The 70,884-nt window shown below is 49.9% G+C and overlaps 1 protein-coding gene across 1 annotated transcript; it reads right to left on the bottom strand.

Annotated features, from left to right (window-relative positions):
- Positions 1–18,548: 18,548 nt before the first annotated feature.
- On the bottom strand, positions 18,549–63,360 carry CLDN1 (claudin 1). The gene is made up of 4 exons (XM_060240940.1): positions 63,031–63,360; positions 22,494–22,658; positions 20,161–20,245; positions 18,549–18,808 (listed from the first exon to the last, which is right to left on the bottom strand). Exons 1-4 carry the CDS (start codon positions 63,251–63,253, stop codon positions 18,646–18,648), a joined length of 636 nt encoding a protein of 211 aa, XP_060096923.1. The 5' UTR covers positions 63,254–63,360; the 3' UTR covers positions 18,549–18,645.
- Between the last annotated feature and the right edge of the window lie 7,524 nt (positions 63,361–70,884).

Below are 70,884 nucleotides of genomic sequence, written 5' to 3'. Positions count from 1 at the left end.
TCCTCCGCATGCAACTGCTGGAGCGACCTTGGGTCAGTCATAGCTCTGTCAGAGGCTGTTCCTTGCTCCGGCGAGGAGGGCGGGATATAATTCAAATAAAGAAATAAACTGCTCTGAGACTCCTTTGTCTAGTGAAGGGCAGGGTATAAATCCAATCTCCTCCACCCCTCCTCTTCTTCCACTGAGCCACATCCCCCATCCAATGCCCAGAGGCCTTTAAGTCAAGCCAAGCTCCACCAAGAAGTTGTTGTTGATCTTTCCCTCTCCCCGCAAATGGCCTCTCCCAGGCCTGGAAACTGAGAGACTGAAGCTTCACCAGGCTGGCAAACAAGCCCTAACATGAAGAAAGGCATTCTGGACATTGAGTCCCAGAGCAGAGACAGAGAGGCAGAGCGTAGGAAGCCTGTGAAAACCTCAGGTCCCTGCCATTTGGCAAGGCGAAACTCTTGCTAAAAGCAGACGATGCCGTCACTCCGCTCCAGAGGCGGGTGCTCTGCCTATAGGAGACAGGTGCCCATTCGTGACCCACTTTTCCGGCGGCCGCTCCCCATTCCTCCGTTTGCCACATCAGAAACTGAGGGTGACCGTCAATGCTACCGTGATGCATGATTTTTTTTGGACCCAGTCCAGAATCCCAAACACAGGAAAAGGAATCACTCTCTTGAGTCAAATAACGTGATGCCTATTCCATATCTGGGTGCATTTGGAGCGTGAATCATAACACCCTGAGTTTTGTAACATCTTTATTTGCATCCGCTCTGCTCTTTCTGGGAACAGACTGGTTAAAAGGTCAGTGGGCAAATGGATAGTGACTGACAAAAGGCTGCAAATTAGTTCTTCCCACTGCATAGAGCACCATCATCTTGGAGCAGGGGTGGCTGAACTTCCTTAATGAGAGAGCCACGTAGAAATGCTTGATGTTTGAGAGCCACAAGACATGGATGTCAGATGTTTGAGAGTCACGTGATGGACGGAAGGGAGGGAGAGGTGGAAAGAAAGCAACTTTAACTTTAAATGCATTCTCCAAGCCCCTAGCTGGCTTGGCAAAGTGATTTAAAGAGACAATACCTTCTCCAAGCCAGCTGATGGGGTGGGGGCTTTGAGAGCCACACAATGTGTGCGAAAGAGCCACATGTGACTCCGCAATTTGGCCACCCCTGATCTAAACTGGAGAGCCAGTTTGGTGTAGTGGTTAAGTGCGTGGACTCTTATCTGGGAGAACCGGGTTTGATTCCCCACTCCTCCACTTGCACCTGCTAGCATGGACTTGGGTCAGCCAGAGCTCTGGCAGAGGTTGTCCTTGAAAGGGCAGCTGCTGTGAGAGCCCTCTCAGCCCCACCCACCTCACAGGGTGTCTGTTGTGGGGGAGGAAGGAAAAGGAGATTGTGAGCCGCTCTGAGACTCTTCGGAGTGGAGGGCGGGATATAAATCCAATATCTTCTTCTTTGTCATTCTTTTTCTAATGAATGTTTTTTGAGCACAAAGATCATGGGTGAGAGATGGGCCAAAGGGAGGCAATTTCAGTTTGCCAACTTCCGGGCGAGGCCTGGAGATCTCCCAGAAGGCTAAAAGATCAATTCCCCTGGAGAAAACGGATGCTTTGGCAGGTGGTGTAGAAAAAGCCCAGCAGGAATGCATACAGTTTCGGTTGGCTTGGTGTCAGGGGGTGTGGTCTAATATGCCAATGAGTTCCTGCTGGGCTTCTACCAAACCCCCCAAACTGTGCTGGAATACCCACTAAGCTGCCATGCTGGGATTCCTGTCCTGTTTTGCAATTCAAAAAGAAATTGGGAAATTCAATTCAAAAAGAAATTTAGAGGAGGGCAAATGTTGTCCCCATCTTCAAGAAGGGGGAAAAGGAGGATCCGGGTAACTACCGACCCATCAGCTTGACATCTATCCTTGGAAAAGTTTTAGAACAAATCAACCAGTCAGTCCTGGAACATTTAGAAAGGATGGCTGTGATTATTAAGAGCCAGCATGGGTTTCTCAAGAACAAGTCATGTCAGATTAACCTGATCTCTTTTTTTGAGAAAGTGACTACCTTGCTGGATCAGGGGAATGCCGCAGGCATCATTTATCTTGATTTCAGTAGGGCTTTTGATAAGGTTCCACATACTATCCTTGTTGATAAGTTGGATCCTGTTTGGTTAGTGGTTTGGATCCTGTTACCGTTAGGTGGATCTGTGACTGGTTGACAGATCGCACCCAAAGAGTGCTTGTGAATGGTTCCTCATTCTCTTGGGGAGGAGTGACAAGTGGAGTGCCTCAAGGATCTGTCCTGGGACCTGTTTTGTTCAACATCTTCATAAATGATTTGGATGAAGGAATAGAGGGAATGCTTATTAAATTTGCAGATGATACTAAATTGGGAGGGGTTGCAAATACAGTAGAAGACAGAAACAGGATACAAGATGACCTTGACAGGCCGGAAAATTGGGCTAGAACCAATAAAATGAATTTTAACAGGGATAAATGTAAAGTTCTGCATTTAGGTAAGAAAAATTCTGCCTCTGAAACCACTCCACTCTCCAAGATCTAGGGACAGAGGGACTCTCATTCTGACTGTATCTGAAGAAAGGGGGGGGGGGGGTGTGTGGCTCAGGAAAGCTCCTCTCTCTCCTGCCACTGATTTTGTTGGTCTTTATGGTGCTCCTGGATTCTGGATCTTTTCTGTGGCTAGAGACAGATGACCCCATCTGGCTACCTGTCTTGATCTAGCTGCAGAAGCAAGCATGGACGCTCCTCCCCTGCCCCAAATTGTGTTGGTCTTTCAGGCGCTTCTCAGCTCTTGTTATTTTTCTGCTGCTACAGACTCTCTCTGCGTGTGTGGCGGGGTGTGTGGAGTGTTCCTGTTGTCTCTCTGCGTGTGGTGGGCACAGGAGAACTCTCCCACCCAGGATTCATGGAAGGCGGCAGCCTAGGGTTGCCAAGGCCAATTCAAGAAATATCTGGGGACTTTGGGGGTGGAGCCAGGAGCAAGGGTGTGACAAGCAAAGGGAGTTCTGGCCATCACATTTAAAGGGACCGCACACCTTTTGAATGCCTTCCTTCCATATGAAATCATGAAGGATAAGGGCACCTTCTTTTGGGGCTCATAGAATTGGACCCCCTGGTCCACTCTTTTTGAAACTTGAGGGGTACTTTGTGGAGAGGCACTGGATGCTATGCTGAAAATCTGGTGCTTCTACCTCAAAAAACAGCCCCCCCCCAATCCCCGGATCAATTCTCCATTATTTCCTAAGGGACTAAGCTTCCATAAGGAATAATAGAGTTCCCAGCAGACATTTCCTCCCCCCCCCGCCCTTTCTGATGACCCTGAAGTGGGGGGAGGGCTCCAAACTGTGGGATCCCCTGCCCCCACCTGGGGATTGGCAACCCTACCAGGCAGCCCCCACTCCCAATCCCAAGAGGTGCTTGGACTGCTCTCGCTCTCTATGCTGTGCCTCCACCGCCCAGGGCCAGCCAGGCATTCTGGGCCGGAGAGCAGCAGCATAAGAACATAAGAGAAGCCATGTTGGATCAGGCCAATGGCCCATCAAGTCCAACACTCTGTGTCACACAGTGGCCAATATATATACACACACACACACACACTGTGGCTAATAGCCACTGATGGACCTCTGCTCCATATTTTTATCCAACTTCCTCTTGAAGCTGGCTATACTTGTAGCCGCCACCACCTCTTGTGGCAGTAAATTCCACATGTTAATCACCTTTTGGGTGAAGAAGGACTTCCTTTTATCCATTTTAACCTGTCTGCGCAGCAATTTCATCGAATGCCCACGAGTTCTTGTATTGTGAGAAAGGGAGAAAAGGACTTCTTTCTCTACTTTCTCCATCCCATGCATAATCTTGTAAACCTCTATCATGTCAGCCCGCAGTCGACGTTTCTCCAAGCTAAAGAGCCTCAAGCATTTTAACCTTTCTTCCTAGGGAAAGTGTTCCAAACCTTTAATCATTCTAGTTGCCCTTTTCTGCACTTTTTCCAATGCTATAATATCCTTTTTGAGGTGCGGTGACCAGAATTGTACACAGTATTCCAAATGAGACCGCACCATCGATTTATACAGGGGCATTATGATACTGGCTGATTTGTTTTCAATTCCCTTCCTAATAATACCCAGCATGGCATTGGCCTTTTTTTATTGCAAACGCACACTGTCTTGACATTTTCAGTGAGTTATCTACCACGACCCCAAGATCTCTTTCTTGGTCAGTCTCTGCCAGTTCACACCCCATCAACTTGTATTTGCAGCTGGGATTCTTGGCCCCAATGTGCATTACTTTGCACTTGGCCACACTGAACTGCATCTGCCACGTTGACGCCCACTCACCCAGCCTCAACAGATCCCTTTGGAGTGCCTCACAATACTCTCTGGTTCTCACCACCCTGAACAATTTAGTGTCGTCTGCAGCAGGGCTTGGGTGCAAATCCCCCTGCCTCGGCTCTCCTGCCTGTTCCAGAGCCCGCAAGAATGGGAGTGGGGTGGGTGGGCCGAGCCAGGCTGGCTCCCCCTGACTCACTGTGGGTGCCTCGGCCAGCCCGGTCGCTCCCCGCACCCCTTGGTGGGATCGTGGAGCTGGCGCCAGCTGCATTCCCACCCCCGTCCCGCCAAGAGGCACCATGTCCGAGCTTGCCTGCCCCCTTCCCCGCCCGCTGAGAGAGAAAGAGCAAGCCCTCCCCTTCTGCACAGGGGGAGAAAAGCAAAGCAAGGAACTCGATGCCACTCCAGATTCTTCCAAAGGGGAGTGATCCAAGGAAGTCCTTCTTCACCCAAAGGGTGATTCGCACAGGGAATTTGCTGCCACAGGAGGTGGCGGCGGCTGCTAGCACAGACAGCTTCAAGAGGGATAAACATCTGGAGCAGAGGTCCATCAGTAGCTATTAGCCACTGTGAGGATTGCTGGAACTCTCTGTCTGGGACAAGTGATGCTCTGTAGTCGAGAGCCAGCTTGGTGTGGTTAAGTGTGCAGACTCTTATCTGGGAGGACTGGGTTTGATTCCCCACTTCTCCACTTGCAGCTGCTGGAATGGCCTTGGGTCAGCCATAGCTCTGGCAGAGGTTGTCCTTGAAAGAGCAGCTGCTGTGAGAGCCCTCTCAGCCCCACCTGCCTCACAGGGTAGCTGTTGTGGGAGGTGGGGGAGGTAAAGGAGATTGTGACCACTCTGAGATTCAGAGTATAGGGCAGGATATAAATCCAATATCTTATTTTTCTTCTTCTTCCTCCTCCTCTTCTTCTTCCTTTTCTGCCACTTCTCCCTCCTCTCCCTCCTCTTCTCCCTCCTCTTAACCTGAGCAGTCAGGTTAAAATGGATAAAAGGAAGTCCTTCTTCACCCAAAGGGTGATTAACACGTGGAATTCACTGCCACAGGAGGTGGTGGCGGCTACAAGCATAGCCAGCTTCAAGAGGGGATGGGATAAAAATATGGAGCAGAGGCCCATCAGTGGCTATTAGCCTGTGTGTGTGTATTTTGGCCACTGTGTGAAACAGAGTGTTGGACAGGATGGGCCATTGGCCTGATCCAACATGGCTTCTCTTATGTTCTTATGTGACACAGAGTGTTGGACTGGATGGGCCATTGGCCTGATCCAACATGGCTTCTCTTATGTTCTTCTTCTTCCTCCTCCTCCTCTGGAGGAAATGGCAGGCAGTTTCTTCACAGGGTGGACTTCCTGGCATCACATCGCTGCAAAGCTTTTTCCCTTCCACAAGCTGCACCTTCCCCTACTTATTGAGCCTAAGAGTCAAAAACTGACCTGTGATTAAACGTATATAGAAATCATTAGGAAGTTTCTAATTTGGTGGGAAGATCAGGAATTGTTTCCCTAGAGTATGGAAGAGCTGCGGCAGAACAAGCCACCTGAGGGGCTGTGTGAACCTCTGAAGGCAAAATGGGCCCTGGAGTGAAATTTGCTGAGACTGGGGGCGGGGTGGGTGTCTTGGGGGATTTGCTGAGTGCGGCTGCTCCGTTTTGTCGGCTGACCGAGAAGAAAATGGACCAGCGTCTCCTGTGTCTTTCACAGCAGGCTGACCTGGGGGAAATCAAGGTGAAGCATTTAATCATAGAATCACAGAGCTGGAAGGTACTCCAGGGTCATCTAGTCCAACCCCCTGCACAATGCAGGAAACTCACAAACCCCTCCCCCTAAATTCACAGGATCCTCATTGCTGTCAGATGGCCATCTAGCCTCTGTTTCAAAACCTCCAAGGAAGGAGAGCCCACCACCTCCCAAGGAGGAAGCCTGTTCCACTGAGGAACCAGTCTAAACTCACATATACCTCCCCCTAAATTCACAGGATCTTCATTGCTGTCAGATGGCCATCTAGCCTCTGTTGAAAAATCTCCAAGGAAGGAGAGCCCACCACCTCCCAAGGAGGAAGCCTGTTCCACTGAGGAACCGCTCTAACAGTCAGGAAGTTCTTCCTGATGTTGAGCCAGAAACTCTTTTGATTTAATTTCAACCCGTTGGTTCTGCTCCTACCTTCCTTGACTTGGAGATGACCAGGATCATTTGCTGATGTCTGCACATCATGAGTGCACAAAGTTGTCTTATACTGGGTCAGTGCCTTGGTCAGTCTTGCCTACTCAGACTGGCAGTGGCTCTCCAGGATCTCAGGCTGAGGTCTTTCCCATCCCCTCCTGTCTGGTCCTTTTAAGTGGAGATACTGCCGGGGATTGAACCTGGGACCTTCTGCATGCCAAGCAGATGCTCTGCCACTGAGCCAAAGCCCCATTCATGGCTCTCCAGGGTCCCAAACTGAGGTTTTTCTCACCTACTTGCCTGGACCCTTTTTAGTTGGAGATGCCAGCAATTGACCCTGGGACCTTCTGCTTACCAAGCAGATGCTCTACCACCGATCCACCATCCCTCCCCAAAATATGAACATATGAAGCTGCCTTCTACTGAATCAGACCCCCCTGGGTCCATCAAAGTCAGTCTTGTCTACTCAAACTGGCAGTGGCTCTCCAGGGTCTCAAGCTGAGGTTTTTCACGCCTACTTGCCCGGACCCTTTTAGTTGGAGATGCCAGGGATTGAACCTGGGACCTTCTGCTTTCCAAGCAGATGCTCTAGCACTGAGCCACCATCCCTCCCTAGCACATGAAGCTGCCTTCTGCTGAATCAGTAAAGGTCAGTATTGTCTACTCAGACAGGGAGGCTTTCCAGGGTCTCGGACAGAGATCTTTATTTCTCTTTTTTTATTATTTACATTATTTATCTCTTTTTCTCACAGATCCAAGGCAGATTACAACACAGTAAGTCAATACAGTCAACAGGATGGGATAGTCAATGAACAATACAATAGGAATTATGGTTGCAGAGGAAACCAGAAGTCTAAAAACAGAACTGAAGCAAACATGTGTATTAACATGACACGTCAAATGAGCAAAAATTACACAATAGAAATCTTAGTTTCAACAAGCTATACATAGGAGTATAGACCAAAGTCTCAAATGATTTATCCAAGTAACTTAATCCAGAATTTAGTACTGTGTAACTGTATTGCGAATCTAAGCAGTATAATAAAAAGTAGAGACATCACCCTGCCCACAAAAGTCTGTATAGTCAAAGCAATAGTATTCCCAGTAGTAATGTATGGCTGTGAGAATTGGACCATAAGGAAGGCTGAGCGCAGAAGAATAGATGCCTTTGAGATGTGGTGCTGGAGAAGACTCTTGAGAGTCCTTTGGACTGCAAGAAGATCCAGTCAGTCAGTCCTAAGGGAAATCAACCCAGACTGTTTCCTGGAAGGTCAGATGCTGAAGCTGAAGCTCAAATACTTTGGCCACCAAAGGAGAAGGGAGCCCTCACTGGAGAAGACTCTTGAGAGTCCCTTGGATTGCAAGAAGATTCAGTCAGTCAATCCTAAGAGAAATCAACCCAGACTGTTCCCTGGAAGGTCAGATGCTGAAGCTCAAATACTTTGGCCACCAAAGGAGAAGGGAGTCCTCACTGGAGAAGACCCTGGAGAGCTGCTGCCAGTCTGAGAAGACAATACTGACTTTGATGGACCAAAGGTCTGATTCAGTATAAGGCAGCTTCATATGTTCATATGTTCATATGTTCTTGAGAGTCCCTTGGACTGCAAGAAGATCCAGTCAGTCAGTCCTAAGGGAAATCAACCCAGACTGTTCCCTGGAAGGTCAGATGCTGAAGCTGAAGCTCAAATACTTTGGCCACCCAATGAGAAGGGAGCCCTCACTGGAGAAGACTCAAGAGTCCCTTGGACTGTAAGAAGATCCAATCAGTCAGTCCTAAGGGAAATCAACCCAGACTGTTCCCTGGAAGATCAGGTGCTGAAGCTGAAGCTCAAATACTTTGGCCACCCAATGAGAAGGGAACACTCCCTGGAGAAGATCCTAATGCTGGGAAAGATAGAAGGCCTAGGAAGAAAAGGACAGTGAAAGAGGAGATGGCTGGACAGCATTACTGATGTAACAAACACGAATTTGAGCAGACTTCGGAGGATGGTGGGAGACAGGGGAGCCGGCGTGCCTTGGTCCAGGGGGTTGCAAAGAGTCGGACTCGACTGTGCGACTGAACAACAAAAAACTATTGCCTGCATAGAAAAGCCCTCTTGGATAATTTAGTTTTGCACAGTTTGCAGAAAACCAGGAGAACGAGAGCTTCCTGACCTCAGGGGGTCATAAATTGTGGGTCCCAGCAGAGAAGGTACATGTCCTGGGGTGAGGTCAGACATTCATAAAATCCCGCTACGAGCATGAGTGGAGTCCGGAAGCATGTCGGATTTTAAGCAGTTGTCCAGACGTCAGCATCTGCGAATGGTGGTTAGCTCGTTCGAGTCCCGCATTGAGATGACTGGGGCGCGGACTAATTGGATACTGCTTTAAATCAGGAACAAAATTCTTCTGACGGTTCCTGAGCGGAGTTTCTCTGTTTGAACGCTCCATCGTTGGCGACTCGTTGCAAGCGCACATCCGCTTCCCTGCGAGAGCCCACTCCAATGATATCATTGCACCAGCAATTGTTGTCTCAGCCTTCCATCCTTCCGAGGTCGGTAAAATGAGTACCCAGCTTGCTGGGGGGGGGGGGAGTGTAATGACCGTGGAAGGCAATGGCAAACCACCCCGTAAAAGGTCTGCTGTGAAAACTTTGTGAAAGCAGCGTCACCCCAGAGTCGAAAACGACTGGTGCTTGCACAGGGGACCTTTCCTAAATGGGGGGAGGGGGCAGATCACCCACCTTTGCCGTCTCCCCGCCAGGCAGAGAGACAGCAAAGAGTTGCCGTGCGCCCCCCCTTCCATTTAAACATCCCAGCGGGGTGTTTAAATGGGGGGGGGGGAGGAAGATCCCACACTTTTGCCGTCTCCTCGCCAGGCAGAGAGACAGCAAAGAGAACTCCCAGGCTTCCCTTTCCTTTCCGGGTGTTTAAATGGGGGGGGGGGGCAGATCGCCCACCTTTTCTGGCACCTTTAAAAAAAAAAGCCAAGCACGATATCCCATGTTACTGTGCTTGCGTGAGTGTGGAATGCTATCTCAAAAAATGAGGTCCGGTTGAGCACTCTGATCAACCAGCGACGGGACCCACATGGGATAGAACGGTAGCCTGGCTATTGTCTGATCGGGAAATTGGTTGTGCGGATTATAATAGAGGCGCGTTGCAGATGGATTTAATGGTGAGTGTGACCGCACCCCTGGTCGCTCTTGGTTTTGCCCGTTTGTCCATCTGCAGCCAACTTGCAGAGATTCCAGCAAGGAGCTTCCTAGGCAAGTGCTGTGAAAAGCAGAGGCCTGTCACTGCAGAATGATAGAGGTTGACATGACAGAGGTTTGCAGAATTATGCACGGGGTAGAGAAGGTAGAGAAATAAGTACTTTTCTTCCGTTCTCACAGTGCTCAATTGCACAGGAGATATAGACCAAAACCTCTGTTTTCTCCATTGGCTGAGGCTCCTCCCTTGAGGAGGAAGGGGGGGAGGCAGAACTTGTTTTTCCAGGCTGTCTCAATCACACAGCAGAGCTATTGAGCCAAGCCTCTCTTCTTTCTATTGGCTGAGGCTCCCCCCGTCCCCTGGGGAAGGAAGGAAAAAGCCACAGGGGTGGCAGCTACAAACACAGACAGCTTCAAGAGGGGATTGGATGAACCTGTGGAGCAGAGGTTCATCAGGGGTCTCTATAAGCCAAAATAAACTTAATGGCAGGCAGTTTCTTCAGAGGGTGAGCTTCCCTTCCAGAAGCTCCACCTTCCCCAGTGACCACCCCAGAAACCCAGGAATTTCCCAGGCTGGAACTGGCCACACTGCCAAAGCCTTCACGGTTGTCTCTTGCCAGGCCGTTGCTCTACCTCTCTGGAGCGTTCATGATGTGAGACTTGCAGCAAAATCCCCAGCTATAATTGCAGGATGCCGCAAGAAGCGACTGGAATGAGAAACTCTGGTTTGGAATGGGGCGGCTTTGGAGGCAAACCCGTCCGACCAGGCGTGCCGGCTGCTTTTTCACAGGGCCTCTTCCCTTCTCTTCTCCCTTGGACCGAAGCCAAGAACTCCCTCTGAATCGACATTTTTTGCAGGAAGGGAATTGCCCTTGCTTGTGAAAATGTGTCTAGACACACATAAGAACATAAGCCCTGCTGGATCGGAGCAACAGTCCACCTTGTCCTGCCGCCTCTTTCATGCAGACAGGGGTGCCAGCTTCCAGGACACACACACACAACCACCCTTGAATTGCCACTGATCTCCAGATTAGAGAGCTCAGATCTCCTGGAGAAACTGGGGGGACTGTGCTGTCTAGGGTTGACAAGTCCAATTTAAGAAATATCTGGGGACTTTGGAGGTGGAGCCAGGAGACTTTGGGGGTGGAGCCAAGATGAAGGCTGTGACAAGCATAGTTGAACTCCAAAGAGAGTTTTGGCCATCACATTTAAAGGGACGGCACACCTTTTCAATCCTTCCATAGGAAATAATGAAGGATAGGGGCACCTTCTTTTGGGGCTCATAGAATTGGACCCCCTGGTCCAAACTTTTTGAAACTTGGGGGGTATTTTGGGGAGAGGCACTAGATGATATACGGAAAACTTGGCGCTTCTACCTCAAAAAACAGCCCCCCCAGAGCCCCGCGGGTCAATTCTCCATGATTTTCTATGAGTTCCCAGAAGACATTTCCCTCCCCTCCCCTCGCTTTCTGACGACCCTGAAGCGGGGGAAGGGCCTCCACACCGGGGGATCCCCTGCCCCCACCTGGGGATCGGCAACCCTAGCCCCGTTGTTGGCCCTCCAGAGGAACTGGTTGGCCACTTTGTGAGGCAGGAGGTTGGACTAGAGGGACCCTCATTGGTCTGATCCAGCATGGCTCTTCTGATGTTCTTTTCAGGGGAAGGCCTCAGCCTCTCTGCCCTGTTGCTGGCCCTCCAGAGGAACTGGCTGGCCCCTGTGTGAAGCAGGAGGCTGGACTAGAGGGACCCTCACTGGTCTGATCCAGCAGGGCTCTTCTGATTTTCTTTTCAGGTGAAGCCTTGGACTCTCTGCCCTGTTGTTGGCCCTCCAGAGGAAATGGTTGGCCACTGTGTGAGGCAGGATGCTGGACTAGGTGGACCCTCATTGGTCTGACCCAGCAGGGCTGTTGTTCTTCTGAAGACCTCAGCCTCTCTGCCCTGATGTTGGACCTTTCAAGGAACTGGTTGGCCACTGTGTGAGACAGGAGTCTGGACTAGGTGAACCCTCACTGGTCTGACCCAGCAGGGCTCTTCTTATGCTCTTCTCAGGGGAAGGCCTCAGCCTCTCTGCCCTGTTGTTGGCCCTCTAGAGGAACTGGCTGGCCACTGTGTGAGACAGGAGGCTGGACTAGATGGACCCTCCCTGGTCTGATCCAGCAGGACTCTTCTGATGTTCTTATGAAGGCTTCAGCCTCTCTGCCCTGTTGTTGGCCCTCCAGTGGAACTGGTTGGCCCCTGTGTGAGACAGGAGGCTGGACTAGATGGACCCTCCCTGGTCTGACCCAGCAGGGCTCTTCTGATGTTCTTATGAAGGCTCAGCCTCTCTGCCTTGTTGCTGGCCTTCCAGAGGAAGTGGCTGGCCACTGTGTGAGACAGGAGACTTGACTAGATGGACCCTCCCTGGTCTGACCCAACCTACAGCCAAAATTAATCCACTAGGGCTGGATTAACAATTAGGTCAAGTAGGCACTGGCCTATGGGCCCCCACACCTTTAGGGGCCCTGGAATGGCTTTTCCCTCTGGTTTCCCCCCTGCTTGCAGCCTTTCCAGCCTCCATGCGCAGCCAGCAGCTGAGCCGCTCTTTGCCCGACTTTGCCTGGTGCGGCTGCTGCTGGCGTCATCGCCAAGTTTGCCTCTCTCTGCCTCTCCCCCGCAGCTTTGTCAAAGGGGCTTTTGAAAAGGTGTCTGCAGGCTGCAGTGGAGACCGCGGGCGGCAGGGCGGGCGTTCCAACTCTAAGATAATTTGTGACGGGGATTTTGACTGCCTAGGGGCCTCCATAGGGTTAATCCAACACTGTTGTCCACCTGCAAACTGCAGGCTTCACTACTGTGGAATATGTCAGAAAAGAAGAAAGTGGGGCAAATGTTCCTGTGACTGAAGCATCTTCCAGCCTTGAACCTCTGCTGCAGTGATCAGGTCTACAGAAACTCAGCATTGCCCAAGACGACTTCCTTGTCCAGGGGGGGAGGAGGGGAAGGTGACAAACTCTCTTGAGCGACAAGATAATGAGCACGTGTATTAGCATAAAAATGCAACCACTCCCAGCCACATGGCTGTCTTCTTGCTCATGTGTAGGGTAAGAGCACACCGGTGCATCTCAGTGGGATCTCTGTGGTGCGACATACCTGGAGAATTGGGGGGAGTTGGAAGGGGTGGAGTTTGAGGGAGGGGAGGGACTTCAATGGGGCCTAATGTCCCAGAGTCCACCTTCCAAAGCAGCCATTTTCTCTAGAGGAACTGATCTCCATAACCTTGACACCAGCTGTAATTCTGGGAGATTTCTATCCTGGAGGTTGGCATCCATGCAATGGCATGATTCTCCATCTTTGAAGCCACAGCAAGGGGAGGGAAACCGCCATCCATTGAGAATTCCCCATTGGAGACTCCCTGGTTTCTGATTTCCTAGAGCCGGGATGTCAAACTTATGAGGGCCGGATATGACATAAATGAGACCTTGCTGGGTCGCACCATGTTGGTAGGGTTGCCAAGTCCCTCGCTGGCTCCGATGAGGGACCCAGAAGTGACATAATCGTGCCATCGATGTTACACGGCAACCACTCTAGGCATTTCCAGGGAAACTCTATGGTTTTCCCAGACGCACTAGCCTATTGTACCATAGAGTTTTCCCTCCCGAATGGCTAGAGCATCTGGGGAAACCATAGAGTTTTCCCAGAAATGCCTAGAGTGGTCACCACACGACGTCGCCGGCGCAATGACGTCACTTCTGGGTGATGACGTCACTTCTGGCAGCCCTGCATGTTGAGCTAGGCCATGTGTGTACCTATTTAAGATTGGGTAGCAGAGATATAAACTTTATAAAGGGCACAGACAAACATAATTAAATATATAGTTTTTAAAAAGTTGAAACATGCTTAAAACATTAGCATTCGTTGGTCTTAAAGGTGCTTTCTTTGTATTTCTCCCATGGGATCCAGGGGACTGGGCAAAGGAAGCTGTGGCTTTTTCCTTCCTTCCCCAGGGGGCGGGGGGAGCCTCAACCAATAGAAGGAAGAGAGGCTTGGCTCATTAGCTCTGCTGTGGGATTGAGAGAGCCTGGAAAAACAAGTTCTGCCTCCCCCCTTCCTCCTCAAGGGAGGAGCCTCAGCCAATGGAGAAAACAGAGGTTTTGGTCTGTATCTCCGGTGCAATTGAGCAAGCCTTGAAAAGCAAACCATTATGCAGAAGGAAGAAAGATATAGGGAGACGGAAGCAGATGACAGCCAGTTGCTCAGGGGCCTGATTCAGCACCCAGAGCACATGTTTGACACCCCTGTCTTAGAGAATTCCCGGCAACGGATTACAAAGAAAGGGACTGAAACCATAATAGCCAGTCTTGTGACACCCTTGTGCAAAGGGATGGTGCCACTGCATTTGGAACACCGCGGCCCATTCTGGTGACCCCATTTCAAAAAGTACATTGCAGCACTGGAAAAGGTTCAGCAAAGGGCAACCGAGATGACCAAAAGATTGGAGCACTTTTCCATGAAGGAAAGACTAACAATTCTGGGGGGCTTCAGTCTAGGGAAAAGATGGCTTGGGGTGTGTGTGTGTGTGGGAGGGTAGAGATTTAGAAACATGAGAAGAGGGTTATACAATTATGCATGGGGTGGAGACTGGCAGGGGGCAAGGGTAGGTTTGCCACCTCCAGGTTGGGAAACTCCTGGTGATTTAGGGGTGGAGTCTGGGGAGGACAGAAACCCGCACGGGGTGCAATGCCACAGAGAGACCGCCTTCCAAAGCATCCATTTCCTCCAGGGGAACTGATCTCTGTAGTCTGGTGATGCAGGGTCGGTGCTCGGCTTTCTGGCGCCCTAGGCGACTGTCTACTTTGCCTACTCCCACGCACCGGCCCTGGTGATGGGATGCAAATTCTGGGGGATCCCCAGGTCCCACCTGGAGGCTGCCATCCCTAGGTGAAGAAGGTGGACAGAACAAACTTTTTCTCCCTCTCCCATAATTCTACAGTTCAGGGGCACCTGGTGACGTTGACGGGCAGTGGGTTCTGCACAGAACATAATGAACCTGTGGAACTCACAAGGACATGATGATAGTCTTAACCCATTCTGGCTTTCAAGAGAGATTTGAGAGGTCCACGTGTGGGGTCCTGGAAGACCATTTCACCAGAGACGTTTGGTCAGGATGGCTAAATGGAACTTTCATGTTCCAAGGCAAGTCTGCCCCTAAATCCCAGATCCTAGGAATATTCCAGGGGGTCCACTTCTATGAGACCCCAAAGAAGGTGCCCCCATCCTTCATTATTTCCAATGGAGGGGAGGCATTTAAAAGGTGTGCGGTCCTTTTAAATGTGATGGCCAGAACTCCCTTCGGAGTTCGTTATGCTTGTCACAACCTTGGTCCTGGCTCCGCCCCCAAAGTCTCCTGACTCCACCCCCAAAGTCCCCAGATATTTCTTGAATTGGACCTGGCAACCCTTGGGCCTTTGTTCCCTGAACTGCAGCAGATACTGGCAGCAGTGTGCCCTCTGATGAGTTAGCATGAGCCAGCTCATAGAATTTTAGCCTCCAGCTCACAAATTTTTGTCCTAGCTCAGAGCATACTTATGGATCCAGTAGCTCACAGCTTTCATGCCAGTAGCTCACAAAGTGGAATTTTTGCTCACGAGGCTCTGCAGCTTAGAGGGAACGTTGACTGGCAGTGCCCTGTGAGTGTCTTTCCCTGCCCCAATTCTTCTTCATGCCTTTCAGGCTTTGCGCTAGAGCAGCCAAGAGGGTGAGGACAATACAGAAGCTCCATTTAGCTGCTGTGACTTATAACCTCGAACGGATCCCACATCCCAAAACCACCAACCTTCTTGTAAAGCTATCTAAGCCTCATCTTGTAGCAGTAACATGCAGCACTCGTCGTAGGAAGGAGAATTTTCATTTGTCCGTCCTGACTCTGCTGTCTCGCCAGCTGCACCCAGTGACCTTAGAAGAGGGCTTGTGGCTCAGTAGAAGAGCGTCTGCTTGGCATGCAGAAGGTCCCAGGTTCAATCCCTGGCATCTCCAGCTAAAAAGACCAAGCAGTAGGTGATGGGCAAGACCTCTGCCTGAGACCCTGGAGAGCCGCTGGCGGTCTGAGTAGACAAGACTGACCTTGGGGGACCAAGGGTCTGATTCAGTATAAGGCAGTATGTACTGGGAAGGGGTTGTGGCATCTGCTTGGCAAGCAGAAGGTCCCAGGTTCAATCCCCAGCATCTCCAATTGAAAGGATCAGGCAGGAGGTGATGTGAAAGACCTCTCTCTGCCTGAGACCCTGGAGAGCTGCTGCCAATCTTGGTAGACAATACTACGTTTGATGGACCCAGGGTCTGGTTCACTATAAGACAGTTTAATGGGGGGGGGGGAGGGTATGGCTCAGTGGTAGAGCATATCCTTGGCAGGCAGAAGGTCTCAAGTTCAATCACCAGCATCGAAGAAGAAGAAGATACTGGATTTGTATCCCGCTCTGTATTCTGAATCTCAGAGTCTCAGAGCGGCTCACAATCTCCTTTACCTTCCCCCCCTCCTTTACCTTTCCCCCTTTCCCCAGACATAAATATCAAACATGGAACGTGATTTCTTTAAAAAAAGATTACTTTTATTGAAAATGATTAACACTTTATAATACAAGGTCCCTGTAGAAAAATCTCTCCCCCCCCCTCAGGTTTTTCAGGTATAGGTTTGGACTGATATGCAACTCCCCCCCCCCCTTTCTTTTTTTGCAAACAAGGGAGACAGGTTGGATTAAAAGCAAAGTGACTTGACCAAGGACATACATTAGGGTTTGTGGCAGAGTAGAAAACCGAACCTGAGCTCCAGACATCCACACAAGCCAACTGGGTTTAGGAGTAGGGAGGGTGGAAAACGTTTCTCTCTGTTCTGTGTTGGTGCTTTCTACAGAAAGTCCAGGCTAGCTTTCTCTTGTGTGGTAATCCGGAAGATTTTTAAGGCTTACTGGACATTCAAGACATTGGCAACAGAGTAAATTTACTTTTGTGTATATGTACATTACTGCACTGGTTTGCGTGTTGACCAGCATCTCTTTATAGAAACCCGCTGTGTACCAGGTGCTATACAGATCAAGTTTGGTCCTTATGATTTATGGCACATCAAGGCAGTCAGTCGGTTCCCTTTCTTATCTCTTTTGACCATTCTCCCCAGCCTCACTCTAATCTCATTTTACAGATTCGTAACATTCCTTGAGAAACATTTCTTGAAAAACATGCATGCACACGAAAGCTTATACCCAGAATAAAACTTTGTTGAAGAAGAAGAAGATATTGGATTTATATCCCGCCCTCCACTCCGAAGAGTCTCAGAGCAGCTCACAATCTCCTTTCCCTTCCTCCCCCACAACAGACACCCTGTGAGGTGGGTGGGGCTAGAGAGGGCTCTCACAGCAGCTGCCCTTTCAAGGACAGAGTCTTAGAGCAGCCTACAATCTCCTTTCCCTTCCTCCCCCACAATAGACACCCTATGAGGTGGGTGGGGCTGGAGAGGGCTCTCACAGCAGCTGCCCTTTCAAGGACAGAGTCTTAGAGCAGCCTACAATCTCCTTTACCTTCCTCCCCCACAACAGACACCCTGTGAGGTGGGTGGGGCTAGAGAGGGCTCTCACAGCAGCTGCCCTTTCAAGGACAGAGTCTCAAAGTGGCCTAAAATCTCCTTTATCTTCCTCCCCCACAACAGACACCCTGTGAGGTGGGTGGGGCTGGAGAGGGCTCTCACAGCAGCTGCCCTTTCAAGGACAGAGTCTCAAAGTGGCCTAAAATCTCCTTTACCTTCCTCCCCCACAACAGACACCCTGTGAGGTGGGTGGGGCTGGAGAGGGCTCTCCCAGCAGCTGCCCTTTCAAGGACAACCTCTGCCAGAGCTATGGCTGACCCAAGGCCATTCTAGCAGGTGCAAGTGGAGGAGTGGGGAATCAAACCCGGTTCTCCCAGATAAGAGTCCGCGCACTTAACTACTACACCAAGCTGGCTTAAAGGTGCCACTGGACTCATCATTTCTCAAGGCTATTCATTGAGGAAGACCCTAGCTGGGTTGGCTGCTAGTCCAAGTGACGTTTTCCCTAGTGTTTGGCCCCAAAGAAGGTGTTTTTTTTTTCTTTGCAGAAAGAGTTTTGAGATCCCTTTTGCTGTGTCTGTTCAGGAAGCCTGAAGGCTCCAGTTCTGAGAAGAACCCACATGGTCCTGCCCTGTGCTCAACACGAGGTTTTTTAATTCCTTTCTCTGCCTACTTGGAAGAAGGGAACTAATGACCCAAGAATACATCCCCACATTCCAAAGAATTCTCTGAGTGAGCACAGTTGGCCTCTTCCACAAGAGGAGCGTCTTCTGTTGCTTTTATAAAAGAAGATGTACAAACGGACTGTGAGTCAAGGAAGCTGGTAGCTGAGCCACCCTGGGGCAGAGAATGAGCTGAGAAAACACAGCCTGGTGGCCTCTTCTGCATTCCCAACAACAAGAGAAATTTCCCCTTAGCCTGGATGCTTCAATGGTATTTCATGGTGACTATATGTCTGGATGGTCCTGGGTGGATCTCGGAAGCTAAAGAGGGTCAGGCCTGGTTGTTACTTGGAAGAGGGGCCACCAAGAGAGGCCAGGCTTCCTACGCAGAGGCAGGCAATGGCAAAACCACCTCCGCTCGTCTCGTGACTTGACGACCTTACAGGGTCACCATCAGTGACTTGACCGCACTTCCCATCTACACGTTTGGGGCGGAGCTTCCTTATCCAATGGAAAGGCAAGAAAGACTCAAACAACCAGGATCAGCAATGGTTATATAACATACAACACACACACACATGCACATACGCACACACATACACACGCACATTTATATATATATAAATATACACATTTCTTTTACGAAAGGGAGAGCTACGCCCTCTGCTCTGGGAAGGAAAGCAGGAAGGCACGGTCCCTCGGGGTCCCTTCTTCAATGCCGAGGAAGTTACTTGCGCTCCGTCTTCTGTCTGGTATTATACGTAATCTTTCCCTCCGGAGGGGGCGCTCTTTGGGTACGGCCGGGAGGGAGGGTAGGAGGTCTCTCTTCGGGGGCAGGAGCAGCAGAGGAAAGCCCCGCCCAAGATGGCCAGAGAAGCAGCCGCCCAACCTACGAAGAGAGCTTGCCCGAATTCGTATCTAGAGGAAGGAGAAAAATCCAGTTAGCAACAGATAACGTGTTTTCCAGTAAAAACACACTCTCAATGCCCTTTCTTTCTTTCTTTCTTTCTTTCTTTCTTTCTTTCTTTCTTTCTTTCTTTCTTTCTTTCTTTCTTTCTTTCTTTCTTTCTTTCTTTCTTCCTTCCTTCCTTCCTTCCTTCCTTCCTTCCTTCCTTCCTTCCTTCCTTCCTTCCTTCCTTCCTTCCAAATATATTTTATCCAACTGTTTTCTAGTATGGCCTCCCGTCTTATGCAAATGTTCTAATTTAGTCCAATCTTGGTAAGCCAACTGATTGATTCTCTCACATTAGAATAGGGGCATTAGCAAGAATCAAATTTTGCATGAGAAAGGAGTCCATACTAGAAAACAGTTGGATTGGCCTCCGTAAATAACTTAAGCTTAGCCATTGGGTACAAAAAAATTTAAGTGGTGATACACCTTAGGTGACCTATTGATCCAACTATTGGTTCACTGACGAAGACATAATACCAGAACAGCATATATCTAGAATTCCTGTGTGAACTCTAAACTTGTGAACTCTAAACTTGAACCGTTGGGTTTAAAATTTATTTTCTGATTGAACTTATGCTTTTGGAATGAATGACTATTGGAATTGTGGAAACAAATGCTGAATATAGTATCTGTAAATTGTATTGTAAATAGTACCTGACAATTGTATTGTAAATGGAATTTCGTATTGTTTTTGTATTATTTATTTGTTTATTTTATTGCATTTATATCCGGCCCTCCCCTACCGGGCTCATTATGATTTAACTCTGGTTATTGAAAATAAATAAATAAAAATTAGAGAATAGGAAATAGAAACACACTAACTGGGTTTAAAATAGGGTATATTGGAAAACGCTATTACAGTCAAAAATCCTTTTCTATATTTAACTTATGTGCTGTAATACTTAAAAATACAAATCTATGAAGGGGCTTTACAATAGCAGCCATTTTCTTCTCAATTCATTTCCTAATAATCCCTAACATAGAGTTTGCCCTTTTCACAACTGCAGCATACTGGGTGGATACTCTCAGATTCCAATTAGAAGAAGAAGAGGAATTGCAGATTTATACCCCGCCCTTCTCTCTGGATCAGAGACTCAGAGCGGCTCACAATCTCCTACATCTTCTCCCCCAACAATAGACACCCTGTGAGGGGGTGGGGCTGAGAGGGCTCTCACAGCAGCTGCCCTTTCAAGAACAACCTCTGCCATGGCTGACCCAAGGCCATTCCAGCATCTGCAGGTGGAGGAGCGGGGAATCAAACCCGGTTCTCCCAGATAAGAGTCAGCGGACTTAACCACTACACCAAACTGGCAATTACCTGGTGTTGACTGGGGTGAAAGGGTTGAAGAAGTCCTGAGCCACCCGGTTTCCATACCAGGATGCGGCCACCAAGGCTGCAAATCCTGGCAAGAGAGAGAGAGACAAAGAGAGGGGCATTCAGTCAAGGGGCAGTGTTTTGAAAAAGAGGAAGGGGCCCTGCACAGGTTTGTTGGGCGATGGGTTCAAAGGTTCCCAAGGACATTTCCCCACAGAACTTACAAAATTTGCCGCCTGAATACCGGAACTGGCAGCAAAGGCAGGAATAGGGCTGCCAGGACTATGTTGGAAAATACCTGGAGTTTTGGGGGCGGAGCCAGGAGACTTTGGAGGAGGAGTCCCCGATACCTCCACATCAATCCCCCATTATACCCTATGAGAATCGATCTCCACATAGGAAACAATGAAGTGCCCAGCAGACATTCTCCCCCCCCCCCCCCCGCCCCCATTTCTGGCAACTCTGAAGTGAGGGCCTGGCATCTCTACTCACGAGTTGATGCCAGCTTCTTCAAAGTTACACAGACACACCATCCCAAGAGGAGACTTTGGGGGTGGAGCCAGGAACAAGGGTGTGACAAGCATCATTGAACTCCAAGGGAGTTCTGGTCATCACATTTAAAGGGACAGCACACCTTTTTAAATGCCTTCCTTCCATAGGAAATAATGGATAGGAGCACCTTCTTTTGGGGCTCATAGAATTGGACCTCCTGCTCCAATCATTTTGAAAGTTGGGGGGTACTTTGGGGAGAGGCACTAGATACTATATTGAATATTTGGTGCCTCTAACTCAAAAAACAGCTCCCCCAGAGCCCCCGATACCTCCACATCAATCCCCCATTATACCCTATGAGAATCGATCTCCACATAGGAAACAATGAAGTGCCCAGCAGACATTCTCCCCCCCCCCCCGCCACCATTTCTGGTGACTCTGAAGTGAGGGCCTGGCATCTCTACTCACGAGTTGCTGCCAGCTTCTTCAAAGTAACACAGACACACCATCCCAAGAGGAAGCCTTTCCAATCGGAGACTGAAGCCTCCGGAGGAGGAAAGTCACATGGTGGCTTTGGAGGCGGGGCTTCCCCCCCCCTGCTGGCCAGCTGACTGGGGGCGGGAAGGAGCCTGGGAAAGAGGAAGAACCCCCACTGGGACCTGGGGATTGGCAAGCCTCTTGCTGACCATGCTTTCCAGCTCTAACGTTTGCTCGTGCAGAGAGTCAACGAGTATGTAGGATGCAGCCTTTGGAAAACCCGGGCTGGCCAAGTATTTCTGCGGCAGATAGGCTTCCCGATCCCCAGGTCCCAGCGGGGGATCCCCTGGTTTTACAGGCTTCCCCCTGTCCCCTAGGGTTGCCAATCCCCTGGTGGGGGCAGGGGATCACCCAGTTTGGAGGCCCTCCCCCCGCTTCAGGGTCGTCAGAAAGCGGGGGGAGGGGAGGGAAATGTCTGCTGGGAACTCTGTTATTCCCTATGGAGATTTATTCCCATAGAAAAACATGGAGAATTGATCCGCGGTTATCTGGGGCTCTGGGGGGACTGTTTTTTGGGGTAGAGGCACCAAATTTTTAGCATCTAGTGCCCCTCCCCAAAATACCCACAAAGTTTCAAAAAGTTTGGACCAGGGGGTCCAATTCTATGAGCCCCAAAAGAAGGTGCCCCTATCCTTCATTATTTCCTATGGAAGGAAGGAATTGAAAAGGTGGCCAGAACTCCCTTTGGAGTTCAATTATGCTTGTCACAGCCTTGAGCTTGGCTCCACCTTTTCAGATGTCGTTGTGGAGGAACCAGACCCAGTAAGTGTGTGTGTGTGTGTGTGTGTGTGTGTGTGAAAGAGGGGGGAGGTTTGCTAATCCCCAGATTTGGAGGCATTCCCCCCCCCCCGCTTTAGGGTCATCAGAAAGCTGGGTGGAGGGGAGGGAACTCTATTATTCTCTATCAAGAATGATTCCCATAGGGAAGAATGGGGAATTGATCTGTGGGTATTGGGGGTTCTGTGGGGGCTGTTTTTTGAGGTAGAAGCACCAAATTTTCAGTATATCATCTAGTGCCTCTCCCCAAAATACCCCCCAAGTTTTGAAACGATTGGACCAGGGGGTCCAATTCTATGAGCCCCAAAAGAAGGTGACCCTATCCTTCATTATTTCCTATGGAAGGAAGACATTTAAAAAGGTGTGCTGTCGCTTTAAATGCAATGGCCAGAACTCCCTTGGAGTTCAATTATGCTTGTCACACCCTTGCTCCTGGCTCCACCCCCGAAGTCCTCAGGTACTTTCTCAAGGTACGATTCCCCAGATAGAAAGAAAGGCCAGCTTCGCTTCAGGCTAATGCCCTGGCTCACCTGAGATCAGGTAGGCAACGCCACCAATCACAGCCATCAGCAATTTTTTGGGTTCATCGTTCTCCATACACTTCATGCATTTCATTCCGATCATGGCAACAAAGGTTGCGATGAGGCCCAGAAGGATGCTCACCACCATTAAGGCCCGGGTAGCCTGAAGGGGACCTGTAAAAGAGACATTGAATCATAGACTGATGGAGTCACAGAGTCAGAAGGGGCCATAGCAGCCGTCTAAATTTCAGAAACCAGGGAGAGAACATTTCCACCTTCCAGGGCACTCAATGGGGGGACCTAAAAGTAGATATTGGATTTATATATCCCGCCCTCCACTCCGAAGAGTCTCAGAGCGGCTCACAATCTCCTTTCCCTTCCTCCCCCACAACAGACACCCTGTGAGGTAGATGAAGATATTGGATTTATATTCCGCCCTCCACTCCAAAGAGTCTCAGAGCGGCTCACAATCTCCTTTCCCTTCCTCCCCCACAACAGACACCCTGTGAGGTAGATGAAGATATTGGATTTATATTCCGCCCTCCACTCCAAAGAGTCTCAGAGCGGCTCACAATCTCCTTTCCCTTCCTCCCCCACAACAGACACCCTGTGAGGTAGATGAAGATATTGGATTTATATTCCGCCCTCCACTCCGAAGAGTCTCAGAGCGGCTCACAATGTCCTTTCCCTTCCTCCCCCATAACTGACACCCTGTGAGGTAGATGAAGATATTGGATTTATATCCTGCCCTCCACTCCGAAGAGTCTCAGAGCGGCTCACAATCTTCTTTCCCTTCCTCCCCCACAACAGACACCCTGTGAGGTAGATGAAGATATTGGGTTTATATCCCGGCCTCCACTCCAAAGAGTCTCAGAGTGGCTCACAATCTCCTTTCCCTTCCTCCCCCACAACAGACCCCCTTTTGAGATGGGTGGGGTTGGAGAGGGCTCTCACAGCAGCTGCCCTTTCAAGGACAACCTCTGCCAGAGCTACGGCTGACCCAAGGCCATGCTCGCAGGTGCAAGTGAAGGAGTGGAGAATCAAACCTGTTTCTCCCAGATAAGAGTCCGCACACTTAACCACTACACCAAACTGTTTTACTGCAAAGGGAAATTAAAAAAAAAAACCAGACTGGAATGGGAGATTGCTGAAATAGAAGATATTGCAACACAGAGGACAATGGAACCCCAGGACTTAACAGCAATATCGGTTTCTTATCTCACTACACATGCTAAGTCAGCTGGTACTTGCTTATCCCTAGAATTAAACTTACTGGTCTCCAGGGCTTTTTGGGTAGAAAAAGCCCAGCAGGAACTCATTTGCATGTTAAGCCACATCCCCTGACACCAAGCCAGCCGGAACTGCATTACGTTTATTCATGCTCATGGTCTTAAAGGTGGGGAGGGACGGTGGCTCAGTGGTAGAGCATCTGCTTGGGAAGCAGAAGGTCCCAGGTTCAATCCCTGGCATCTCCAAAAAGGGTCCAGGCAAGTAGGCGTGAAAATCCTTAGCTTGAGACCCTGGAGAGCCGCTGCCAGTCTGAGAAGACAATACTGACTTTGATGGACCAAGGGTCTGATTCAGTAGAAGGCAGCTTCATATGTTCACATCTGTTTTCTAACTCTTTTATCTGCATGCTGATTTGCTGCTACTACTTCAGTCTCAGTTTTACTTATTGCTTAGTTATTTATGCATCTTGACTTCGGTTAGCTCTGCTTGGCAACTAACCTGCCCACCCCCTTTTTCTTACCTATATGTAAGGTATTTTTGTGAGGGTATTTTGAGATCTGAAGAAGTGTGCATGCACACAAAAGCTTCTCCCCAGATTTAAACCTTTGTTGGTCTTAAAGGTGTCTCTGGAGTGGAATTTTGTCCAACTGTTATCACCTTTCTCTGTCATTAAGGCAAAGAGACACCCTGCACAAATCTGAGGATGTACCCAAATGTTTTAAGTTTCTCCTATGAAAGCAGTTTCTTTTCAGGGGATTTTGGTACAGGGATGGCTCAGCTACACGCTCAAGTTGGGGCCGGTGTCAACGATGGGCAGGGTCAGGCATTGACCAAGACTGACTGCCTAGCAGCAAGCCCAACACCAAATATTTTAAATTGTATTTTGCAAAACGTATACCCTGCCTTTCTGCCTTTAGAAGAGCCACCGACAAATTGAAGCATGCATAATAAAATCATATGGTAAAAACTATGAAAACCAACAACAAAACCCCATCAAAATAATTGAGAAGGAAAGGTTCCCTGTGCAAGCACCAGTCGTTTCCAACTCTGGGGTGACTTTTTATGGGGTGGTTTGCCATTGCCTTCCCCAGTCATCTCCACTTCCCCCCCCAGCAAGCTGGGGACTCATTTTACCAACCTCAGAAGGATGGAAGGCTGAGTCAACCTGGAGCCGGCTACCTGAAAACCCAGCTTCTGCTGGGGGATCGAACTCAGGTCGTGAGCAGAGTTTAGGATTGCAGTACTGCAGCTTTAACACTCTGTGCCACGGGGCTCTTCAAAATAATTGAAAGTGGAGCTAAATGCCTAAAATACACATAAGGTTGCTTGGGCTTCCCCTCCCACTGGGAATAGGAGAATGTCACAGAAAGACCAGAGGTGATGTCTGAGACAGTTTCCACTGGGGGTCCCAGAGAAAGCCAAGGATGATTCTTTTATGCTGCTTTTAGTGTTTTTTACAGGCTTGCAAGGAGCATGACAGCATCATCATGCCTTCTACACCCACCCACAAGGGGTAAGCGCCTTCACATGCCCATGATGGACTGGCACGCTTTGGGGGAGGAAGTGCTGGAGGCATTTCCCTGAGGGCACGCCAAGCTCCAGAGCAGGAGTGGCCAAACTTGCTTAACTTAAGAGCCACATAGAATAAACGTCAGATGTTTGAGAGCTGCAAGACAGGGAGAGAGGAAGGAAGGGAGGGAATGGAGGGAGGGAGAGATGGAGGGAGGAAGGAAGAGAGGGAGGGAGAGAGAGGAGGGAGGGGGGAGGAAGGAAGGAAGGAAGGAAGGAAGGAAGGAAGGAAGGAAGAAGGAAGGAAGGAAGGAAGGAAGGAAGGAAGGAAGGAAGGGAGGGAGGGAGGGAGGGAGGGAGGAAGAGAGAGGAAGGAAGGGAGGAAGGAAGGAAGGAAGGGAAGGAGGAAGGAAGAAGGGAGGAAGGAAGGAAGGAAGGAGGGAAGGGAGGAGGAAGGGAGGGAGGGAGAGAGAGAGGAAGGGAGGGAGGAAGGAGGGGAGGAAGCGGAGGGAGAGAGGGAGGGAGGGAGGGAAGGAGGGAAAGAGGAATGGAGGGGAGGAAGGAAGAGAGAGAGGAAGGAAGGGAGGAAGGAAGAGAGGGAGGGAGAGAGAGAGGGAGGGGGAGGAAGGAAGGAAGGAAGGAAGGAAGGAAGGGAGAGAGGGAGGAAGGAAGAGAGAGGAAGGGAGGAAGGAAGGAAGGAAGGGAGGAAGGAGGGAAGGGAGGAAGGAAGGGAGGGAGGGAGAGAGGAAGGGAGGGAGGAAGGAGGGGAGGAAGGAAGGGAGGGAGGGAGGAAGGAGGGAAAGAAGGAATGGAGGGAGGAAGGAAAGAGAGAGAGAAGGAAGGAAGGAAGAAAGGGAAGGAGGAAGGAAGGAGGGAAGGGAGGGAGGAAGGGAGGGAGGGAGAGATGAAGGGAGGGAGGAAGGAAGGAAGAGAGAGAGGAAGAAGGAGGAAGGAAGGAAGAAAGGAAGGAGGAAGGAAGGAGGAAAGGGAGGAAGGAAGGAGGGAGGGAGAGAGGAAGAGAGGGAGGAAGGAGGGGAGGGGAGGGAGAGAGGGAGGGAGAAGGAGGGAGGGAAAGAAGGAATGGAGGGAGGAGGGAAGGAAGGAGAAGGGAAGAGGAAGGGAAGGAGGGAAGGGAGGGAGGAAGGGAGGGAGGGAGAGAGGAAGGGAGGGAGGAAGGAGGGGAGGAAGGAAGGGAGGGAAGAGAGGGAGGGAGGAGAGGGAGGGGGGAAGGAGGGAAAGAAGGAATGGAGGGAGGGAAGGAAGGAAGAGAGAGAGGAAGGAAGGGAGGAAGGAAGGAAGAAAGGGAAGGAGGAAGGAAGGAGGGAAGGGAGGAAGGAAGGGAGGGAGGGAGAGAGGAAGAGAGGGAGGAAGGAGGGGAGGAAGGAAGGGAGGGAGGGAGGGAGAGAGGGAGGGAGGAAGGAGGGAGGGAAAGAAGGAATGGAGGGAGGAGGGAAGGAAGGAAGGAGGGAAGGGAGGGAGGAAGGAGGGAGGGAGGAAATAGATGGGAGGGCAGGGGGGAGAGGTGGAAAGACAGCAACTTTAACTTTAAATGCATTCTCCAGGCTGATAGCTGGCTTGGCTCAGACAAGTGATTTAAAGAGAGAAATGCCTTTTCTGACACGGCTGATGGGATGGCAGGGGCCTCAAGAGCTGCACAGTGTGTGTGAAAGAGCCACATGTGGCCACCACTGCTCTAGAGCCAGCCCTGGTCCAAATCTACACCTCTCTCTGTTCTGCAGGAGCTCTGAACAGAAGGCTGAGTCAAAGCCCAGGGATTCAGGGAACTGGATCCCAGCGATGCCTCAGAGTGGGAGTTTTCCTGTCTGTCTAGAGGTGTGCTTGTCACTCCAATGAGCCTTCTGTCTTCCTTTTTCTGCCTTACTTCCTGGGTGCACCAAATTCTTGGTCATAATACTTAGCATTCATGTCGTGTCAAAGTTCTTCACATTATCTTTACAACAACCCTCTAAGATAGGTGAATACCAAGATTTTTTAAATTGAATGTTATGCCGGAAATAATGGACAAGGATGTTAAACATATATGTATATATAGAATCAGAATCATAGAATCCTAGAGTTGGAAGGCACCTCCAGGGTCATCTAGTCCAACCCCCTGCACAATGCAGGAAACTCACAAACGCCTCCCCCTAAATTCACAGGATCTTCATTGCTCTCAGATGGCCATCTAGCCTCTGTTTAAAAACCTCCAAGGAAGGAGAGCTCAGTTAAAGCATAGAATCATAGAGTCGGAAGGGACCTCTAGGGTCATCTAGTCCAACCCCCTGCACAATGCAGGAAACTCACAAACACCTCCCTCTAAATTCACAGGATCCTCATTGCTGTCAGATGGCCATCCAGCCTCCTCTGTATACATTTGGTAACCGCAGCAAGAAATCCAATATGCTAAGTCTTGGAACAAAACAGAAACACCAACGGAAACAGAAGTAAATGACATTTTTTTTTTCTGAAATAGCTGAAATGGATGTACTGTCAGACCTACTGAAAGAAGACAGCAAAAAATAATTTGAAAGAACTATGGTCACCTTTTTATATGTGGGTTGAAAACTACAAAAAGACACCGTGCAGTAGATAATTGAATATATAACTGATTCAGACAAGACTCAGGGTTTATTAATTCAGAGTTTGAGAACTGTTATTGGATAAGATCTGTAACTGGAGAAATTAGCTTTAAAGGTATTTTATGTTCTGATGTTTAGCCCTCCCGCCATTACCCTTCCCCTCCTTTCCCTTAATTGTATAAAACAAATAAAATGTTAAAACCCCCAAAATACTAAAGTTGCCAGCTCTGGGTTGAGAAATTCCTGGAGATTTGGAGGGTGGAGCCTGGGGGAGGCGGGGTTTGGAGAGGGGAGGGGCCTCAGCATAGCGTTGCCAAGTCCAATTCAAGAAATATCTGGGGACTCTGTGGGGTGGAGCCAGGAGAGTTTGGGAGTGGAGCTAGAAGACTTTGGGGATGGAGCCAGGAGCAAGGCTGTAACAAGCAGAACTCAACTCCACAGGAGGAGTTCTGCCCAACCCATTGAAAGGGACCACTGAACACCTTCCCTCCCTTGGAAATCATGAAGGATAGGGGAACCATCTTTGGGGGCTCACAGAATTGTTCCCCCTGGTCCAATCCTTTTGAAACTTGGCGGGTGTTTTGAGGAGAGGCACCAGATGCTATGCTGAAAATTTGGTGCCTCTACCTCAAAAGACAGACCCCCCCCACAGCTCCAGATACCCACAGATCAATTATCCATTATACCCTATGGGAACTGGTCTCCCTAGGGACTAATGGAGTGCCCAGCAGACATTTCCCTCCCCTCCCCCCCGCTTTCTGATGACCCTGAAGCGGGGGGAGGGCCTCCAACCCGGGAGATCCCCCGCCACCTCCTGGGGGTTGGCAACCCTACCTCAGCAGGGCAGAACGCCACAGAGCGTGCCCTCCAAAGCAGCCATTTTCTTTAGAAGAGCTAACATCTGTTGCCTGGAGATCAGCTGTACTTCCGGGAGATCTGCTATTTGAAGGCAGGCGACCGTAGTCAAGACTACTCTCCCTCTCCGACTTAGGGCTGCCAATCCCCAGGTGGGGGCAGGGGATCCCCCGGTTTGGAGGCCCTTCCCCCGCTTCAGGGTTGTCAGAAAGCGGGGGGAGGGGAGGGAAAAGTCTGCAGGGAACTCTATTATTCCCTATGGAGATTTATTCCCATAGAAAATCATGGAGAATTGATCCGCGGGTATCTGGGGCTCTGGAGGGGCTGTTATTTGAGGTAGAGGCACCAAAATTTTCAGTACCGCATCTAGTTCCTCTCCCCAAAATATCCCCCAAGTTTCAAAACGATTGGAACAGGGGGTCCAGTTCTATGAGCCCCAAAATAAGGTGCCCCTATCCTTCATTATTTTCCTATGGAAGGAAGGCATTGAAAAGGTGTGCCGTCCCTTTAAATGTGATGGCCAGAACTCCCTTTGGAGTTCAATTATGCTTGTCACAGCCTTGATCTTGGCTCCACCCCCAAATTCTCCTGGCTCCACCCCCAAAGTCCCCAGATATTTCTTAAATTGGACTTGGCAACCCCTACGAATGCAGGTGGGAAACCGAGTCTGAGGCAGACCAGCCGGTCACACCCTCCAAAGCAAACCATTTTCCTCCAGTGGAACTGATATCTGTTGTGAGGAGATCATTTGTAGGACTGTGTGAAATCTGCAGGCCTCACCAGGAGGTTGGCTACTCTAGGCGCCAACCAAATGCTGCATAGCTAGAGTTGCCAGGTACCAGATTGGGGTGTGTGTGAAGTTGCCAAATCCAGGTTGGGAAAATCCTGGAGATTTGGGGATGGCTCCTGGGGAGGATAGGGAACTCCAGGTGCACCCTCCAAAGCATCCATATTCTCCAAGGGGAACTGATCTCTGTAGTCTGGAGATCAGGTGTGATTCCAGGAGATCTCCAGGTCCCATACTGTATCTTTAAGGAACGCTTTAAACTTGTTATACCTGCTGCATATAAGGCACCAGTGCTGTTTCACTTTAGCACCTTTGGAGTGCCTTTTGACAAAATGAATTGGCGTTTTTTGGCCCAGGGTATGAAGAAATTGCTAAAAGGTTTGTTTTATGAATCAGTTTTGGTAATAAGTATACATGTTGGCTTTTAGGATTGTTTGCAGCTTGAAGAAGCTCAGGCGAGACAAGGGTTCCAGTTCGACCTTGTCTGCTCAGATTTGGATTATCGGCTGCATCCATCAATAGACATTGATCATTTTCATTATTGCACCGGGATTTCAAGGAATGAACTAAGCAACTTGCCACAGAAAAAGAGTGAACTCTTGGGGTATACGTTCCCTCTTTGTATCAAGGACTAATTGTATGGTTGTTTATGAAGTGAATATATGCTTAGGGTTGCCAACCCCCAGGTGGGGGCAGGAGATCCCCCGGTTTGGAGACTTTCCCCCGCTTCAGGGTCATCAGAAAGCTGGGAACTCTATTATTCCCTATGGAAATTTATTCCCATAGAAAATCATGGAGAATTGATCTGCAGGTATCTGGGGCTCTGGGGGGGGCTGTTGTTTGGGGTAGAGGCACCACATTTTCAGTATAGAATCTATTGCCTCTCCCCAAAATACCCCCCAAGTTTCAAAAAGATTGGACCAGGGGGTCCAATTCTATCAGCCCCAAAAGAAGGTGCCCCTATCCTTCATTATTTCCTATGGAAGGAAGGAATTGAAAAGGTGTGCCGTCCCTTTAAATGTGATGGCCAGAACTCCCTTGGAGTTCAATTATGTTTGTCACAGCTTTGATCTTGGCTCCACCCCTAATGTCTCCTGGCTCCGCCCCCAAAGTCTCCTGGCTCAACCCCCAAAGTCCCCAGATATTTCTTGAATTGGACTTGGCAACCCTATATATGCTATTGTTTTTCAAAGTTGTTGAATTGGTTTCTTTTGAAACGGAAGCCGGTGTCGCGGTAAGCTGTGTGCTTTGTGCTGTTTACCCACCTGGAGGGTGGCATCTCTCTGCACAGCCCAAAAGCCTCATCCTGAGCATGGTGCTGGTCCTTTGCTCTGGGAGCATGGCTAAGGCTAGGCACAGCAAAATGTCTTGGGCCGCTCTTGAGTCCTTTCTCTTTGGATAAACTGCAACATTTAGGGTTGCCAATCCCCAGGTGGGGGCAGGGGATCCCCCGGTTTGGAGGCCCTCCCCCCGCTTCAGGGTCATCAGAAAGCGGGGGGGGGGGGAGGGAAATGTCTGCTGGGAACTCTATTATTCCCTATGGAGATTTATTCCCATAGAAAATCATGGAGAATTGATCTGCGGGTATCTGGGGCTCTGGGGGGGGGTTGTGTTTTTGGGTAGAGGCACCAAATTTTCGGTATAGCATCTAGTGCCTCTCCCCAAAATACCCCCCAAGCTTTAAAAAGATTGGACCAGGGGGTCCAATTCTATGATCCCCAAAAGGAGGTGCCCCTATCCTTCATTATTTCCTATGGAAGGAAGGAATTGAAAAGGTGTGCCGTCCCTTTAAATGTGATGGCCAGAACTCCCTTTGGAGTTCAATTATGCTTGTCACAGCCTTGATCTTGGCTCCGCCCCTAATGTCTCCTGGCTCCACCCCCCAAAATCTCCTGGCTCCACCCCCAAAGTCCCCAGATATTTCTTGAATTGGACTTGGCAACCCTAGCAACAAGTTTGTTTCCAATGGAAGCTCTCTTAAGCACCCGTTTGTATTCCTGAGTCCCCTGACCCTTGGGGCTCTCATGCCTGAGCAAACGTGTCTAGAATGGGCCTGCAAGGGTGGAACGTCCCATGCTATGCGGCGTGAAACCAAAACAAACCAACAGACCTCCAGATGTTTCCAAACCTCCAGCCCTTCCCAAGAACAGAATCTGGCCTCTCACGGCGTTTGGTTTGCTTGGAACGCAGTCCTGGTTCATCTTTCGTGTTCCAAGTGTTGTTTTGTTGTTTCGGGTGTGGGCTTTAAACTGCTCTCCTCCAAAGAAAAGCACTGTGCTCAAAAGAACAGCGGGAGTTGCTTCATGCATCCCCAGTAAATTTTTGCCCACGTCCAGGAATAACAAGCAATGTGCAGCAGAATAACAACCAAGCAAAGCCCAATAAACTCGGGCCTGTTCTTTATTTCAGTGGATGATGTTGTGGATTATTGACGATGTAATTAGGGTTGCCAAGTCCAATTCAAGAAATATCTGGGGACTTTGGGGGTGGAGCCAGGAGACTTTGGGGCTGGAGCCAGGAGACATTAGGGGTGGAGCCAAGATCAAGGCTGTGACAAGCATAACTGAACTCCAAAGGGAGTTCTGGCCATCACATTTAAAGGGACGGCACACCTTTTCAATTCCTTCTTTCCATAGGAAATAATGAAGGATAAGGGCACCTTCTTTTGGGCCTCATAGAATTGGACCCCCTGGTCCAATCTTTTTGAAACTTGGGGGGTATTCTGGGGAGAGGTACTAGATGCTATACTGAAAATTTGGTGCCCCTACCCAAAACAACAGCCCCTCCAGAGCCCCAGATACCCGCGGATCAATTTTCCATAATTTTCTATGGGAATCACTCTCCATAGGGAATAATAGAGTTCCCAGCAGATATTTCCCTCCCCTCCCCCTGCTTTCTGATGACCCTGAAGCGGGGGGAGGGTCTCCAAACCGGGGGATCCCCTGCCCCCACCTGGGGATTGGCAACCCTAGATGTAATGGATTTATTACAGACATTGATGACGTCATGGATGGGAGCGGAAGGAAGATGGCATGTATGGAGATTGTTCAGTGTTCACGGTTGCACAGAAGTTGGGGAAAACCTTATCCTGCCAGAGAGGCGGGGTTTTTACAGGCAGGAGTGACAACATGGTATCTCCTTGATATGCCAGTGTCTCTGTACTGGCTGAGCAGGTTCTGGTAGGCCAGAGAGCCAGTTTGGTGTAGTGGTTAAGTGTGCGGACTCTTATCTGGGAGAACCGGGTTTGATTCCCCACTCCTCCACTTGCACCTGCTGGAATGGCCTTGGGTCAGCCATAGCTCTGGCAGGAGTTGTCCTTGAAAGGGCAGCTGCTGTGAGAGCCCTCTCCAGCCCCACCCACCTCACAGGGTGTTTGTTGTGGGGGAGGAAGGTAAAGGAGATTGTGAGCCGCTCTGAGACTCTTTGGAGTGGAGGGCGGGATATAAATCCAATATCTTCTTCTTCTTCTTCTTCTTTCGGCCAGGCCCAAGTTGGGTAAACCTTTTCATACAAGTGGGGCAGGAGACCTTTCTCACAAGACAAGAACTCATGGCCATTCAATGAAATTGCTGAGCAGTCAGGTTAAAAAGGATAAAAGGAAGTACTTCTTCACCCAAAGGGTGATTAACATGTGGAATTCACTGCCACAGGAGGTGGTGGTGGCTACAAGCATAGCCAGCTTCAAGAGGGGACTGGATAAAAATATGGAGCAGAGGTCCTTCAGTGGCTATTAGCCACAGTGTGTGTGTGTGTTTGTATTTTGGACACTGTGTGATACAGAGTGTTGGACTGGATGGCCCATTAGCCTGATCCAACATGGCTTCTCTTATGTTCTTATGTTTTTATGTTCTAGGGCGGCCAACTTCCATTTGGGAGATACCTAGGGTTGCCAAGTCCAATTCAATAAATATCTGGGGACTTTGGGGGTGGAGTCAGGAGACATTGGGGGTGGAGCCAGGAGCAAGACTGCGACAAGCATGATTGAACTCCAAAGGGAGTTCCGGCCAACATGTTTCAAGGGACCAAACACCTTTTTAAATGCCTTCCTTCCACAGGAAATAATGAAGGATGGGGCACCATCTTTTGGGGCTCATAGAATTGAACCCCCTGGTCCAATCTTCTTGAACCTCGGGGGTATTTTGGGAAGAGGCACTGGATGCAATACTGAAAATCTGGTGCCTCTAACAACAGCCCCCCCCCCCAGAACCCCAGATACGCATGGATCAATTATCCATTATTTCCTATGGGAATAAGTCTTCGTAGGGAATAATGGAGTTCCCAGCAGACATTTCCCCCCGCCCCGCTTTCTGATGACCCTGAAGTTGGGGGAGGGCCTTCAAACTGGAGGATCCCCTGCCCCCACCTGGGAATTGGTAAGCCTAGAAATACCTGGAGATTTGAAGGATGGAGTCTAAGAAGGAGGAGGAGAAAAGAAGACGACAATGATGACTTGAGATTTATACCCCATTCTTCTCTCTGAATCAGAGTCTGAGAGTGACTTACAATCTCCTTTATCTTCTCCCACAACAGAGACCCTGTGAGGTGGGTGGGGCTGAGAGGGCTCTCCCAGCAGCTTCCCTTTCAAGGACAACTCTGCAAGAGCTATGGCTGACCCAAGGCCATTCCAGCAACTGCAAGAGGAGGAGTGGGGAATCAAACCCAGTTCACTGAGTGCCCACGAGTTCTCGTATTATGAGAAAGGGAGAAAAGTCCATCTTCCAAAGTAGCCATTTTCTCAGGGGAAACTGACATCTGAAGTCTGGGAATCTCCAAACTTCTGCTGACAGACCTAAATTTGAATTTCCCAACAGGGAGAGGAGTACAGATATCTGGATTTGCAAATTTCAAGTTAGGTTAGCAATCTTTCCATGTTTCATTTTCTTTTCTTAGTCCCTGTGGAAGAAAGCTGCATTTCTTGAGAGAAAGCAATGGCGTTGATTCTTACTCCTAAGCCTTTCTGTGGCTCAAGCTACGAAAACAGTTTCTCCTTTTGGTTTTAAAACTGGTGAGGGGGAAGAGATCAAAAGGAGGCGGCAGGCTACTGAAAGGAAAGGCTCTCAACTCCCCTGCTTAAGTGGGGGGAGGTGGAGGGCATTGAGAGATTCCTGCTGGGAGGGGAGGGTTCCCTCACCAAAACAGCTTCCTCCTGAGCATGTGAACAGGGCTTGTCTTGGTCTCTAACTGAAGCACAGTTTGCCTGAGCAGGGAGGAAAGAAAATGTTTGGATCTGACCATTATTTTGATGTGCTGACTGGCTTCGGCAGAAGCGGCAGCAAGAGGAGAGAGGTAGTGTTCCTGACAGGGGAGTCTTCCAACCGCGACAGTTTGCCAGTGTCCCCACCACACAGGTTTGCCTGGATTGGAATTTCTGTGTTCATTTTTTCCACTTTCCACCACTCAACTTGCTATCTCAGGGGCTTGGGGGTGGCTCTTCTGATTCTCTACAAGTATCAGTCCATTTTTAATGCGGTCTGTTTCACTTTCAGGGGCCGTGCCAGCTAAGCAAAGCTTCCCTTATCCTCCCAAAAACTCAAAATGGGGGATATGCAGAAGGCCAGACTTTGACCCACCCACAACCAATGTTCCCTCTAAGCTAAAGTCTTACGAGCAAAAATTCTTCTTTGTGAGCTACTGGCATTAAAGTTATGAGCTACTGCATCAATTATTGTGCTCTGGGGTCATCCTTTCTGAACTAAGACAAAAAAAATGTGTGAGCTGGAGGCTAAAAATCTGTGAGCTAGCTCACGCTAACTCAGCTTAGAGGGAGCACTGCCCACAACAGAGTTCCCTAGAGTTACCACTGATCACCTCATGAGTGCCCTAGAAGAAAACGACAACTTCAGAGTGCTGATTGTATGATGTACCAAAGGAAAATGGAAACCCCCGCCCCAGATAGTGACTGCAAATCTCCAGGTATTTCCTGCGAGAGTCATTTTGGTGTAGTGGTTAAGCGTGCGGACTCTTATCTGGGAGAACTGGGTTTGATTCCCCACTCCTCCACTTGCACCTGCTGGAATGGCCTTGGGTCAGCCATAGCTCTGGCAGAGGTTGTCCTTGAAAGGGTAGCTGCTGTGAGAGCCCTCTCAGCCCCACCCACCTCCCAGGGTGACTGTTGTGGGGGAGGAAGGGAAAGGAGATTGTGAGCTGCTCTGAGACTCTTCGGAGTGGAGGGCAGGATATAAATCCAATATCTTGATCTACCACACAGGGTGTCTGTTGTGGGGGGAGGAAGGTAAAGGAGATTGTGAGCCGCTCTGAGACTCTTTGGAGTGGAGGGCGGGATATAAATCCAATATCTTCATCTACCTCACAGGGTGTCTGTTGTGGGGGGAGGAAGGGAAAGGAGATTGTGAGCCGCTCTGAGACTCTTTGGAGTGGAGGGCGGGATATAAATCCAATATCTTCATCTACCTCACAGGGTGTCTGTTGTGGGGGGAGGAAGGGAAAGGAGATTGTGAGCCGCTCTGAGACTCTTCGGAGTGGAGGGCAGGATATAAATCCAATATCTTCATCTACCTCACAGGGTGTCTGTTGTGGGGGAGGAAGGGAAAGGAGATTGTGAGCCGCTCTGAGACTCTTTGGAGTGGAGGGCGGGATATAAATCCAATATCTTCATCTACCTCACAGGGTGTCTGTTGTGGGGGAGGAAGGGAAAGGAGATTGTGAGCCGCTCTGAGACTCTTTGGAGTGGAGGGCGGGATATAAATCCAATATCTTCATCTACCTCACAGGGTGTCTGTTGTGGGGGGAGGAAGAGAAAGGAGAGATTGTGAGCTGCTCTGAGACTCTTCGGAGTGGAGGGCGGGATATAAATCCAATATAATCTTCTTCTTCTTCTGAACCAGAACTGGCTGCCCTACAGCCAGGAAAGGCTGCAGAAAGCAAGAGGGGTTGGTTTTAAAACAAAGCCGGAGTGCCCAGAAGGCAGAGGGGTTCAATACTGTCTGATAAAGCCCATTTTTAAAAGGATGCTTTTGACTGAGTAATTTAAAAAAAGCATTTTATAAAAATCACACAGGAAATGACTGACCTGGGGAAATATGTAACTGTGTGGGTGAAATATATTTTTTAAAAATGACTTCAGACCAAACCTAATATTTATCACCCGGGTGTCATTTGGGCGAGCGCATTGCAGTTCTAGCAGACGACTTCCTGCAACGCCCAGCAAGGAGCGCCGGCGACCCAGGTGGCCAGAAATGAGACCAGCACTTCCCTGAGGCCACACAAGCTGCCGTTCAGTAGCCGGACGCTTTGGAATTTCAGCTTCCCTGGCAGATGTCCGGTCAACACATTTCCCACCTACACAGTTGCTAAACTTTGGCAGAGGGGCTGACTGGGGGATGCATTGCAGAGTCCAACCACCGAGGTTGCTTTCTCTTGGTCATAAACACCCATGCACTAAACAGGCCGGCTTTGCCTCATTTTGATACTGAAGAAGATATTGGATTTATGAAAGGAAAGGTCCCCTGTGCAAGCACCAGTCGTTTCCGACTCTGTCGGTTGGTTTCATAACGTTTTCATGGCAGACTTTTTTACGGGGTGGTTTGCCATTGCTTTCCCCGGTCATCTACACTTTCCTCCCAGCAAGCTGGTGACTCATTTTACCCACCTCGGAAGGATGGAAGGCTGAGTCAACCTGGAGCCGGTTACCTGAACCCAGCTTCCACCGGGATTGAACTCAGGTCGTGAGCAGAGGGCTCTGACTGCGGTACTGCAGCTTTACCACTCTGTGCCATGGTACTGCAGTCCTAAGCTCTGCTCACGAACTGAGTTCGATCCCGACAGAAGCTGGGTTCAGGTAGCTGGCTCGAGGTTGACTCAGCCTTCCATCCTTCCGAGGTGGGTAAAATGAGTACCCAGCTTGCGGGGGTGAAGGTGTATATCTGGGGAAGGGAATGGCAAGGAAAGGAAAGTTCCACTGTGCAAGCACCAGTCGTTTCCGACTCTGGGGTGACGTTTCTTTCGCAACGTTTTCACGGCAGACTTTTGACGGGGTGGTTTGCCATTGACTTCCCCAGTCATCTCCGCTTTCCCCCCAGCAAGCTTGGGGAATCATTTGACCGACCTCGGAAGGACAGAAGGCGGAGTCAACTTTGGGCCAGCTATCTGAATCCAGCTTCCGCCGGAATCGAACTCAGGTCGTGAGCAGAGAGTTCAGACCACAGTACTGCAATGCGGCTCACAATCTCCTTTATTGCTGTGACATCATGCTTTATAGCCTTGTTGAGGTGCTGAATCTGATTTTAACACCATCACTTCTTCTTGGGCCAAACACTGTACTTTGGGAAATGTGCCCTTTTCGCCGGTGATGCACCTTATCTCATATTATCGTTCTATCGTTCTATCGGTTTTATTGTACTTTTAAATTTGACTTGTTGGTTTTTATTGTCTAATTTATGCTGTGATCCACCCTGAGCCCATTATGGGAAAGGGCGGAATATAAGTTCACTAAATAAAGAAAAATAAATAAATAAATTTACCTTCCCCTCCCCCACACAACAGACACGCTGTGAGGTGGGTGGGCTGAGAGAGCTCCTTGGTGTAGTGGTTAAGTGCGCGGACTCTTATCTGGGACAACCGGGTTTGGTTCCCCACTCCTCCACTTGCAGCTGCTGGAATGGCCTTGGGTCAGCGGTAGCTCTGGCAGAGGTTGTCCTTGAAAGGGCAGCTGCTGTGAGAGCCCTCTCCAGCCCCACCCACCTCACAGGGTGTCTGTTGTGGGGGAGGAAGATAAAAGAGATTGTGAGCCGTTCTAAGACTCTTCGGAGTGGAGGGCAGGATATAAATCCAATATCTTCATCTATCTTCTATCTTCATCTTCTTCTTACAGCAGCTGCCCTTTCAAGGACAACTCCTACGAGAGCTATGGCTGACCAAGCCCATTCCAGCAGCTGCAAGTGGAGGAGTGGGGAATCAAACCGGGAATCAAATCGAAATAAATAAATAAATAAATAAATAAACAAACCCAGTTCTCCCAGATAAGAGTCCGTGCACTTAATCATTACACAAAAGTGGCCTTAAATTTGGGTCATGGCTCAGTGGTAGAACATTTGCTTGGTATGCAGTTACAAGCTGAATTCCCAGCACCTCCAGTTACAGAACTGGGTAGTAGGTAAAGTGAAAGACCTCTGAGTAGACAATACAGACTTTGATGGACCAAAGGTCTTGATTTGGTATAAGGTGGCTACACTCGAGTTCATTTCTGGGGAGGGGCCATGGGTCAGTGATAGAGCCTCTGCTTGGCATGCAGAAGGTCCCAGTTTCAATCCCCAGCATCTCCTGTTAAAAGGACCAGGCAGGCATTGATGTGAAAGACCTTTGCCTGAGATTCTGGAGAGCAGCTGCCAGTCTGAGTAGACCAGGGCTGGTAAAACTTAAGAACATAAGAGAAGCCATGTTGGATCAGGCCAGTGGTTCATCCAGTCCAACACTCTGTGTCACACAGTGGCCAAAAAACCCAAGTGCCATCAAGAGGTCCACCAGTGGGGCTAGAAGCCCTCCCACTGTACCCCCCCCCCTCCAAGCACCAAGAATACAGAGCATCACTGCCCCAGACAGAGAGTTCCATCTATGCCTTGTGGCTAATAGCCAGTGATGGACCTCTGATCCATATGCTTATCCACTCCCATCTTGAAGCTGTCTATGCTTGTAGCCGCCACCGCCTCCTGTGGCAGTGAATTCCACATGTTAAACACCCTTTGGGTGAAGAAGGACTTCCTTTTATCAGTTCTAACTTGCTTAATGTAAGATCCATATAGAATAAACATCTGATGTTTGAGAGCTGCAAGACATGGATATCAGATGTTTGAGATGTGACAGGAAGGAAGAAAGGAAGGGAAATAGATAGGAGGAGAGGTGGAAAGAAAGCAACTTTAACTTTAAATGCCTTCTCCAAGCCACCAGCTGGAGACATGGTGTAAAGAGACAAATACCTTCTCCAAGCCAGCTGACAGGGCAGTGGGGGCTTCAAGAGCCACACGATGTGTGTGAAAGAGCCACACGTGGCTCCCAAGCTACAGTTTGGCCACCCCTGGAGTAGACAATACGGACTTTGAGGGACTGAGGATTTGATTCAATATAAGCCACTTCAAAAAATCGCACTAGGGAAGAAAAGTTCTGTTCATTCAAGATCCTCCACAAATAGTAGTAGCAGATTCCCTTGGAAACGCCTAGGGAGACTTTACAAACCCCAGAATTGCCAAGAAAACGCCACGTCTTGGGTGAAGAAGCCCTCTGGGCCCACATGTATCAGTCACACCCAGCCTCCTTGGATTCTGTCCCTCTTGCCCTCTCCTCCCCCGCAGCCTTCTTGATGGACAAGAAAGGCCAGCAAATGTCAATCACTCCCAGTGTAAAAGTCAGGTCTGCAGCAGGCATAGGTGGTACCAGTCGCACCCCTGTACGTCAGAGAGGCCAGGTGAGGGAGATGGAGCGGGAAACCTGGCTCTGTCAGCAGTTCCGAGGCAGAACCAGTCTTGCAAGCCAAGACTCTACAGCAAAATATTGGCCTGCGTTGCTTGAAGAAGCAGCAGCTGGCACTTTGTTCAGAGCTGGTGACAGGCAGAAGCTGTATGACTTCTGAGGAGGGTTGTCAACCTCAAGTCGGGAAATTCCTGGAGATCTGAGGGTTGGAGCCTGGGGACAGCTAGGTTTGGAGAAGGCTGGGACCTCAACAAGGTTTATGTCATGGAGTCCACCTTCTAAAGCAGCCATTTTTGTCCAAGAGGAACTGATCTCGGTCATCTGAAGATCACCCGTAACTCCAGGAAATCTCCAGACCCCACCTGGAGGTCAGCCAACCTACTTCCAAGTCCATGTTTTTGTTGCTGTTATTTGGCCCTTTAACCCACCAGGCAATTTCCAAGTGGGCTCCAGGCCTGGAGGGCCATGGGCAGCTAGAAGCGAGTCCCAGCAGGGCAGCCACCGTCTTTGGGGCTCAGCCTGGCAGGCTCCAGGATTATTCTCCGGCCCAAGTTAGGGTTGGGCAACCTTGGTCCAACCACCTTAGTCATAAACAGCCACACACTAAGAACATGAGAGAAGCCCTGTTGGATCAGGCCAATGGCCCCTCCAGTCCAACCCTCTGTACACGCAGTGGCCAAAAAACCCCCAGGTGCCATCAGGAGGTCCACCAGTGGGGCCAGGACACTAGAAACCCTCCCGCTGTTGCCCCGCCAAGCACCAAGAATACAGAGCATCACTGCCCCAGACATAAGAACATAAGAGAAGCCATGTTGAATCAGGCCAATGGCCCATCCAGTCCAACACTCTGTGTCACATAAGAACATAAGAGAAGCCATGCTGGATCAGGCCAATGGCCCATTCAGTCCAACGCTCTGTGTCACATAAAAACATAAGAGAAGCCCTGTTGGATCAGGCCAGTGGCCCCTCCAGTCCAACACTCTGTGTCACATAAGAACATAAGAGAAGCCATGTTGGATCAGGTCAATGGCCCATCCAGTCCCACACTCTGCGTCACACAGGGGCCAAAAAAACCCCAGGTGCCATCAGGAGGTCCACCAGTGGGGCCAGGACACTAGAAACCCTCCCACTGTTGCCCCCCCCCAAGCACCAAGAATACAGAGCATCACTGCCACAGACATAAGAACATAAGAGAAGCCATGTTGGATCAAGTCAATGGCCCATCCAGTCCAACACTCTGTACACACGGTGGCCAAAAAAACCCCAGGTGCCATCAGGAGGTCCACCAGTGAGCCCAGGACACCAGAAGCCCTCCCACTGTTGCCCACCCTCAAGTACCAAGAATACAAAGCATCAGTGCCCCATTTTTAAAAGTATTATCAAAGTCCTGTTTGTTTGTTTGTTTTTAATCAGGTGTGTGTCTATTTCATAGCAATTACAGACACTCAGCATTGCTCTGGTCACCTGTAGGAATTCAGCAACTGCCTCTAGGTGAGCAGTCTGGAAAATGGAAAGACGATTGCAGGGTGCCAAACAGCTAGAACATGTATTAGCTGCCAGGTGGTACTAACGTTTGTTGTGGCCAATCCTTTCAGTGGACTTCTTTGGAAGGATGCCCTGACCTGGGTGGATCTTGGATGCTAAGCAAGCTGCGATCACACAGTCTAAATCAGGAGTGGCCAAACTGTGGCTTGAGAGCCACATGTGGCTCTTTCACATATATTTTGTGGCTCTTGAAGCCCGCCATTGCCCTGTTGGCTGGCATGGAGAAGGTATTTGTCTCTTCAAATCAATTCACCAAGCCAAGCCAGCTGGCACCATTTAAAGTTGCTTTCCTCCCCTAAATTCCTTCCTTCCTTCCTTCCTTCCCTCCTTCCCTCTCTCCCTCGCAGCTCTCAAACATCTGACGTTCATGTATTGTGGCTCTCAAACACATCACTTCTATTCTGTGTGGCTCTTACATTAAGCAAGTTTGGCACCCCTGGTCTAAATAATGCACTTTCAATGCCCTTTCCAACTGGATTTTACCATGTGGAAATCGCACACACTACATAATGCCCTTTCCAACTGGAATTTTACCATGTGGAAATCGCACACACTACATAATGCCCTTCCCAACTGGATTTTACCATGTGCAAATCACACACACTAAATAATGCCCCTTCCCAACTGGATTTTACCATGTGCAAATCACACACACTAAATAATGCCCTTTCCAACTGGATTTTACCATGTGCAAATCACACACACTAAATAATGCCCTTCCCAACTGGATTTTACCATTGTGGAAATCGCACACACTACATAATGCCCTTCCCAACTGGATTTTACCATGTGCAAATCACACACACTAAATAATGCCCTTCCCAACTGGATTTTACCATGTGCAAATCACACACACTAAATAATGCCCTTTCCAACTGGATTTTACCATGTGCAAATCACACACACTAAATAATGCCCTTCCCAACTGGATTTTACCATGTGGAAATCGCACACACTACATAATGCCCTTTCCAACTAGATTTTACCATGTGGAAATCGCACACACTACATAATGCCCTTTTCCAACTGGATTTTTACCATGTGCAAATCGCACGCACTACAGCATTTTACCATGTGGAAATCGCACACACTACATAATGCCCTTTCCAACTGGATTTTACCATGTGGAAATCGCACACACTACATAATGCCCTTTCCAACTGGATTTTACCATGTGGAAATCGCACACACTACATAATGCCCCTTTCCAACTGGATTTTACCATGTGCAAATCACACACACTACATAATGCCCTTCCCCAACTGGATTTTACCATGTGGAAATCGCACACACTACATAATGCCTTTCCAACTGGATTTTACCATGTGAAAATCGCACACACTACATAATGCCCTTCCCAACTGGATTTTACCATGTGGAAATCACACGCATTAAATAATGCCCTTTCCAACTGAATTTTACCATGTGCAAATCTCACGCACTAAATAATGCCCTTTCCAACTGGATTTTACCATGTGCAAATCACACGCACTAAATAATGCCCTTTCCAACTGGATTTTACCATGTGCAAATCTCACGCACTAAATAATGCCCTTTCCAACTGGATTTTACCATGTACAAATCGCACACACTAAATAATGCACTTTCAATCTGCTTTGAGTGCACTTTCCAAATAGATTTTACTGCTCCTGGGGGTGGAGTCAGGAGCAAGGTTGTAACAAGCATAATTGAACTCCAAAGGGAGTTTTCTACCAAAGAAAGCCCAGCAGGGACTCATTTGAATATTAGGCCACACCCCCTGCCACTAAGCAGCTGTGTGTTCCTGCTAAAAAACCCCCCTGGTTCTGGCCATCACATTTAAAGAGACTTCACACCTTTTAAGTGCCTCCCATCCATAGGTAATAATGAAGGATAGAGGCACCTTCTTTGGGGGGCTTATAGAATTGGACCCCCCTGGTCCAATCCTTTTGAACTTCGGTGATATTTTGAAGAGAGGCACTGGATGCTCTGCTAAAAATTTGGTGCCTCTACCTCAAAAAACAGCTGCCCACAGAGCCCTCAGATACCCACAGATCAATTCTCCATTATTCCCTATGGGAATCAGTCTCCATGGGGAATAATGGAGTGTCCAGCAGAAATTCTGATGACCCTGAAGCGGGGGGGGGGGGCATCTAAACCAGGGGATCCTCTGCCCCCAGCTGGGGATTGGCAACCCTAAGTACACATGGCACCTTGCTTCCTTGGAGTCCCTCTGAAGTATTGCTGCGGTCGTCGTTCTTGCTATTGCAGACTTAACACGTTTCTTATCTTTTGCAAGGGCTGCAAGATGCCAGTGAGGCAAAAGAGCTTCCCTCCCAGGCCTCCGGATCTCGACGAAACTGAGCTGCCACCTGCCAGGCAGAATGCAGTGCAAGGGCAGAACTCTTTCGCTTCTTCAGCGTTCCCATGAAATTACACTGGAGGCTGGAGTAGGGTTGCCAATCCCCAGGTGGGGGCAGGGGATCCCCTGGTTTGGAGGCCCCTCCCCCCACTTCAGGGTCATCAGAAAGCGGGGGGGGGGAGGGAAATATCTGCTGGGAACTCTTTTATTCCCTAGGGAGTTTTATTCCCATAGAAAATAATGGAGAATGGATCTGCGGGTATCTGGGACTCTGGGGGGGGGCTGTTTTTTGAGGTAGAGGCCCCAAATTTGCAGCGTAGCATCTGGTACCTCTCCCCAAAATACCCCCCCAAGTTTCAGAAAGATTGGACCAGGGGGTTCAATTCTATGTGCCCCCAAAGAAGGTGCCCCTATCCTTCATTATTTCCTATGGAAGGAAGGCATTTAAAAGGTGTTCATTCCCTTGAAATGTGATGTCCAGAATTCCCTTGGAGTTCAATTGTGCTTGTCACCACCCTTGTTCCTGGCTCCACCCCCAAAGTCTCCTGGCTCCACCCCCAAAGTCCCCAGATATTTCTTGAATAGGACTTGGCAACCCTAGGCCGGAGGGAGGGAGCTGGGAGCAGCCAAAGGGCTAAGCGGAACATGCCTTCCCTTCTTTGGAACGAATGGAGGATAGGGACACCTTCTTTTGGGGCTCATAGAGTGCCTTCCACACTCTCCTCTGTCCTCTCCCAACTGCTATTGATGTTCCCCAAAAGTTATTTGGAAAGTGGTGGATGATTCAGCTGCCGCAGGCCAGTGTTGGGTCATGCCTGTGATTCTTCTTGGAACAGCAGCGCAAGGGAAACAGCCATAAAACGGGTAATTGGCTGTAAAAGATGTCCTGCAGAGAGCGAGATCTGCTTTGAAAGATTGTTCTGAGGGTGCAGCTCTTGCACAGAAAAATGCGCGCACCCACACAAACACACCCTTCCTTGTCTTGTATTCAAGGGTCACCACAAGTATATTTCACCAGTGAGTGGGTTGGCTGTAGTGTTGCCAACCTCCAGGTAGGTCCTGGAGGTCCCCAGGAATCACAACTGGTTCCAGAGTCCAGCTCCACAGGGGGAAAATGGCTTCTTTGGAAGAAGAAGATATTGGATTTATATCTCACCCTCAGCTTTGAATCTCAGAGTCTCAGAGCGGTTCACAATCTCCTTTCCCTTCCTCCTCCACAACAGACACCCTGTGAGGCGGGTGGGGCTGAAAGAGCTCTCCAGAAGCTGCCCTTTCAAGGACAGAGTCTCAGAGCGGCCTACAATCTCCTTTCCCTTCCTCTCCACAACAGACACCCTGTTGAGGTGGGTGGGGCTCAGAGGGCTCTCCCAGAAGCTGCCCTTTCAAGGACAGAGTCTCAGAGCAGCCTACAATCTCCTTTCCATTCCTCCTTCACAACAGAAACCCTGTGAGGTGAGTGGGGCTGAGAGGGCTCTCCCAGAAGCTGCCCTTTCAAGGACAGAGCCTCAGAGTGGCCTACAATCAACTTTCCCTTCCTCCCCCACAACAGACACCCTGTGAGGTGGGTGGGGCTGAGAGGGCTCTCACAGCAGCTGCCCCTTTCAAGGACAGAGTCTCAGAGCGGCTCACAATCTCCTTTACCTTCTTCCCCACAACAGACACCCTGTGAGGTGGGTGGGGCTGAGGGCTCTCACAGCAGCTGCCCTTTCAAGGACAGAGTCTCAGAGCAGCCTACAATCTCCTTTCCTTCCTCCCCCACAACAGACACCCTGTGAGGTGGGTGGGGCTGAGAGGGCTCTTACAGCAGCTGCCCTTTCGAGGACAACCTCTGCCAGAGCTATGGCTGACCCCAAGGCCATTCCAGAAGCTGCAAGTGGAGGAGTGGGGAATCAAACCCGGTTCATTTAGTGCCCATGAGTTCTCGTATTGTGAGAAAGGAGGAAAAGTACTTCTTTCTCTACCTTCTCAATTCTATGCATAATCTTGAAAACCTCTCTCATGTCCCTCCTCAGTGGACGTTTCTCCAAGCGAAAGAGCCCCAAGCATTTTAACTTTCTTCATAGGGAATTGTTCCAACCCTTGAATCCTTCTAGTTGCCATTTTTTGCACTTTTCCCCCCCCATTGCATAATATTATTTTTGAACTGTGGTACTGGTGACCGGAATTGAAGAAGAAGAAGATATTGGATTTATATCCCGCCTCCACTCCGAAGAGTCTCAGAGCGGCTCACAACCTCCTTTACCTTCCTCCCCCACAACAAACACCCTGTGAGTGGGTGGGGCTGGAGAGGGCTCTCACAACAGCTGCCCTTTCAAGGACAACCTCTGCCAGAGCATGGCTTGACCCAAGGACCATGCTAGCAGGTGCAAGTGGAGGAGTGGGGAATCAAACCCGGTTCTCCCAGATAATAGTCCACACACTTAACCACTACACCAAACTGGCTCTCCAATTGCACACAGCACTCCACGTTGCCAGCTCTGCCTCCTGTCTTGGAGCTCACCCAGCAGGACAAGGTCCCACGGACCAGTTGCCTACTCAATCCAGGATCTGGGTGCTTCTGGAAGCTCAACAGCAGGGAATGAAAGTGGGGAGTCCTCACCCCATCCGCAGCACCTCCCAGAGGTATGCAGCCTCTGCCCATGGAAGATCACATAATGCTGCCTTGTATTGAGCCTGAGCATCTGTCTGTCAAGATCAGCATTGTCTGCTCTGACTGGCAGCAACTTTTCAGGAACTGGGCTCTTTTTCAGGAGCTCCTCTGCATATTAGGCCGCACCCCCCTGATGTAGCCTATCCTCCTGGAGCTTACAGTAGGCCCTGCACTGAGAGCCCTCTAAGCTCTTGGAGGATTGGCTACATCGGGGGCATGGCCTAATATGCAGAGGAGCTCCTGCTAGAAAAAGAGCCCCCGCCCAGGCAGAGTTCTTTCATGTCACCTGATCCCCAATCCTTCGACCTGGAGATGCCGGGGACTGAACCTGGGACCTTCTGCATGCCAAGCAGAGGCTCTTCCTGCTGAGCCACAGGCCTGCCCTACTGATTCGGAAGGCCTGCCCCGGAAGGTAGGACCAGAACCAATGGGTTGGAATGAAATCAAAAGAGTTTCCAGCTGAACATGAGGAAGAACTTCCTGACTGTTATAGTGGTTCCTCAGTGGAACAGGCTTCCTCCTTGGGAGGTGGTGGGCTCTCCTTCCTTGGAGGTTTTTAAACAGAGGCTAGATGGCCATCAGACAGCAATGAAGATCCTGTGGATTTAGGGGGAGGTGTTTGTGAGTTTCCTGCATTGTGCAGGGGGTTGGACTAGATGACCCTGGAGGTCCCTTCCAACTCTAGGATTCTATGATTCATTGGCTATTAAGAGCACCAATACTGCAGCCTTAGAAGAAGGTCCCCAGTTCAGTCCCCAGCATCACCAGCAAAAAAGGATCAGGGGATGTGAAAGGCCTCAATGAAATTGCTGAGCAGTTGGGTTAGAATGGATAAGAGGCAGTTCTTCTTCAAACAAAGGGTGATTAACATGTGGAATATCTTCTTCGACTTCTTTCCCACCTTCTGACCAGGATATAGAGACCCAGAGACCTTCATTCCTTCTTGTATCTGACGAAGATGAAGATAGAAGATATTGGATTTATATCCCGCCCTCCACTCCGAAGAGTCTCAGAGCGGCTCACAATCTCCTTTACCTTCCTCCCCCACAACAGATACCCTGTGAGGTGGGTGGGGCTGGAGAGGGCTCTCACAGCAGCTGCCCTTTCAGGGACAACCTCTGCCAGAGCTATGGCTGACCCAAGGCCATGCTAGCAGGTGCAAGTGGAGGAGTGGGGAATCAAACCCGGTTCTCCCAGATAAGAGTCCGCACACTTAACCACTACACCAAACTGGCTCGAAGGAGCTTGGACTTGTGAAAGCTTATCCTCCCCCTCCCTTGTAGGGCTGCCAGACCCCAGGTGGCCAAATACATGCATTAGTAAAAACCCTCACAGATTGTTTTATATTTATCCGCCCTATTTATACCCGTGAGCTCTCCATTTTGACAATCCCCAGGTGGGGGGCAGGGGATCCCCCAGTCTGGAGGGCCCCTCCCCCCCTTGAGGGTCATCAGAGGGGGAGGGAAATGTCTGCTGGGCACTCCATTATTCCCTTTGGAGACAGATTCCCATAGGATATAATGGAGAATTGATCCGTAGGTAAGTGGGGCTCTGGGGGAGCTGTTTTTTGAGGTCGAGGCACCAGATTTTTAGCATAGCATCCAGCATTTCTCCCCAAAATATCCTCTAAGTTTCAGAAAGATTGCACCAGGGGGTCCAATTCTGTGAGCTCCGAAAGAAGGTGCCCCTATCCTTCATTATTTCCAATGGAGGGAAGGCATTTAAAATGAGTGTGGTCCCTTTAACTGTGATGGCCAGAACTCCCTTTGTGCTAGTTGTGCTAGTTGTCACATCCTTGCTCCACCCCCAAAGTCCCCAGATATTTCTTGAGTTGGACATAAGAACCTAAGAGAAGCCATGTTGGATCAGGCCAATGGCTCATCCAGTCCAACACTCTGTGTCACACAGTGGCCAAAAAAAACACAAGTGCCATTAGGAGGTTCACAAGTGGGGCTAGAAGCCCTTCCACTTTGCCCCCCCCCCTCCCAAGCACCAAGGATACAGAGCATCACTGCCCCAGACAGTTCCAATAAGATGCTGTGGCTAATAGCCACTGATAGACCTCTGCTCCATATTTTTATCTAACCCCCTCTTGAAGCTGGCTATGCTTGTATATTTTTATCTAAACCCCCTCTTGAAGCTGGCTATGCTTGTAGCCGCCACCACCTCCTGTGGCAGTGAATTCCACATGTTAATCACCCTTTGGGTGAAGAAGGACTTCCTTTTCTCCGTTCTAACCCGACTGCTCAGCAATTTCATGGAATGCCCGCAAGTTCTTGTACTGTGAGAAAGGGAGAAAAGGACTTCTTTCTCTACCTTCTCCATCCCGTGCACTGGCAACCCTAGTCCCTTGCGCCCTGTGGAGAGAGGGACGGGCACTGCTTTTCAGCCCCAGCGGCTTTGCTTGAGCCCGGCTGCAGCCTTCCATGTCCCGCCCCTGGGTCTATCCACAGCCTCGCCCCGGATTCCTTTGTCAGCAGAGATCCTTGGGAGAACATGTGTGGGGCGTGTGCACAGAAAGAAGCGCTGGGTGGGGAGGAGGAGGAGGGCAGACCCCGGGTCTGGCTGTGGAAAGGGAAGGCGGGTGGGAATTCCACACAGGGGCAGGGCTCAATAGAGGCCTGCAGAGGCTTGCCTGAACATCAAAGCGCACAGCTTGGGATTGGATGCTCCTGGGTGGTGCCTGCGTCCTAGAACTTCTAGGCTAGAAGGAGGGGAGGGGGCTGCAGGACCCTGGGCTGCTTGAACGGCTGCATTGGGGGGGGGGGAATCAGCAGACAGCCTCGCCTAAGTGGGGCCCCCTGCCAAATCTTCCCCTCTGCTTGTCCCAAATGAGTGTTGCCAGGTCCGACTCAATAAATATCTGGGGACTTTGGGGGTGGAGCCAGGAGACTTTGGGGGTGGAGCCAGGGGGCTTTGGGGGTGGAGCCAGGAGTGGGGGTGTGACGAGCGTAACTGAACTCCGAAGGGAGTCCTGGCCATCGCATTGAAAGGGACCACACTCCTTTTAAATGCCTTCCTTCCTTTTGGAAATAATGAAGGACAGGGGCACCTTTTTGGGGGGCTCCTACAGTTGGACCCCCTGGCCCAACCATTTTGAAACTTGGAGAGTGTTTTGAAGAGAGGCACCAGATGCGATGCTGAAAATCCGGTGCATCTACTGCAAAAAACAGCCCACCCCAAGCCCCAGATACCCATGTATCAATTTTCCATTATACCCTATGGGAATAGGTCTCCATAGGAAATAATGGAGAGCCCAGCAGACATTTCCCTCCCTCCCTCAAAGCAGGGGGACGGCCTCCAAACCAGGGGATTTCCTGCCCCCTCCTGGGGCTTGCCAACTCTATCCCAAACCCCAGAGGCAGCTGGTAACAGCATTAGGGTCTCCCCTCGGAAACACACAAAACAACTTGAGAGGCACCCCCTTTGTGCCAAATCCATACGGTTGCCAACCTCCAGGCGGGTCTTGGAGATCCCTCACTAATAACAAGTAACAAATATTGTATGGCATTGTGTGTAGAATAGCCAGGAGATCCTAAGACTGTCCGGCAGCCGCAAGTGTCAGCTCTTTGGGCTATGCTAGTAGTGAGCTAGACTTGTGTTTAGAGGCTGAGAGACCTCTGAAAGACCTGTGACTGACCCAAGGTCGCCCAGCTGTCTTCATGTGGAGGAGGAGTGGGGAATCAAACCCAGTTCTCCAGACTGGAGTCACTTTGCTCTTAAGCAGTTCCTCAGACTGCCTCTGTGATCTTCCTCTATTACAGCATAGAGTCCAGATCACGTGAAGAGATGGTATCGCTTTACTCTGCTCTGGTAAGACCTCACCTGGAGTCTTGTGTTCAGTTTTGGGCACCACATTTTAAGAAGGATCTAGACAAGCTGGAACGGATCCAGAGGAGGGTGACGAAGATGGTGAGGGGTCTGGAGACCAAGTCCTATGAGGAAAGGTTGAAGGAGCTGGGGATGTTTAGCCTGGAGAGGAGGCGGCTGAGAGGTGATATGATCCCCATCTTCAAGAGGACATGAAGGGCTGTCACATAGAGGATGGTGTGGAATTGTTTTCTGTGGCCCCAGAAGGTAGGGCCAGAACCAATGGGTTGAAATTAGATCAAAAGAGTTTCTGGCTCAACATTAGGAAGAACCTCCTGACCGTTAGAGCGATTCCTCAGTGGAACAGGTTTCCTCCTTGGGAGGTAGTGGGCTCTCCTTCCTTGGAGGTTTTTGAACAGAGGCTAGATGGCCACCTGACAGCAATGAAGATCCTGTGAATTTAGGGGGAGGTATATGTGAGTTTAGACTGGTTCCTCAGTGGAACAGGCTTCCTCCTCGGGAGGTGTTGGGCTCTCCTTCCTTGGAGGTTTTGAAACAGAGGCTAGATGGCCATCTGACAGCAATGAAGATCCTGTGAATTTAGGGGGAGGTATTCATGGGTTTCCTGCATTGCGCAGGGGGTTGGACTAGATGGCCCTGGAGGTCCCTTCCAACTCTATGATTTTACACCTGATCTCCAGACTACAGAGATCAGTTCCCCTGCAGAAAATGGCTGCTTTGGAGGGTGGGTTCTGTGGACTCCCTCCCCTCCCCAAACTCTGTCTTCCCCAGGCTCTGCTTTCAAGACCCCCAAGTATTTGTACAGCTGGCAGCCCTCCAATTCCCCTCCATACGGTTGCCAACTCTGCTATGCGATATTCCCAGAGATTTGGGGATTTGTTACTGGGGAAGGTGGAGTTTGGAGGAGAGAGAGCTCAGCGGTGAGGTGCCTCTAGGATGTCTGCTTCTCCAAGTCTCTGTGGTAATTAATCACGGAGTCCACTCATTGGAGGTGCTGTTTTCTTCCAGGGGAACTGATCTCTGCTGTCTGGAGGTCAGTTGTAATTCTATGTGGGCTCCGCAACACCATAAAGGGGCTCTGAGTCCGAAGTATAATATTTCACATTGGAGTTTTCCATTTGGTTTTTACCTAAGAAGAGTCCTGCAGGACCATACCACTGAAAGCCCATTGAATCCAGCATCCTGTCTCACACAACTGCCAAGAGTTTACCATGGAGGGCTGACAAACAGAAGAAGATGATGATATTGGATTTATATCGTGCCCTCCACTCTGAATCTCAGAGTCTCAGAGCAGCTCACAATCTCCTTTACCTTCCTTCCCCACCATAGACACTCTGTGAGGTGGGTGGGGCTGAGAGAGCCATGACAAAAGCTGCCCTTTCAAGGACAATTCCTACAAAAGCTATGTCTGACCCAAGGACATTCCAGCAGCAGCTGCAAGTGGAGGAGTGGGGAGTCAAACCCAGTTCTCCCAGATAAGAATCTGTGCACTTTAACCACTGCACCAAACTGCCTCTCTTACCTGTCAAGGACGCTACACAAAATGGAATGATTCAAAAGGGATTTTTCCCACTGTTTTAATATAATAGAATCATAGAGTTGGAAGGGACATCCAGGGTTATCTAGTCCAACCCCCTGCAAAATGCAGGAAACTCACCAATACCTCCCCCTAAATTTATTTATTTATTTATTTATTTATATTTACATTTATATCCCGCCCTCCCCGCCTAGGCGGCTCAGGGCGGCTAACAACATTTCACATATTTAACAAAGGATAAAACTTTAAAATTTAACAATTAAAGAAATTAAACATAAAAACCAGTTAATTAAGTTAAAATATTTAAGTTAAATTCACAGGATCTGCATATCCAGGGCTGGTGTACAAGATATTTCACCTCCCTGCATACATTCCAGGAGATCCTCTACGCACGTGCCATGGCCAGCTGCCGCCAAGATAACCCAAGATGGTGATTCTGCTGGCCCCCTGGGTACCAGCACTTGCCTAGGGGGGGACACAAGTCATCTCCCCTGCTGCAGACGGCTGGGATACATGTTTCATTATGCCACTGCAGGGATTCCAACCTTTCAGTGGTGGCTGGAGATCTCCCGCTATTACAACTGATCAACAGTTGTTTGGATTTCATTAAGGGGGAACAACAGTGAAGCAATAAATATGTCAAAATAGAAGATGAAGGTGTAAGAGAATCTTTTCTGCCTGAGAGAGGATGAAAGGAACATCTCAGTTAACGTCCCACAATTAGAAAGGGTTCTCTTACACATTCATCTCCTGTTTCTTGACATGTTTATTGCTTCACTGTTGTTCCCCCTTAATTAAATCCAAAGTACTGTGTTGACCCTATATACTTAACTTGTCATTCCTGTTTTGTCTCCACAGATCTTAAAACGTCTTCATCGTGTTACATGCTAATTTGCTGTTCTGCCTCTGCCTATAAATTTAGTTAGTTATCTTCCATTTCTATCTATCTGAGGAAGTGTGCGTGCACAAAGAAGCTCATACCCTGGATATAACTTTGTTGCAATTATAGGCCCTCCACTGGATTAAAAACTTTGTAACACTGGCTAATTCAGCCCTGGGGAAACATAAAATGATTTGCATTCAGTTTACAAAAGGGAAAACAAAACAGGGATTTCGGAGCTGAATGAGAAAGCGGGGAGAGTAGAATTGCACAACATGTCATGTCCCATGGATTCCTCATTTCTGCAGGGAGCTGTGTGGGTCAAAATCGGGGTGCCGTAAGCAACAAAGCGCTTTCATCCAAGCCTCGCAGACATTTGGAGAGAAAAGCAAAGTCTAAATTATCCAAATAAATAAGCCTGCCAGCCGCTAGGCTTGCTTTATTCATGACAATCAGCACCACACCCATTACTAAGGAGTTCATGATATGTTCTTTCTCCACCTTCAATAAAAAATTGAAAATGAAGTCGTCATATAGTGTGGCTATGCACCAGTCTCCTTAGCGCACAGCTAGTCACGATGAATCCTTTGTGCAACAAATCAGCCAGTATCATAATGCCCCTGTATAAATCGACGGTGCGGTCTCATTTGGAATATTGTGTGCAATTCTGGTCACCGCACCTCAAAAAGGATATTATAGCATTGGAAAAGGTGCAGAAAAGGGCAACTAGAATGATTAAAGGTATGGAACACTTTCCCTTTGAAGAAAGGTTAAAATGCTTGGGCCTCTTTACCTTGGAGAAACGTTGACTGAGGGGTGACATGATAGAGGTTTGGGCTTGCAAACCTCCTGGTGCATCTTGGAGATCCCCCAGAATCATAACTGATCCCCAGACTACATCCGTTCCCCTGAAGACAATGCTGGAATGGCCAAACTTGCTTAACATTTATTTTATTTTATTTATTTATTTTATTCGATTTATATCCCGCCCTCCCCACCGAGGCGGGCTCAGGGCAGCTTACAACAACAAAAAAGCTAACAAAGATCAATTTAAATACGTTAATAATTATACAATAAAATACATAAAAACCTTAAAAATACATAAAACATAAGAGCCACATAGAATAAACGAAAGGAGTTTGAGAGCCACTAGACATGAAGATGTTTGAGCAGATGTTTGAGAGCCGGAAGGAAGGAAGGAAGGAAGGAAGGAAGGAAGGAAGGAAGGAAGGAAGGAAGGAAGGAAGGAAGGAAGGAAAAAAGGAAGGAAGGAAGGAAGGAAGGAAGGAAGGAAGGAAGGAAGGAAGGAAGGAAGGAAGGAAGGAAGGAAGGAAGGAAAAATAGGTGGAGGAAGGAGAGGTGCAAAGAAAGCAGCTTTAATTTTAAATGCATTCTCCAAGCTGCCAACCAATGGGGTGGTGAGGGCTTCAAGAGCCACACAATATGTGTGAAAGAGCCACATGTGGCTCCCGAGCCACAGTTTGGCCACCCCGATTTATACCTATGATAATTTGATACTGGTTTTTCCACAATACCTTGCTTTTTTTCTCCTACACTGCCTGGAGGTTGGCAACTCTAACATGCTTGCTATTTATCGCATTACAGTGTGGACAAGGTACATTTTGAACTGCTGATCTTATCTTAGAATCCTAGAGTTGGAAGGTATCTCTAAGGTCATCTAGTCCAACCCCCTGCACAATGCAGGAAACTCACAAATACCTCCCCCTAAATTCACAGGATCTTCATTGCTGTCAGATGGCCCTCTAGCCTCTGTTTAAAAACCTCCAAGGAAGGAGAGCCCACCATCTCCCGAGGAAGCCTGTTCCACTGAGGAACCGCTCTAACGGTCAGGAAGTTCTTCCTAATGTTGTGCTAGAAACATTCAACCAATTGGTTCTGGTCCTACCTTCCGGGGCCACAGAAAACAATTCCACCCCATCCTCTATAGGACAGCCCTTCAAGTCCTTGAAGATGGTGATCATATCACCTCTCAGCTGCCTCCTCTCCAGGCTAAACATGCCCAGCTCCTTCAACCTTTCCTCATAGGACTTGGTCTCCAGACCCCTCACCATCTTCGTCGCCCTCCTCTGGACCCCTTCCAGCTTGTCTAGATCCTTCTTAAAATGTGGTGCCCCAAACTGAACACAATTGTAGCTCTTTGTAGCTCATTGATGGTGTGGTTTAACCAGATGGCTGGTTGGCTTTTGAACTGGGGCAAAAAGACCAGTGAGAAGCGACGTCGCCATGGAGAGAGTTGGCGGAGAAGAGCTTTCAGGAGTCTAGAGTGGCCTGCAGCAACATTCCCTGTAATGTCCCCCCACCCACCCCCCGCTCCTGAGCAGAGCAGTTCACATCCTGAGCAGAATAGAACTGCTGTCATCTTCAAAAGGGCTTTGGGCAGTGCGAGACCCTGAGCGGCTCCAGGTTGCTGCTGAGCTGAGCTTCCTGGGTGAATGAGGGGCTCCACAGAGGGAACGCTGGCCTGCCATTCTCCAACAGGAGAGTTCTGAGCCTGCCCTCATTTCCACCCGTGCAGCATCCGAGGGCAGGTACACCCCATCCAGGTGTGGCCCCAGCACCAAGACAGGTTCCTCCTGAGTACGAATCTGGAGGCACCGGGACGTTCAGTGACCACGCCCAGCCGCTGAGAAACAGTGACTCATGCAGCCAAATCACCCCTACCTCATAATCATCGCAAATGATCCCCTTTCCCAAGTCCCAAGAAGAAACTGCCTTGGAGAGCCAGTTTGGTGTAGTGGTTAAGTGCGTGGACTCTTATCTGGGAGAACCGGGTTTGATTCCCCACTCCTCCACTTGCACCTGCTAGCATGGTCTTGGGTCAGCCATAGCTCTGGCAGAGGTTGTCCTTGAAAGGGCAGCTGCTGTGAGAGCCCTCTCCAGCTTCACCCACCTTACAGGGTGTCTGTCTTCTGAGAGCCAGTTTGGTGTAGTGGCTAAGTGAGCGGACTCTTATCTGGGAGAACCGGGTTTGATTCCCCACTCCTCCACTTGCACCTGCTGACATGGTCTTGGGTCAGCCATAGCTCTGGCAGAGGCTGTACTTGAAAGGGCAGCTGCTGTCAGAGCTCGCTCAGCCCCACCCACCTCACAGGGTGTCTGTTGTGGGGGAGGAAGGTAAAGGAGACTGTGAGCTGCTCTGAGACTCTGTCCTTGAAAGGGCAGCTTCTGGGAGAGCCCTCTCAGCCCCACCCACCTCACAGGGTGTCTGTTGCGGGGGAGGAAGGGAAAGGAGATTGTAGGCTGCTCTGAGACTCTGTCCTTGAAAGGGCAGCTGCTGTGAGAGCCCTCTCAGCCCCACCCACCTCACAGGGTGTCTGTTGCGGGGGAGGAAGGGAAAGCAGATTGTAGGCTGCTCTGAGACTCTGTCCTTGAAAGGGCAGCTTCTGAGAGAGCTCTCTCAGCCCCACTCGCCTCACAGGGTGTCTGTTGTGGGGAGGAAGGGAAAGGGGATTGTGAGCCACTCTGAGACTCTTTGGAGAGGAGGGCGGGATATAAATCCAATATCTTCTTGATGATCTCGTGGGAGATCAGAGGAGGAGGGAGTGGATCTTAATTACGGCTGCCTCGTTGACTTGTTGGAAGGACAGAAAGAGCAGCCTGGGTTGCTCCAGGATGATCTGAGGACTGGCTCAATCCACAGGAAGAGCGGAAGTTATCTCTTACTGAACCAGACCCTTCTTGGTCCATCAAAGTCACTCTTGTCTACTCAGGTTGGCAGGTGCTCTTCCAGGTCCCAGGCAGACGTCTTTCCCATCACCTCCTACTTGATCCTTTTAGCTGGAGATGACGGGGATTGAACTGGTGACCTTCTGCCTGACAAGCAGATGCTCTACTGCTGAGCCACCACCCCTCTCCCACTCAATCGTATCATCTACAGCCTGGTCCTTTGGACTGGAGTTACTGGAAGGCACTGAACTTCTACGTGACAAGCTCATGCTCGATCTCTGACCCATAGCCCCTCCCACATGGCTAGGCTCAAGGGGAATGTCCCAGTTCCCTAGTGCCTTGCATTGCTTCTAGGCAGCTCTCCTGCCTTAACAAACGGGTGACTTCCGGGGCCAGCGACACCATCCCAGCATGCAGAGGGAGTTCATGGGGTAAAAACACCTTTGAGTTGACCCTACTGCATGAGAAGAAGAAGGAGAAGGAAGAGGAGGAGGAAAAGAGGAAGAAGAGGAGGAGAAGTAGAAGAAGAAGAGGAGGAGAAGTAGAAGAAGAAGAGGAGGAGGAGGAGAAGGAGGAAGATGAGGAGAAGTAGAAGAAGAAGAGGAAGAAGAGGAGAAGTAGAAGGAGGAGGAGGAGGAGAAGGAGGAAGATGAGGAGAAGTAGAAGAAGGAAGAGGAGGAGGAGAAGAGGAAGAAGAGGAGGAGAAGTAGAAGAAGAAGAGGAGGAGGAGGAGAAGAAGGAGGAAGATGAGGAGAAGTAGAAGAAGAGGAGGAGGAGGAGAGGAAGAAGAGGAGAAGTAGAAGAAGAAGAGGAGAAGAAGTAGAAGAAGGAGAGGAGGAGGAGAAGAGGAAGAAGAGGAGGAGAAGTAGAAGAAGAAGAGGAGGAGAAGGAGGAAGATGAGGAGAAGTAGAAGAAGAAGAGGAGAAGTAGAAGGAGGAGGAGGAGGAGAAGGAGGAAGATGAGGAGAAGTAGAAGAAGGAAGAGGAGGAGGAGAAGAGGAAGAAGAGGAGGAGAAGTAGAAGAAGAAGAGGAGGAGGAGTAGAAGAAGGAGGAAGATGAGGAGAAGTAGAAGAAGAGGAGGAGGAGGAGAGGAAGAAGAGGAGAAGTAGAAGGGGGAGGAGGAGGAGAAGGAGGAAGATGAGGAGAAGTAGAAGAAGAAGAGGAAGAAGAGGAGAAGTAGAAGGAGGAGGAGGAGGAGAAGGAGGAAGATGAGGAGAAGTAGAAGAAGAAGAGGAAGAAGAGGAGAAGTAGAAGGAGGAGGAGGAGGAGAAGGAGGAAGATGAGGAGAAGTAGAAGAAGGAAGAGGAGGAGGAGAAGAGGAAGAAGAGGAGGAGAAGTAGAAGAAGAAGAGGAGGAGGAGTAGAAGAAGGAGGAAGATGAGGAGAAGTAGAAGAAGAGGAGGAGGAAAAGAGGAAGAAGAGGAGGAGAAGTAGAAGAAGAAGAGGAGGAGGAGGAGAAGGAGGAAGATGAGGAGAAGTAGAAGAAGAAGAGGAGGAGAAGAGGAAGAAGAGGAGAAGTAGAAGGGGGAGGAGGAGGAGAAGGAGGAAGATGAGGAGAAGTAGAAGAAGGAAGAGGAGGAGGAGAAGAGGAAGAAGAGGAGGAGAAGTAGAAGAAGAAGAAGAGGAGGAGGAGTATAAGAAGGAGGAAGATGAGGAGAAGTAGAAGAAGAGGAGGAGGAGGAGGAGAGGAAGAAGAGGAGGAGAAGTAGAAGAAGAGGAGGAGGAGGAGAGGAGGAAGATGAGGAGTAGAAGAAGGAAGAGGAGGAGGAGAAGAGGAAAAAGAGGAGGAGAAGTAGAAGAAGGAGGAGGAGAAGGAGGAAGATGAGGAGAAGTAGTAGTAGTAGTAGTAGTAGAAGAAGAAATTGGATTTATACTCCACCCAGAGAACTGATCGCAGCTCTTTAGTGTCACGTACAACTTAGCCTATACAGAGGGATAAAATTGTAGAAGAAGAGGTTGGATTTATACCCTGCCTTTCACTACCCAAAGGAGCCTCAGAGTGGCTTACAATCACCTTTCCCTTCCCCTCCCCACAACAGACACCCTGTGAGGTAGAACTTGTGCCTGACCCAAGATCACTCCAGCAGCTGCAAGTGGAGGGAATCAAACTCAGTTCTCCTGGATAAGAGTACGTGCACTTAACCACTACACCAAACTGGCTCTCTGGAGAGGGGGACCTGCCGTGACCTGTTGTACTCAAAGGTTTTGCAGAAATCCAGGTGTTCATTGCGCAGAAACTTTCATGCATTGAGCAATGGGGATCTCGCACACAGAAGCTGAGCATTTGTCAGCCTCTTTGGTATTTGAGTTGGTGGACTGGATAAAGGGAGAGCTGCCTAATCTGGTTAGGACACGCTGGCAATAGAAAGACACAATCTGTAACAAAGTCACTCCCCAAAACGCTCTCAGTCGCTGACTCCACAGAGAGCAGATCTCCTAGCTCTGAGGTTCAGAACCTTCACCCGAGGGCCTCTGAGCATGTGCCGTGTGCCTTTCCCTCACCAGGGGAGCAGGGAGAGAAGGGGCAAGTTCAAGGAGGCCATTTTGAGGTGAGCAGAATCTCAGCACCCTTCCTGTCAGCAATGAAGCCTTCAGCTGGAGAGAGAAGTTACTTGAAGCTCCTCTGAATATTTTCAGCGCCACGAAGGATCAGCTCTTTCGACAAAGCAGTATCACTGCTTCACACCCACAAGGCTCTCTGCTACTAGTCGTGGTGGTACAGAGGAAGAAGAAGACGACGACATTGGACTTATATTCCACCCTCCACTCAAGAGTCTCAGAACGGTTCTCAATCTCCTTTCCCTTCCTCCCCCACAACAGACACCCTGTGAGGTAGATGAAGATACTGGATTTATATCCCGCCCTCCAGTCCGAAGAGTCTCAGAGCGGCTCACAATCTCCTTTCCCTTCCTCCCCCACAACAGACACCCTGTGAGGTAGATGAAGATATTAGATTTATATCCCGCCCTCCACTCCGAAGAGTCTCAGAGCGGCTCACAATCTCCTTTCCCTTCCTCCCCCACAACAGACACCCTGTGAGGTAGATGAAGTTATTGGATTTATATCCCGCCCTCCAGTCCGAAGAGTCTCAGAGTGGCTCACAATCTCCTTTACCTTCCTCCCCCACAACAAACACCCTGTGAGGTAGATGAAAATATTGGATTTCTATCCCGCCCTCCACTCCGAAGAGTCTCAGAGCAGCTCACAATCTCCTTTCCCTTCCTCCCCACAACAGACACCCTGTGAGGTGGGTGGGGCTGAGAGGGTTCTCACACAGCAGGAAACCTCCCTGCTATCATGTTCAGAGAAAATAAGCCTCTAAACAACAGTATCAGGACTCAGGAGGCAACATATTGAACATATTACATACTAAACTGCCTTATACCTAATCAGATCCCCCTGGGTCCATCAAAGTCAGTATTGTCTACTCAGACTGGCAGCGGCTCTCCAGAGTCTCAAGCTGAGGTTTTTCACACCTATTGCCTGGACCCTTTTTAGTTGGAGATGCTGGGGATTGAACCTGGGACCTTCTGCTTACCAAGCAGATGCTCTACCACTGAGCCACTGTTCCTCCCCTTGAACAGCTGAGGTTTTTCACGCCTATTTGCCTGGACCCTTTTTAGTTGGAGATGCCGGGGATTGAACCTGGGACCTTCTGCTTACCAAGCAGATGCTCTACCACTGAGCCAGAGCCCCATTCATGGCTCTCCAGGGTCTCAAGCGGAGGTTTTTCACGCCTATTTGCCTGGACCCTTTTGAGTTGGAGATGCCGGGGATTGAACCTGGGACCTTCTGTTTACCAAGCAGATGCTCTACCACTGAGCCACCATCCCTCCCCGAACATCAGGGGAAGGCTTCAGCCTCTGTGCACTTTTGGCTCTCCAGAGGCACTGGCTGGCTACTGTGTGAGACAGGATATTGGAATTGATGGGCCATTGGTCCGACCTAGCAAGGCTCTTCTTATGTTCTTATGAAGGCCTCGGCCTCCATGCCCTTCAGACCGACCTCCAAAGGAACTGGCTGGCCACTGTGTGAGACAGTTCTCTTCTTTGATATTCAGTTAGAACTCGGTTGAAATTTGAAACCATGCTAGTGCAGAGTTTCACGCAGGTGAACCTGCATGCACGAGACCAGGTCACATATATGGGGGTCCCTCATGCAAACATCTTTGGGCTGACGCTTTCCCACATGCATTCATGGGAGGGAGAGCATGAGCTGTAAAATGAACGCTGTGCCACGTGCACACAATGGCACAGATTCCCGTAACTGCAGGTACCCCTTACGGGCACAGGTGTGTAACAAGCCCCCCTGTGCATTATTTCTAGCATGCAAAGGAAGGTTAGCATCCACTCGGGGACATTTGTGGTGCGAGAATGCCACAAAGAACAAACTGACCCTGTGCACATTTCTGTCCCAAAATTGTTTTTTTGCTCCAGTAGCTACAATGAGGGGGTGGGGGAGAGTTTGTAAAATTCCTCTCTGCACATCGATACAAACAGGGAAGGCACCAGGCATGTTCTGTCTAGGAACAGCATGAAAATAATGGGAGGGAATTTGCCAAGTTCCAAACTTTGACCACTGCTGATTGGTTAAACGCTCTCACTAAATGGTTCTCCTAATTGCCACCAGCGACAAGTAAACCCTTAACGCAGATGGAAACCCTTGGTTTCGTTTCCCACCCGCTGGATCCACACCGCTCGCCAGTTTCATTCCCAAACCATCCTCTGTTATGTAAACTGGCCACGGCTGCCTCGCCAGGTGCAGTTCTAGAGTCTCTTGGCTTCGATCCAGTCCCTGTTGATCAACTTCAAAGAGACCTGGAGAAATCGCCCGCCTACCAAGATCGAGCTCCTGTTCCCAGGGCTGGCATCCAGCAGTCTTTGCCTGCGCAGGAATTACACAGGGGAAGAAGCCACCAGCTACCAAGGGCTCTAGTAATGTCTTTGGATAAGAAACACAAACACAAAAGCACCTATGTAAATAGCCAGAGAATATCTGCTGGGTGTTTGGTGTCGAAATTTCCACAGAAGGATTTGGGGAAGAATTTCAAAAGGAAGCACACCACCTCTATATCGCTCGGTTCTGTCCCTAAACCTCCACATTATTATTCCGGTTAGGAAGAAAGATCCAACAGAAAACAGAATCCATGCAAAGAGACACACGGCACTGACTTCTTCTCGAGTTACTGAGCATGGAGGCGCAAGTGGCCACAAACCTCCTCTCTGTTTCTATCTTGAGGTAAAACCATTTCGACACGTAACAGTCAAGCTTTGCTACAGAGAGTTAACGCGAGCAAGCCAGAATACAGAACAGCAGATTAAACACGAATGGACTAACTTTGTACCCTCAGTGGGCAGATAGTGCTGTGAGTGGGCGAGGTTGGGTAACTTTCTCATGGGCAGCTCACTTGGGGAAAAGGGGGGGAAACTGAGGTGCCCAGACCTCCTCATTTCTTTCAGCTTCCTAACCAAGAATTTGCAGAGAAGCGTATTAACGTAGGGCCCTCGGCTTCGGCAGGCTGTGGGAACTGATTCACAGGGAGAGTCTTCTTTAGTCCTGTAAAACTCTCACCAAAGCACTGTGATTCACACACGCATCGAGAGGAACGCTGCAGCCTTTATTCTAGCCACGGTTGGCAACTCCAGGGTGGGAAATTCGCAGAGATTTGGGGGTGGAGCATGGGGTGAGCTCAAGGCACCCTTCCAAAGCGGCCATTTTCTCCTGAGAGCAAAGGGGACTGATCCAGAGAACTGGTCCTCTGGAGAGCGGCTGTGATTTCAAGAGGTCTCCAGGCCCTGCCTGGAGGTTGGCATTCCTAATTCTAGCAGGGCTCCTGGGCTTTTAACCAGAGCATCCTAGAATCCTGGGGAAGCCTTTCAGTTGACATCGGTGGCCCGAAAAGAACCCCACCCAGGAGAAGAGATTAAGTGGACACCGTATCCTTCTCCTGGGACAGGCGCCAGTCAATAGGACTAAACTTTATTCAGGTGTATCTTTATCAGGGGCTCACTGCCTTGGCAAAATACTGCACCCTTTGGAATTGCGCAGGAATCATCAGAGAACTTTGGAAGCTGGACTTCCTACAGATACTGCGGTCCAGAAGGAAAGTTGCCATCCTATCCACTGCCCTAATCCTGTGAGACATAAGAAAGAGCAGAGGGCGACGTCTACTGTCTAACTTGAAAACAGGGATGCAAACTAGATCGATCCAGGCGGGCAGCCGGGTTGGTCTGAAGCACTAGAACAAAGCAGTAGACAAGCGCACCTTGAAGACCAACAAAGTTTTATTCAGAATGGAAGCTTTTGTATGCTCTTAAGCAGACTTTGTCAGACAAAATGGGAACGGCAGGCCATCCTTAAATACAAGGGATCTCATCCAGAAACAGCGTTACCGCGCGGCCATCGCAGCTCAGCCGTGGGAGGCCTGTATTCAAGAGCCGCCTCTCTCACCGACTCTCTGGGCAGCCTTGAACAAGTCACTCTCTCTCCGCCTCACTCCCCCATGTGTCAAGAGGGAACACCACTAACGGAGTGGAGGCCAGTCAATATGCAACATTTCAGACAGGCCAAAGTGCCCGAGAATAAGCATTTAGCGAGCCCTTTCTGGGAGGTGCCCCCAGAGAAGTGGCATACCCCCTCCACATGCGCCTCCCCCCACCCCATAGCGCTACAGCCCACCTGGCTTGCTACTCACCATCTAGTTTCAGCAGGGAGTCGAACACTTTGCATTGCATTTGCCCGGTGCTCTGCATGACGCACGACATCCAGAGGCCCTCGTAGATGGCCTGGGCTGTCACGATGTTGTCCCCGGCGTAGGAGGAAATTTTCCACTGGGGCATGGCCGTGCTCACCACGATGCCGATCCAGCCGATGAAGGCCAGGATGAAGCCCAGCATCTGCAAGCCGCTGCTGGCCATCTTGGTCTGAGAACGTTGGAGCTCCTTGAAGGCTGCGAAGAAGAGGAAGAAGCGAAGTGGGTTCCTAGGCTGGAACGTCTGGGATCAGCCCTGCAGCTCGGCCGGTCCTTCTATCGCTGGTGGAGCAAAGCAAACTTCTCTTCCTCCTTCTGTTTTTATAAAATCCACAAGTCTTTGTAGCAACTTGCTGGGCTGAAGAATCACCTGCACTGGAGCTGACAGCGCCTCTGCCTCGCTATTTAAACAGGAGTCCTCCTGTTGCCCCCTGGTGGTTTCGCTCGAGGCTGCGGACGGCGCAGGCCTGCTCTTGTTTCAGAGGCGAGAACAGATTTCTATTTTAACCAGACGAATGTCCGTTGCAGTGGGGGCATGCAAAGAGAAAGCGGTAACGTTTTTTTCTCCAGCATTTCCCAAGAGTGTTTTATTGAGGCCGCTCATCAGCAAGTTCATCGCTCATTTTGCCCGTTGTGCGTAAGTTTCTGGAACCTACTCCGCTTATGACACAGGAACCACCCTTACTGGTTTTTGGGAAGAGCAACACCCGTGGATGAGAGCTGACAAATGACACAAACTCAGAATCACTCTATGGACAGTGGATTCCATGGCCCCAAATTCCCAGTACACCTGTCGGCCAAAGACCTGTACTAACCGTTGGCAGTCAAAGTTCCTTCTCCGCTAACATTACTCTATACCAAGGGTGGCCAAATTTGCTTAGCATTTTATTTTTTTTATTTCTTTGGTTAATTTATATTCCGTCCTCTCCCAGGCGGGCTCAAGGCAGATTACATTCTAACATCGTTGTTGTTCAGTCGCACACTCGAGTCCGACTCTTTGCGACCCCCTGGACCAAGTCACGCCAGGCCCTCCTGTCTTCCACCATCCTCCGAAGTCTGCTCAGATTCGTGTTTGTTACATCAGTAACACTGTCCAGCCACCTTCTCTTTTGCCATCCCCTTCTTCTTTGGCCTTCTGTCCTTCCCAGCATCAGGGTCTTCTCCAGTGAGGGCTCCCTTCTCATTGGGTGGCCAAAGGATTTGAGCTTCAGCTTCAGCATCTGACCTTCCAGGGAACAGTCTGGGTTGATTTCCCTTTGGACTGACTGATTGGATCTTCTTGTAGTCCAAGGGACTCTCAAGGTTCTTCTCCAGGGAGTGCTCCCTTCTCATTGAGCGGCCAAAGGATTTGAGCTTCAGCTTCAGCATCTGACCTTCCAGGGAACAGTCTGGGTTGATTTCCCTTAGGACTGACTGATTGGATCTTCTTGTAGTCCAAGGGACTCTCAAGGTTCTTCTCCAGGGAGTGCTCCCTTCTCATTGGGCGGCCAAAGGATTTGAGCTTCAGCTTCAGCATCTGACCTTCCAGGGAACAGTCTGGGTTGATTTCCCTTTGGACTGACTGATTGGATCTTCTTGTAGTCCAAGGGACTCTCAAGGTTCTTCTCCAGGGAGTGCTCCCTTCTCATTGGGCGGCCAAAGGATTTGAGCTTCAGCTTCAGCATCTGACCTTCCAGGGAACAATCTGGGTTGATTTCCCTTAGGACTGACTGATTGGAACTTCTTGTAGTCCAAGGGACTCTCAAGGTTCTTCTCCAGGGAGTGCTCCCTTCTCATTGGGTGGCCAAAGGATTTGAGCTTCAGCTTCAGCATCTGACCTTCCAGGGAACAGTCTGGGTTGATTTCCCTTCGGACTGACTGATTGGATCTTCTTGTAGTCCAAGGGACTCTCAAGGTTCTTCTCCAGGGAGTGCTCCCTTCTCATTGGGTGGCCAAAGGATTTGAGCTTCAGCTTCAGCATCTGACCTCCCAGGGAACAGTCTGGGTTGATTTCCCTTAGGACTGACTGATTGGATCTTCTTGCAGTCCAAGGGACTCTCGAGTCTGCTCCAGGGAGCGCTCCCTTCTCATTGGGTGGCCAAAGTATTTGAGCATTCTAATAAAACTAAGCAAATACAATACAATAAAACCAATGAAATACAATTGAAACAGCAACACAACACAGTACCGTTTACAAGGAGGGCAGGCTCATAGTGCAGGTTGGAGTGTAATCAGTGGCCCAGATACAATTGTTTAATAACAGATCACTGTGGGAGAGGATAGCTGATGCTATAGGCAATAAAGTAAAGGGCGTCCACCTGCTTCAACCAAACGCCTGATGGAACAGCTCCGTCTTACAGGCCTTACGGAAAGGTAACAAATTCGGTAGGGCCCTTATTTCCACTGGGAGCTGATTCCACCAGGAAGGGGCCAGGGCCAAAAAGGCAAGATGGACGTCCTTTGGGCCAGGGATAACCAGACGATGTTGATTGGCAGATCGCAACTGCCTTCGGGGCTCATATGGGGAGAGGCGGTCCCGCAGGTATGTCAGTCCCAGGCCGCATAAGGCTTTGAATGTCAGCACTAAAACCCTGAAGCGGATCCGGTACTCAACATAAGAGCCACATAGAATAAATGTCAGATGTTCAAGAGCCACAAGGCATGAATGTCAGATGTTTGAGGGAGGAAGAGAGGGAGGAAGGAAGGAAGAAGAAGATATTGGCTTTGTATCCCACCATCCACTCCGAAGAATCTCACAATCTCCTTTACCTCCCCCCCCCGCCACAACAGACACCCCGTGAGGTAGATGAAGATATTGGATTTATATCCCGCCCTCCACTCCGAAGAGTCTCAGAGCAGCTCACAATCTCCTTTACCTTCCTCCCCCACAAAAGGCACCCTGTGAGGTAGATGAAGATATTGGATTTATATCCCGCCCTCCTCTCCGAAGAATCTCAGAGCGGCTCACAATCTCCTTTACCTGCCTCCCCGACAACAGACACCCTGTGAGGTGGGTGGGTCTGAGAGGACTCTCACAGCAGCTGCCCTTTCAAGGACAACCTCTGCCAGAGCTATGGCTGACCCAAGGGCATTCCAGCAGGTACAAGTGGAGGAGTGGGGAATCAAACCCGGTTCTCCCAGATAAGAGTCCACACACTTAACCACTACACCAAACTGGCTCTGGGAGACTCAGAGCAGTTCACAATCTCCTTTACCTTCCTCCCCCACAACAGACACCCTGTGAGGTGGGTGGGGCTGAGAGGGCTCTCACAGCAGCTGCCCTTTCAAGAACAACCTCTGCCAGAGCTGTGGCTGACCAAAGGGCATTCCAGCAGGTACAAGTGGAGGAGTGGGGAATCAAACCCGGTTCTCCCAGATAAGCGTCCACACACTTAACCACTACACCAAACTGGCTCTGAGAGACTCAGAGCAGCTCACAATCTCCTTTACCTTCCTCCCCCACAACAGACACCCTGTGAGGTGGGTGGGGCTGAGAGGGCTCTCACAGCAGCTGCCCTTTCAAGGACAACCTCTGCCAGAGCTCTGACTGACCCAAGGCCATTCCAGCAGGTGCAAGTGGAGGAGTGGGTAATCAAACCTGGTTCTCCCAGATAAGAGAGCTCTGACTGACCCAAGGCCATTCCAGCAGCTGCAAGTGGAGGAGTGGGGAATCAAACCTGGTTCTCCCAGATAAGAGAGCTCTGGCTGACCCAAGGCCATCCCAGCAGGTGCAAGTGGAGGAGTGGGGAATCAAACCCGGTTCTCCCAGATAAGAGAGCTCTGGCTGACCCAAGGCCATCCCAGCAGCTGCAAGTGGAGGAGTGGGGAATCAAACCTGGTTCTCCCAGATAAGAGAGCTCTGGCTGACCCAAGGCCATCCCAGCAGGTGCAAGTGGAGGAGTGGGGAATCCAACCTGGTTCTCCCAGATAAGAGTCACATACGGTACTTAATCACTACACCAAACTGGAAGGAAGGAAGGAAAATAGATGGGGGAGCGAGGAGGGAGAGGTGGAAAGAAAGCAACTTCAACTTTTAATGCATTCTGCAAGCTGCTGGCTGGCTTGGCTTGGCAAGGCGATTTAAAGAGAGCAACGCCTTCTCCAAGCCAGCTTCAAGAGCCACACAATATGTGTGAAAGAGCCAGTCCTGCTCTATACCAAACCTGTGATCTCCCTGCTTACTTTAATGACTCTATTCAAGGCTCACGGGTGAATTTCCAGAACTGGGCAGGTGTGGAATGATGCCCTGAGCTGTTTCCCTGTTTTCCCCTGCTCAGATTTTTAAGACTGCCTGAAGTGTAGCCTTTGAGGATCACTGAAACTCAATGAGAGCTGAAACTGCATTTCCACAAACCCCGTCGTGGGGATTCAGAGCAAGGGCCGGATTTCATCAAGGCAACTTGGCTTGAGTTCAGCCGTGGTGCTCATGGAGGCAGGTGGCAGTTCTGTCATTTCACTTATTCATTTGAATATTGTGCTTTGCTTCCCCCCCCCCCGAAGGAACCCACATCAATTTGTTGGTGTTTTCTATCATCCACCTTTCTCGTTGGGACTCAAGGCGGACAACACAGAATGAATCAATACAACAACAAGAAGGAGTTATACCCCTCCCTTCGCTCTGAATCTCAGCTTCACAATCTCCTTTGCCCTCCTCCCCCAAAACAAACACCCTGTGAGGCGGGTGGGGCTGAGAGAGCTCTCCCAGAAGCTGCCCTTTCAAGGACAGCATCTCAGAGCGGCCTACAATCTCCTTTCCCTTACTCCCCCACAACAGACTCCCTGTGAGGTGGGTGGGGCTGAGAGAGCTCTCCCAGAAGCTGCCCTTTCAAGGACAGCATCTCAGAGCGGCCTACAATCTCCTTTCCCTTCCTCCCCCACAACAGACACCCTGTGAGGTGGGTGGGGCTGAGAGAGCTCTCCCAGAAGCTGCCCTTTCAAGGACAGAGTCTCAGAGCGGCCTACAATCTCCTTTCCCTTCCTCCCCCACAACAGACACCCTGTGAGACGGGTGGGGCTGAGAGAGCTCTCCCAGAAGTTGCCCTTTGAAGGACAGAGTCTCAGAGCGGCCTACAATCTCCTTCCCCTTCCTCCCCCACAACAGACACCCTGTGAGGTGGGTGGGGCTGAGAGAGCTCTTCCAGAAGCTGCCCTTTCAAGGACAGATTCTCAGAGCAGCCTACAATCTCCTTTACCCTCCTCCCCCAAAACAAACACCTTGTGAAGTAGGTGGGGCTGAGAGAGCTCTCCCAGAGCTGCCCTTTCAAGGACAGCTCTGTGAGAGCTATGACTAATCCAAGGCCATTCCAGCAAGGGGAGGAGTGGGGAATCAAACCCAGTTCTCCCAGATAAGAGTCCTCACACTTATCTACTACACCAAACAATCGACAGGACGGGGCATTCAGAGAACAGCGCTGTAAGGGTTAGAGCTGTAGAGCCAACCAGAAGTCTAAAAACAGAATCAAAGGAAAGTGTCATTGCTAACACGGCACATGAAGCAGTACAGGAATTCCACAGTAGGATCCTAGTTTCAGCAAGCTATGCACATCGGTACGGACCACAGTCCCTAATAATTTTTCTAAGGAACTTTGTGACTCATTTAGAACAATGCAAATCTATTGCTTGCACAGAAAAGCCCTGTGGAAGAACTCTTTTCTGTGTAGTTTGCAGAAAGCCGGAAGAGGGGAGTTTTCCAGACCTCCTCAGGCAGCCCATCTCACCGGAGAGGTCCCAGACGGATGACAACCGGCCTCCAACAGTCACCCTTTGAGTTTGATCCAAGAGGAATGATTTAAACCCGTCCAGCACACATCCCCTGATACCTTATTGCTTCCAAGCGTCTCAACAAGATGGCTCACGGCAGGAAAGAATATGACAGAAACAAAACAGCCCACCAACAAAACATTGGCTGGATCATACGAAGGCACAGCCGGCAAGACACAGCTGAGGAGCCAAAGGGGAGAGCCAGTTTGGTGTGGTGGTTAAGTGTGCGGACTCTTATCTGGGAGAACCGGGTTTGATTCCCCACTCCTCCACTTGCACCTGCTAGAATGGCCTTGGGTCAGCCATAGCTCTGGCAGAGGTTGTCCTTGAAAGGGCAGCTGCTGTGAGAGCCCTCTCCAGCCCCACCCACCTCACAGGGTGTCTGTTGTGGGGGAGGAAGGTAAAGGAGATTGTGAGCTGCTCTGAGACTCTTCGGAGTGGAGGGCGGGATATAAATCCAATATCTTCATCCACCTCACAGGGTGTCTGTTGTGGGGGAGGAAGGTAAAGGAGATTGTGAGCCGCTCTGAGACTCTTCGGAGTGGAGGGCGGAATATAAATCCAATATCTTCATCTACCTCAAAGGGTGTCTGTTGTGGGGGAGGAAGGGAAAGGAGATTGTGAGCCGCTCTGAGACTCTTCGGAGTGGAGGGCGGGATATAAATCCAATATCTTCATCTACCTCACGGGGTGTCTGTTGTGGGGGAGGAAGGGAAAGGAGATTGTGAGCTGCTCTGAGACTCTTCGGAGTGGAGGGCGGGATATAAATCCAATATCTTCATCCACCTCACAGGGTGTCTGTTGGGGGGGGGGAAGGTAAAGGAGATTGTGAGCCGCTCTGAGACTCTTCAGAGTGGAGGGCGGGATATAAATCCAATATCTTCATCTACCTCACAGGGTGTCTGTTGTGGGGGAGGGAGGTAAAGGAGATTGTGAGCCGTTCTGAGACTCTTCGGAGTGGAGGGCGGGATATAAATCCAATATCTTCATCTACCTCACGGGGTGTCTGTTGCGGGGGAGGAAGGGAAAGGAGATTGTGAGCTGCTCTGAGACTCTTCGGAGTGGAGGGCGGGATATAAATCCAATATCTTCATCCACCTCACAGGGTGTCTGTTGGGGGGGGGGAAGGTAAAGGAGATTGTGAGCCGCTCTGAGACTCTTCGGACTGGAGGGCGGGATATAAATCCAATATCTTCATCTACCTCACAGAGTGTCTGTTGTGGGGGAGGAAGGTAAAGGAGATTGTGAGGCGCTCTGAGACTCTTCGGAGTGGAGGGCGGGATATAAATCCAATATCTTCATCTACCTCACAGGGTGTCTGTTGCGGGGGAGGAAGGTAAAGGAGATTGTGAGCCGCTCTGAGACTCTTCGGAGTGGAGGGCGGGATATAAATCCAATATCTTCATCTACCTCACAGAGTGTCTGTTGTGGGGGAGGAAGGTAAAGGAGATTGTGAGCCGCTCTGAAACTCTTCGGAGTGGAGGGCGGGATATAAATCCAATATCTTCTTCTTCTTCTTCTTCTTCTAAAAACAGCCTTCTGGCTCATGACCAAGGGCTCTGGCCATAGCTGCCCTTTTCACCTGCCACAGGAATGGAAAAAGCAGATGCTCAAGAAGACGCTATGTTTCTCAGCTTGGCCTACCTCGCTGTGTTGTTGTGATGACAACATAAGACAACTCCCCTGCCCCCTGCCCTGATCTCAGCATCTTGGGAACTGAAAGGGCCATGGCGATAATCAGCGTCATCTCTGGCCACCAGTGGGGGGAGCAGGGCAGGGTTGCCACCTCCAGTTTGGGAAGCTCCTGGAGATTTGGGGACGGAGCCCGGAGGGGACAGAGACCTCAGTGGGGCAGAACGCCACAGAGTTCACCCTACAAAGCAGCCATTTCCCCCAGGGAAACTCATTTCTGTAGTCTGGAGATAAAATGTAATTCCCATGGGCCCCCAGGTTCCATCTAGAGGCTGGGATCCCTAAATCATGGCCAAACTACGCATTGCATCTACCAGAGGTTCATCCTAGGAACCTGCAGCCATTTGGCCATACTCTGTGCGGGGA

The sequence above is a fragment of the Heteronotia binoei genome, chromosome 6 (assembly GCF_032191835.1).
Source record: "Heteronotia binoei isolate CCM8104 ecotype False Entrance Well chromosome 6, APGP_CSIRO_Hbin_v1, whole genome shotgun sequence".
Lineage (NCBI taxonomy): Eukaryota > Metazoa > Chordata > Lepidosauria > Squamata > Gekkonidae > Heteronotia > Heteronotia binoei.
The sequence above is the reverse complement of the archived record's forward strand: the minus strand, read 5'-3'. Positions and strand labels throughout refer to the sequence as shown.

What these genes read in the sequence shown, in the direction of transcription:
- CLDN1 (XM_060240940.1), bottom strand. Translation starts at nt 63,253, where the DNA reads ATGGCCAGCAGCGGCTTGCAGATGCTGGGCTTCATCCTGGCCTTCATC. An exon ending in CTCCCTGCTGAAACTAGATG is followed by an intron (nt 22,659 to 63,030) that starts GTGAGTAGCAAG and finishes TCTCTTTTACAG; the next exon opens with GTCCCCTTCAGGCTACCCGG. An exon ending in TTCACCCCAGTCAACACCAG is followed by an intron (nt 18,809 to 20,160) that starts GTAATTGCCAGT and finishes TCCTTCCTCTAG; the next exon opens with ATACGAATTCGGGCAAGCTC.